Source organism: Eucalyptus grandis, chromosome 2 (assembly GCF_016545825.1).
Source record: "Eucalyptus grandis isolate ANBG69807.140 chromosome 2, ASM1654582v1, whole genome shotgun sequence".
Taxonomy (NCBI): Eukaryota; Viridiplantae; Streptophyta; class Magnoliopsida; order Myrtales; family Myrtaceae; genus Eucalyptus; species Eucalyptus grandis.
Genome location: NC_052613.1, coordinates 36,446,435 through 36,507,771, shown reverse-complemented (window position 1 = coordinate 36,507,771; position 61,337 = coordinate 36,446,435). Strand labels below are relative to the sequence as shown.

The 61,337-nt window shown below is 38.9% G+C and overlaps 3 protein-coding genes across 10 annotated transcripts; all 3 read right to left on the bottom strand.

Moving 5' to 3' along the window:
• Nucleotides 1-1,906: 1,906 nt before the first annotated feature.
• On the bottom strand, nucleotides 1,907-50,803 carry LOC120290863 (putative disease resistance protein At3g14460). Of its 8 annotated transcripts, none has more exons than XM_039307394.1 (6): nucleotides 47,871-50,803; nucleotides 47,394-47,610; nucleotides 46,755-47,079; nucleotides 45,463-45,623; nucleotides 44,233-45,177; nucleotides 1,907-2,203 (listed from the first exon to the last, which is right to left on the bottom strand). In XM_039307394.1, the coding sequence occupies exon 1, from the start codon at nucleotides 50,772-50,774 to the stop codon at nucleotides 48,018-48,020; it is 2,757 nt and encodes a 918-aa protein (XP_039163328.1). In that variant the 5' UTR covers nucleotides 50,775-50,803; the 3' UTR covers nucleotides 1,907-2,203; nucleotides 44,233-45,177; nucleotides 45,463-45,623; nucleotides 46,755-47,079; nucleotides 47,394-47,610; nucleotides 47,871-48,017. The 8 variants fall into 8 exon arrangements, 7 of the variants coding, with proteins under 7 accessions (XP_039163328.1, XP_039163331.1, XP_039163329.1 ...); XR_005548539.1 differs by lacking the exons at nucleotides 1,907-2,203; nucleotides 47,871-50,803 and adding exons at nucleotides 42,155-42,349; nucleotides 42,454-42,543 and having other exon boundaries at nucleotides 47,394-47,859; XM_039307395.1 differs by lacking the exon at nucleotides 1,907-2,203 and adding an exon at nucleotides 42,454-42,543 and having other exon boundaries at nucleotides 44,233-45,204.
• LOC120290693 (putative disease resistance RPP13-like protein 1) lies at nucleotides 6,726-10,274 on the bottom strand. Its single transcript, XM_039307055.1, has one exon. The coding sequence runs from the start codon at nucleotides 10,272-10,274 to the stop codon at nucleotides 6,726-6,728; it is 3,549 nt and encodes a 1,182-aa protein (XP_039162989.1).
• Nucleotides 50,804-50,839: 36 nt separating the features above from the next.
• On the bottom strand, nucleotides 50,840-52,421 carry LOC120290692 (putative disease resistance RPP13-like protein 1). Its single transcript, XM_039307054.1, has 2 exons — nucleotides 50,988-52,421; nucleotides 50,840-50,896 (listed from the first exon to the last, which is right to left on the bottom strand). The coding sequence occupies exons 1-2, from the start codon at nucleotides 52,419-52,421 to the stop codon at nucleotides 50,840-50,842; spliced, it is 1,491 nt and encodes a 496-aa protein (XP_039162988.1).
• Between the last annotated feature and the right edge of the window lie 8,916 nt (nucleotides 52,422-61,337).

The following is a 61,337-nucleotide window of genomic DNA, read 5'->3' as shown; positions in this document are numbered from 1 at the left end:
TTCTGTTTGCAAATGTTTTGATGTGCAATGGAAGATGCGCCGGTTGTGACTTACTGTGTTTCCTGTATATGGTCGATTGAAATGCATAAAAATTTGAACGTATAGGCGTACTGTGTTGCTCGTTGTTTATGTGTGCTTGAATATCTCAAATGCCGGTCGCATGCATTTGTTGTTCGCTGTATATGTGTGCGATTGCTGTGTCAACTGATGTTGTGCTTACTTTGGAAAATGTGCATGGTATTAATCATCTAAGCTGCTAAACATGAGAAGCTGTGGTCCTCAGGATTTTTCTAGGTAACAGCGCTAGCATAAGACGGCCGCCTATATCATCTCATGCTTCTTGTTTCTCTGAATTGATTCCTAGTCTGAGTCAATCAAGATTCGCCATCAAGAGAGGGAAAGGGAAGAGCCTTTACTTTAGGTTAGGCCAGTCTCGGCATTCACGAAATGAAATATATGAGATCTCCTGGAGATTCTATGGAAAATTGGAAACGTCCAAGTGAGCTATGGCTTATAAATAGGAAGATGAGGAGATAACAGGCAAAGGATATTCATGGTGCGATTGGATCTTCTTTGATTCATTACGACCAGCACGGTTGTTCGTATTTCATTTTCATTTGCCAAACCAAACCCTATGTTTGCACTAAGTTACTTACGGAATCTCAAATCATTTCCAAGAAAACTTCGTTCGAATTGCATGTATTAAGCAAAGTGCAAAAACCAACCTTACTATCCGAATGTAGCAAATACAACGAGCCAAGTAAGCACACGTCTTCCCAATTCCACGCTATGAGAATACCAATTCACTCTATGAAAATCATATTAAAATATAGCCAAGTTTCTCAAGTTATTTCCTTTTTCAAATTTGTATTTATTGTTTCAACATTGTTTAAAGGACACGAGTTTGAACTTTGAAGTGGACTATTTGCTACGTAAGTTAGATTTTTCTTGTCCAAGACGTAGGGCTGCTTCTTGGAACAGGTCTTCATCGGCAAGCACGCTCTTCATTAAATGAAAAGTAAGCACAAGCACGAACACCCCGAACACCCTCGATGATTCCGTGAGGACGAAATGACGAATATCTACGAGAGAGAGAGAGAGAGAGAGAGAGCAGAATTTCGGAAGTGGAATTTCATGCAGACGTAACTAAATGAAATTACCATGAACCAATAAAAAAGAAGAGAGTAGAATGTGGTAAAATCTCTCTTTGAATCTTGTAGTTAAATAAGTACTTACTTTCTTACTCTTACAGCAACTCCCTTTCATCGATTGGGGTTCTTCCTCAAGAACCATTTGAAGAAATGCAAAGGCCAGTGATATAGAAATAGGACCTCATAAAGAATTCGACGCCAAACAAGAGGGTTGAAGTTGACACCTGTATCACAAGCATAGAGACGACAGGGGAAAACATGCAACTCTACACACCAAAGAGCAACAATAAGCACCACGTCAGAAAAACCTTCGCCCTAGCTAAATAGTTTTCACAAAGTTATTTTCCGAGCGACACACAACCTATGATGCTCATCAGTGCCAATCTTATTTTGAGACCAAAGCAACTCTCAAAACTATGCCTAACAGAACTTGATAATTTTGATTTCATTAAACATCTAAGGAGCCACCTGTAAATGCAACAAATTATTCATGGACTTCAAGTTATAATAGATGCAGTGGTTTGCATATAAACTGCAATAGACACTTCTGAAAATCTTTCCCCGAGCAGCTTGTTGCATCTAAACCAAATTCACAATTGCAAACTCCAGTAGTCAGATGAATCAAACAAAGCTGCAGCACCTTTCTCCATACTTGATTGGAGAAACTGCACTCAATAAATTGATGAGAGCAATATTCAATGCTTAGATCACAGAACAAGATAGAGACCAACTGACCAACTGTTAATCCTCTCAACAGTGGGAAGTTTATCATGTATTACTAACCAAAAAATAAAGCCAAATCTTGGGACATTAGGGGAGAACCACCCAAGTTTGTGTCACACTCAACATCAGCATCCTTGTTTCCGAAAATATCCCATGCGACAAAAAAGTTAAGGCAACCATTTGAAGAAGCTGTGCAAAAAACAACTTTGTTTGCAGCTGAGGAACTAGGAAAAACACACCGCCAACTGCAGCTTGTATGGTAATTAACTCCTCAGACCTAGCAGCAGGCATTTCCAATGAGAGTTACGTATTGCAGCCGATCCTTTGGCCTGCAGAGAAGAGTAGAGAAGAGTCATAAACTGTTCTCCTCAAGAATGATTCCGTCTTGGTGCCAGAATTCACACCAAAGAGAAATATTATCTTCATTTTCCATTGTTTGTGTAATGCGGGGTTTCAATATATTCCCGACTTGTAATAAATTCTTCCAAGCGTAAATACAGCTCGTTTACAGTCAAGATGATAGCTATAGAGCCAGGCAAAACATAGAGACCACAACTCAACAAAAAACTCCACAGAATTTAAAATACAAGAAGATTTCACAAATCCAGTCTTCGAATGCCAAGGCCTCCAAACTGCTTAGGAGGTCAGACAGTGTTCCGTCTAACTTTTGCTCCCTCCAAAGGAAAGCTCTACACTTTCGCTCAACCATTTCAAAAACTTTATTTGGGAAACAAAAAGAGTGGACATTAATAGCTAACCACACTATGAAAAACAGGATTAATAAGCTGAAGTTTGCTGGCATATGAGCGGCTTTTAACTGTCCAAGCTTTAAATCTTGTTGTAATTCGATGATTTTATGAGAGGCTTATAATCCTTGTCTGAAAGTCTTCTAGACAATCCACAATTACTGGAAGAAAGAATCAAACAAGAACACAGGGCTGGCTGATTGGTCATGCTGTTTGATTTGATTGCTGCATGTTAGACAAATGCATTTTTGTAAAAAAGTAAGCTGTTAAGAAACGTGCCAAGCAATGTACATACAACGCATTCGACCCCCAAAAAAAAATGTATATATAATATATAACTCAACACTCCCCTTGCATAGAACTGATCCCTCACACGCGCACAAGAATGTGGACATAATCACGTCAATGAGATAGCTGGGAAATGATAACAAAAAGTGTAAAATACAAGAAATTGTAAACCATCGATGTGCTTTGATACAATGCTAGAAAGAAGCAAGTAGAATGTGATAATTTGCTAATCCTTCGGAAGAGATTCTTTCTAGATTCTGATTATAACCATGATCATTAGTCTTTCCAACGGCCTGTCAAAAGAAATAGCAGAAACAAATCTACCCACCCTCTAAACTTTGCCAACCAGCAACTGCACGGCTATGCATATTTGATTCCATGTAGCAGACTATGAATAGTTATCGATATGAACAATGGGCAAAGATTTCATTGAGTGCTATCCAGGACGCGAAATGCCTTCATTTGTGTCTGTACTCAAATCAACTAAACCATTCCTTAATCTTGGATGCTGAGTAAAATGCTGGAATGAAAGGGTCGAGGCACAATAAATCTGTTTCCCCATAGATTTTGATGTCCATCACAGTGTGTTCAGAAATGAGAAGATTGCATGTGTGAGAATAAGTACTTTGTATCGGTAAATGCAAACACAAAAGTTAATATCGAGTTGCTTCCACTTCTGGTGAATATTGCACAAGTAATTTTTGCATAACAGAATTAGAGATATAAGGGAAATTAGTCAGGTACATTCCGCAACTTAGTAAATGTATTCAAATGGAGTTTTCAGATAAAAACAGGAAAGAAGATATAGAGCACCTGACTGCCGCTAAAATGACATGAACTTGCTCTATCCATCTGAAGTTCTGAGCTACACTTTTTCAAGGAGATGCAACTTTCAAACATTTACAAACTTGTCTTTGTTATTAATCAATCATATAAATTATGCCTAGACTTTGATTCATTTAGTGGATTGAACATCAGGGTAAAATAGACACTTATTGAATGGTGAAAGAGAACATATATACATACCTATCCCCGTGAGAAATTTGAGAACCAACTAATCATGGAAAAATTTCCACAGAAGTCAAGATCTTAAGAACAGAGCCTGCAGTGCCATGTCCCCTCGTCTGTATAATGAGGAGCAATCTCACATCCAGGGTCCCCTTCAGCATCTTCTCCTCCCAGACTTGATACCATTGAGGCAATGGTGAAGGAAGAATTGGATGAGCGCAGAAAACTGCTAGAATGCAAAAATAAGCTGAGAATCCAAATTCAAATGCAACAGTCCATTAATAAGATCCCAGATTTTTATTTCATTTTTGCTGGATCAAAGAAATCATGTGAAGCATTTCAATGGACAGGGGAACCGATGCCAAATCTGAGAAGATAAGTGACTACATGTAGAAGAGTAGAGTATGAGGAATAATAAATGGCAAGATCAAAACTTGATTTTAATGAAATCATCATGAGATGGAGACGGTGATGGAGGTGAGGACGACAGAGTGGAGAGGTGAAGCATAGGTGATTGAGGTGCAGACAACAAAGGGGAAGGAGACGATGATGGAAGACGCGTTTTTCACGCCCCCCAGTTTTGCCCAATTGCTATCTACAAGAATGAAAACACACTTTTTTTAGTAACATAATGTTTCCCATGAGAGTTACAAATTACAGGAGATAGTTTGGCCTGCGGAGGAAGAGAAGATTCATAAGTTTTCTCATTGAGAAATGATTTTGGCAAGATCCCTGTATTGTGTCACAAATCATACAAGCGAAATATTACCCCCTATATATCTAATGCAGGGTTTCAAAATATTCCCGACTTTTAATAACTTCTTCCAGGCATAAGTAGCTTCTGGTTTACAATCAAGATAATAGCTATTAAACTAGGAAAAACATAGATATCACACCTCAACAAATACTCCACAGACACTTTAAAATACAAGCAAGATTTCACAAATCCAGTCTTTGAATGCCGAGGCCTCGAAACTTCTTAGGAGGACAGACAGTGTCCCAGCTCACTTTTGCTCCCTCTTTAGTATCAGGATTTTCCTTCCAAAGAAAAGCTCCACACTCTTGCCAACCATTTCAAAATCTTTCTTGGGCAACGAAAAGAGTTGACACTAACACTTAACCACACTATGAATAACAGATTTAATAAGCGGAAGTTTGCTGGCATATGAGTGGCTTTTAACCATCCAAGCTTTAAATCTTGTTGCAATTCGATGATTTTATGAGAAGCTTATAATTCCCGGCCGAAAGTCTTCCACAATTACTGGAAGAAAAAAACCAAACAAGAACATAGGGTTTGGCTGATGGGTCATGCTGTTTGATTTGATTGCTGCATGTCAGACAAATACATTTTTTAAAAGCTTAAGCTATTTAGGAAACTTGACAAGCAATGTATATAGAAAATATAACTTAACATTCCCCTTTGCGTAGAACCGATCCCTTACACATGCACAACAGAATGTGCACGTAATCACGTCGATGAGATAACTGGGGAAATGATAACAAACAACATAACATTTGAGAAATTTTAAATCATTGACATGTGTTTTGATAGAATGCAAGAATGAACAAGTAGAATGCGGACAATTTGTTGGAAATTTAACAAAACAAGTTGAATGCAGACAATAAGCTAAATCGTTCAGAAGAAATACTTTTTAGATTCTAATTATAACCCATGATCTTTACCCACCTTTTAAATAGCCAGTCAAAAGAAATAGCAGAAACAATTCTACTCACCCTTTAAACTTTGCCAACCAGCTACTCCATAGTCCAGGGCTAATCTTGGATGGTGAGTAAAATGCTGGAATGGAAGGGTTGAGCCGCAATAAATCCGTTTTCCCCATAGATTCCAACGTGCATCACAGTATGCTCAGAAATGAGAAGATTGCATGTGTGGGAATAAGTACTTTGTATGGATAAATGCAGACAGAGAGTTAATACCGAGTTCCTCCCACTTCTGGTGAATGCTGTAAAAGTAATTTTCACATATCAGAGTCAGAGATATAAGGGAAATTAGTTAGGCGCATTCCACAAACCTAGTAATTGTGTTCAAATTGAGTCTCTAGCCTAAAATAGGACAGAGGATTTCAAGCACCTAAACTGCCATTAAGATGAGATAAATTTTCTCTATCCATCCGAAGTTCTGAACAGCTCTTTTTCGATGTGATGCAAGTTTCAAACATTTTCGTACTTGATCTTGCTATCTATTTATCATATAAATTATGTCCAGACTTTAGATTCATCTAGCAGATTGAAACATCAGGGGGAAAACACACTTAATGAACAGGGAAAAAGAACATACATACATAACTTTATCCCCGTGAGTAATTTGAGAGCCAACTCTAATCATGGGAAAGAGTTTCCACGAAGAGTCAAAGATGTTAAGAACAGCAGAGCCTGCAGTGGCATCTCCCCTCTTCGTCTCTACAACGAGGAGCAATCTCACATCAAGGGTCCCCCTTCAGCAGCATCTTCTCCTCCTAGTCTTAGTACCGGGGAACTTCACCGATGGGAATTCCAATGTAATCTGAAAGGCGAGCAAGATTGAAAGAATCTTGGAGAATGAGGCAGAGCACACCGAGAACGAAAGAATAGTAGGAAAAGTGATGCCAAATCTGAGAAAGAGAAGTGACTACGAGTATTGAAGAGTAGTGATCGGAAAGATCGATTACCTGTTTTAATTGGAATATATTCATGAGATGGAGATGGAGGTGAGGACGACGACGGAGTGGAGAGCTGAAGCAGCGGTGGCGATGGAGGTGCACACAACAACGGGGGAAGGACACAGATGATGAAAGATCAATACCTGTTTTCAAGTAATTGACTTGGACTCGTCATGACCCAATGTGACTTTTGGGATTTCGCGGATGAGGGGCCAATAGCAGCCGGTCCCTTTCCTGCATCGCTCCTCCAGAATCGGGCAATTGTGGATCCAGAGGTCTTCTAGGGAGGGAGGGAGGCCATCCTGGGGCAACTCCCTCAGCTTCGGACAATCGTAGATCCATAACGACTTGAGAGAGGGAGGGAGACTGCTGGACAGTCTTTCCATGTTCTTCATGTCATAGATATCGAGATGGAGTAGAGAGGAAGGGAGCGGAAGCACATGATCCTCCTCCTCTCCCACTCCTCCCACATCACTATCGATTGACAAATTTTGAAGGGAGGTGAGGGGGGTAAGCCACTCCCTCACCGGCTGCTTCATATTCTCGCATCTACTTACCCAAAGTCTCTCTAGCTGGGGCGGCAATCCTCCCTCAGGGAAGCGCGTCAATCTCTCACACTTCCAAATTGATAGAAATTGAAGACTCGTGAGTCGACGCAACTGATTAGGTAGCGATTTTATCTTCGGACACTCATGAAGCCTAAAAGTCGAGATGCTGGGAGGAAGAGGGGGAAAGCACTCCAGCTCTAGTGCAGGACAATTCCACAAATACAAGGAAGTGAGCCGAGACAGCTTGTGTAGACCCTGGGGTAAGCTTCTCAAATTCTCTAAACACCAAATTTCAATCTCTTGAATAGATTGAAGAGGTTCTAGATTTATCTCCGCAAGCGACTCCACTCCCCTGCAGTCACCAATTTGAAGTCTCTTGAGGGTCGTGGGTAAAAATATACCCTTGCTGAATGGAGAGGATGGCAAAGACTTGCATCTGGAGATTCTTAAGTCTTGTAGACAAGATATAATGTCAATGTGGGTATTGCTACTGTTGCTACTTGGTTCATCTAGATGATCACTTAATCCTCTGGGTAAAGATTGCAACATTTGGCAGTTCTTGATATTTAATGATATAAGAGATGCCGGTATACCTATTTCGAGGAAGGACACGAGTTTTGGACAGTAATGGACCATCAAGTCTTTAAGAGAAGAGAGGGTGTGCATCTTGCTCGGAAGCTTCTCTAAATTGACACAATCTATCAATTCGATAGTCTCGAGGTTGCTAGGTAGCTTTATATCTCCTTCTTCAGCCACAAAATATATGAATTCCGGACAACTACGTACGACTAATCTCTTTAGACAATTGAGATTCTGAATTACATCTCCGTCTTGCCACAGATATATTAACTTTGCACACTTTTTGATCTCCAACTTCTCTAGCTTGATCAAGGAGCTTGTAAACCCATGATTTAAGCAAGTGAGTTCAGCAACATCATTTATGTTTAGAGCAGTAAGAGATGCCAGGTTTACCAAACTATGCAGCACCCTCTCATTACAACTTTTGAATTTTAATTCACTGAGAGATGAAAGGCTATTGAAAGATGGCGAGGCTTCCATACGTGGACATGAGTTAATTGTGAGTTGTACAAGGGAGCTTAGTTGACTAGGCAATCTTCCGATCAGCATAGGGCAATCCTGAATGACAAGATGCTCAAGGCGAGGGAATACAACTCCAACTTCTTTAGTGCCGATGCAATGAGACCAGTACTCCCACAATGGCATGTCCTTGAATTCCAAAGTTAACAAGGATGAAAAAGGACTTCCACTTCCATAAAATTCAGACCCTACCTTGCATATTGCATTTAAACCTTCGATGTACAATTCTTTCAGCAAAGATAGCTGCCCGAGCGATGGTAATGCTTTGACCCTCTGACACCCATGTAAATGTAAACACATTATGTTAACATGTGTAGGACTACCTAACCAAGATGGGAATTTTAGGCCACCATAATAGGATATTTCAAGATGTGCAAGGTTTTGGTGAGGGCAAAGAAAGTCAAGGACCTTTGTTTCAAGCTCTTCATTTCGGAAATTTTCAAAATTTGTGCACCATTGCATGTTCAACCGGCATATTCCCTCCTTCATGAGTAAATTGGCATCTATGGCTTCTCTAGCTTCTTGAACCTCATGCAAATCAAAGATGCACAATTCCTCTTGAAGGTTCTTTAGGTTTTTTAACTCATTCAACCTTGACCCATTTTCCATTCCAATTATAAACTTGGACAAGATCTCAAGACCCAACAAATTACCTATATTTAGTGGCATAGCTCTTAGATGTGGAGTATCAATAATGTCAAGAAATCTTAGATTGATCAGTTTTTCCATACCTTCAGGTAATTTGATAAGCATGTGACAGCCTTGCAATATCAAAGCTTCTAGATTGTGCAATGCAACAACCGACTTTGGAAGGGTTTCAATATGAGTATGTGATAAATTAAGGTGCCTTAGGTGCCTTAGTTTGCCAATGCATTCCGGTACCTCACTGATCTTATAGCAACTCAATGAAACCACCCTTAAGTACTTCAATCCCGACAACAAGTCATCTAGCACTTTCTGGGTCACATAGGAAGACTGATATTGCTTCTTTAACGATATGAAGCTCCTAAGTCCCCCCATTCGATGATATATCTCTAGTCTTTCTGGAATAATATTCTTGCTTGGAAGGAACGAGGCATGACGAGCTAAAGATGCATTATTGTGATCATCCACAAACTCAAATTCCCTTGAGCTCCAATGGGATGCACCTGCAACTAGCTTTGCCAGGTCATTCACAAGATCATGCATTAAGAATTGTGATCCATTGCTACTTGACTTTTGAAATAATGACCTGCTTACTAGCTCATTGAAATAATTCAAACCTGTATTCCATTGACTCTTTGCTTTTTTTCTATCCACCAAGCCCTCTGCAATCCACCAATGAATCAACTCGTCTCGTTGGATCTCATAGTCCTTGGGAAATATAGCACAGTAAGCAAAACATCTCCTTAGATTGGAAGGGAGATGGAGGTAGCTAAGTTTCAAAGTCGGAAGGATGTCATTTCCTTCTTCCGATAGATCCCAAATCTTGCTGTTCAATATAGCTTGCCATTCAGGGGGACCAACTTTAGTGCGTAGCAGCCCAGCCAATGTCTTCACAGCTAATGGCAACCCTTTGCATTTTTCCACTATTTTGAGACCTAATGCTTCAAGATAAGGATGATGATCAAAATTTCTGACTCCAAGAGCATGAAATGCAAACAAAGTCACGCATGCTTCTTGTGACAACTCTTTGAGAGTATAAGGTTGAGCACCGGCTACTTCAGCCACATGGGAATTACGAGTCGTGACGATGATTTTGCTTCCCTTTGCTCCCGATTGAAAAGGCTTCAAGAGGATAGTCCAGTTTCCATAATTCTTGTTCCAAACATCGTCCAAAACGACAAGAAACTTCTTCCCCAAAAGGTTTTGTTTGAGCTTATCCTGAAGCCAATCTAGGTCCTTATCTTCACAAGACAAAGTGCAGTCGATTTTTTGTAGGATACTCTTTGTAATAGCAAGCATGTCGAAATCATCAGAAACACAAGTCCATGCTTTTGCATCGAAGTAGCTGGTCACTCTGGCATCATTGAAGACTTGCTGAGCCAAAGCTGTCTTCCCAAGACCCGCCATCCCTACGATGGGAATCACTTTCATGTTCGTAGTTGTTCTATCATCTTCTTCTTCGGTTAGTAATTTGAGAATCTCCATTTTTTTATCTTCTCTACCAACAAAACAACCCTCGGTCAAATGTGTAGTTGGAATTGGCTTATCCTGTAAACGATTTGTTGATCGCTTCTCATTATTCTCTCTCAAGCTCAGACTGTCTTTTCAAGTTACGATCTCCAGTAATTTGGCATCCATCTCTTCCATCTTAGATCTCATTTTGTGGTTGAGCATGAATTCTCTTGGACTTAATCTGAAGCAACAATTGGAAAGAAGGGAACTCGCCTTGCTAGTGTTGGATTCTGCCTTGGACTTGCTTTCAGCGGATTCTGTGACGAACTCATCAAGCAAGTCTTCGATTTCATAGGCCAAGTTTCTAAGATCTTCTAGCCACGACTTCACCCCGAGATGGCCAGTGAGTTGCCTATCCTCTGCATCATCCAGCACCTCCTTGATACTCGTCAGCATCTTCTCCCATTTCTTCAACCGCATATCAATCCCCTCACGCCGTGCAAAGTTGAGGAGATCCGGAGAGGCCAACCTATCGAACAACACCTGAAGAAAGGCGCTGAGAAAGAGCTCTGTGATGGGCATGGCTGATTCGTGAGCGGTAGAGGACTAAACAAGAGCGCCCAGAAGGGTTGAAATAAAGTGTGCAGAGCGGAGAGGAACAGAAGTTACTCCGGCCAGGACAACAACATCAAATAATGGAGCGAATCAAAAGACTATTTAAGCACTAAAGGGCTCTTTCTTTCTCGGAAGAAGCTGCCGTTGCATTCATCACGTCCCTTTTGATTTAATTTCATTTTTGTTGCCTCAATTTCTCTGAAGCAACTTGGTCGGAAATGGGACCAAAGTCTTGGAATGATTAAAGCCACCAAAGGTTCAGAAGTGAAAGAAGTGGGCCCGTATCCAACCCAACCCCGAAACTTCTGCTTTATCAGTGTTCATCAGTTTTCTCCCACCACCCCCATCACACTATTCCCAAATGCACCCATCCACCATCGTCATGCATCACCTAAATCATATGGCATCATATTTTCTAAAGCAGCCTCATGAACCCCATCCCGTTATCAAATAATGGGGCGGTTGCTACATATACTTAATCTATGTAAATGTATCATCATGAGCACTGATCAAATGGGTCCTAACCCCATTATTCTATGTAACATGAAAATCCCATATATTGAAAGCTACAAAAATTTTTGTTGTCAATTTCTCAACGTGTCAAAAAACATTTGATGACAAAATCATTTTTAAAGGATGATCAGAAAGAAAAGGAAAATTGCTACTTTTTCTTCAATTCCATGATTGTCACCTAGATAAGCTCTCTCAAGAATACGTAATCGGGTTAGATTAGATGGAAAAAGAGCAGATAGCTATTGGTCGAGTCAACTCTTCAGCATCTTCTCCCATTCCTTCAACCGCGTATCAATCCCCTCGAACCGTGCAAAGTTGAGAAGCTCGACAGAGGCCAACCTATCGAACAACACCTGAAGAAAGGCACCAAGATAGAGCTCCGTGATGGGCATGGCTTGGTTCGTGAGCAGCAGAGGACTAAACAGGAGTGTCCAGAAGGGTCAACACAAAGTATACAGAGCGGAGAGGAAATAGAAGTTCTTCCGTCTAGGACAACAGCATCAAATGATGGAGCGAATCAATGTACTTATTAAGCAGTAAAGTGCTATTTCTTTATCGGAAGAAGCTGCCATTGCATTTCATCGCGTCTCATTTGATTTAATTTCATTTCTGTTGCCTCAATTTCTCTGAAGCAAGTTGGTCGGAAATGGGACCAAAGTCTTGGAATCGTTCAAGCCACCAAAAGTTCAGAAGGTAAAGAAGTGGGCCCCGTATCCAACCCAACCCCGAAACTTCTGCTTTCTTGTCGTTCATCAGTTCTCTCTCACCACTCCCATCACACAATTCCCAAATGCACCCATCCGCCATCACCATACATCTCATAGCTCATATGGCATCACGGTTTCGTTGATGCAGTGTCATGAACCCGATCCCGTTGTCAAATCGTGGAGCAGTTGTTACATAAACTTAATCTATGTAAATGTATAATCATTGAACACTGATCATATGGGCCCCAACTACTATTTTGCGTAACACGAGCCCCATACATTGAAAGCTGCAAAATTTTCGTGTCCATTGCTCAATAAGTGTCCAAAAACACTCTATAAAAAAATTATTTTTAAATGATGATAAAAAAATTAAAAAAAAAATGTTAGTTTCTCTTTAAGTCTGTCATTATCACCTAGATATGCTCTCCCAAGAATATATAATCATATTATATTAGATGGAAAAGAAAACCGGGTGGTTATAGATCGAATTAAATTACAAACCTTCAAGCTTCAATTTGTTTTTTCCCCCTTTTTACCAAGCAACAATGATCACGTCATAGATTATATCATAGCAAAGCTTCCTTGGTCAAAAAATATACATGTTTATTGTTTTATCCCAATTAAAGAGGAGCAACCTAACTTCAATATACCCACCTTCCGTTCAAATAGGTGGAATTTAATATATACTTACACGTAATGCCCATCCATCTCTATTGTTGTTCTTTTCGTTCCTTCCCCTAATAATGGCAGACAAAAAGCTGGTTTAAGACTAAAACCTCATCATCCATCTTCGTACATATACTTGTCTTGTTTGAGGCAATCAGCAATGGTCTTTCTTTAATTAGTTTTTTTTTTTTTTTTTGGTCGGATTTTAATATTCAGTTTCGACTAGAGATGATTTAGAGCAGTCCTCTACCAATTACCAAGAAATAGATTGGTGTTTAGTTAAGGCATTAACTAAGGTTAGGCTACAGAGTTCCTTGGTCCCTACCTATCTCCTCTTTCTTCCTCATGTTTGGGTCTTTATTAAGGTTCTAAATTGTTGGATGAATGGTATTAAATCTCAGCCGTTGATAATAACATATTCCTGTAAAAAGTTCCTGGTGTTTCTTTCTCCATTGATTGCTCTTCGTGGCTCTCCCTCCTTCGTCCTTTTTTGCATTCAAATCTGTTTTGCTTTTCCTCATTCCATATATAAATAAATTTTTGCCCATCGAGCTATTATAAGAATTGAGGAAGTAGAGATGATTTGCATAAAGAGACAAAGTGGATGAACAAGACAACCTCTTTATCCTCTACAATGGTGCATGGAGATGTTTTTATTTAGGGTGGAGAGATTTCTTTAAATTATTTCGTTCATTAATACTGCATAATTTTATCCTGTATTACTTTTTTTAGTAAAATGAATGCCAAATCTACATATGGAATATATACTCTTTGAGCTACAATTTCTATTAGGACCTTGCTGGGCTGACGGCAATAACGCTGCCTTTTCAACCACACAAATTTCAGAGAGAATCTGAACAGAATTTTCTTAGAATTTGGACAATTCAATAAAAATTAACGAAAGGGAAATATACTTATGCCTGTGAACTTTTTTTAACAGCTTTGATTAACTATTCAAATGTAAAACTCAATCCTTCATAGTGTACTTGCAACAATATTTTCACATGTTATTGACATAAAGAAAGTCATCTTAGTAATCCACACATGTATTTCACTAATTTAATTACATTCCAAGACATTATAGAGTAAGTTAAAAATTTTGTACACTACAATCAGTCTCGTTGTGTTGTTGAATGTAGACACAATATATACTTATCTAGTTAAGATATGTTAAATTGAAATTTGACTAGCATGGTGAAAAAGTTGGGCTATACAAAATATAAAAAAGGGAAGTGAGGCAAAAAAATTAATCAAACAAATTCAATACTATACATTTTTAAATAAATTTCAATTTTGGATAGTTACAAAATGATCATGTTTTTTGGTTTTTGAGTTAACTTGGATTGGTTTGGCTTAAGTTGAATTTATCAATGCTTTAAATTGTATAAATAAATATTCAAGGGCTAATTTTGGTAATTGTTTTAATTTTTTTAAATGATGAATATAATCTTTTACGACTATAAGTATGAAAAATGTTTTAAATAGTGATGTTGTCAATAGAAATCCTAAATTTATTTGTCTTATAATAAAAATGTTTGGACCGGTCTTTCTACATGAAATGTAAAATATTTCATGTTGATAATGCTTTCAATAAAACTCTTTTCAATTCCTTAGGATTTTTCTATTTTCTTTTTTATTTAATTTATTTTTTTAATCTAAGCTTGTGGTTAGGGGAGCAACGTTGCTCTCCAAGGAGTAACGGTGCGGTCACCTGATATCATTATTCTTTCTATTATGTGCACAATCAGCATAAATAAATAAAAAGCTTCCATTCCGGGGCTACAATATTTATACGTACACGATGACTTGATTTTGGATTACATGGGGTATGTTTTACCATCGATTAAAACCATTTTTATTACTGAATTAAGAGGTTGCTTTTTCTAGAATATTTTTTATTGTTATTTGCAAGACAATTCGTACAGATTTCGAGACTCTATATATAAATATAGGGATAAGTGCATTGGAAGTCCTAAAATTTGTCATAAAAATACAACTAAGTCCTAAAACTTTCAAAAAATACAATTATATCCTAAAACTTGTCACAAAGTGCAATTAACTCCTACATTTAAAAAAGTGTAATCAAATCCTAAAACTTATTAAAGTGGTTCAATCTAAGTCCTTCCATTAATTGTACTTTTTGAACATTTTAGGACTCGATTGCACTTTTCGAGACAAGTTTTTGTGAGAAATGATGGTTTAGGGACATAACGAAGCTCTTCTATTGTCATCAAGAAAGCCTTTATTCGAGACAAGTTTTTGTGAGAAATGATGGTTTAGGGACATAGCAAAGCTCTTCTATTGTCATCAAGAAAGCCTTTATGAGAGAAGGTTGATGGATATTTGAATCATAAAAAAAATTATAACAATTGATTAAAGAACGTGTCTAAGTTTGTTTGATATGATCTGACCAAAAAAAAAAAAGTGCTTGATATGACAATTTCATGTTAATAGTAATGTCTACTTCATACGATCGTAGTATGGCGTAAAAACAAAATAACCTAAGTCTCTTCTTTTTTTAGGGAGTTTCATTAGTTATTGTATTTCCAAAGAGAACGATTCCAGATCGTCGTAGTAATATGCCAACCCTATACTCTCTAAACATTTTTTAATCTTCACTAACTCATCTCCAAAATATTTATTAACCACCCGAAGATGCCAATATATTACTTCTCTATTTTCATTGCCCTTTTGCACAAATAATTTATTAATTACTCCCTCTCTTTCTCCATATATTATACTTTTCAATTTCTTTGCTTTTTTATTTTAGTTTGCATGTTATTGTTATCCTTTTCTCACATGAGTGTTTTTTAATTTCATGTTGAAGAAAATTCAAAGATTTTTCAAAATATTTTATAAATAATGAATTGTCTCGTTATGTATGATTTACAAGAGAAATTGTCACTTTGCTTTTTTATTTATTTATAATTCTCTTAAAAATCACGGAAATATCCCTTACTTAATGACACTTAGAAGTCAAATAAAGAATCTCAAATCTTTTTAATTCAAATTTGATTTATGTACATCGTTACAAATATATATTGTGTTAACATGTGCCGCGCATGCGAGATTCTACTGGTTAAGACGAAATGAGTGGATAAAAAATAGGTGGTGGTTAAGATGAAACGAGTGGATAATAAATAGGTGGTGAGGCTCCTTGTGGAATTTAGAAGGGTTCTCCTCATTGGTCTTCGCGCAACTGATGGACCATGAATTGTCTCGGTTCGACAGTGTCATTGCTTGCAAATATCCTTCATTGACCGGGTATTCGATAAAATACTTTCTCTACTAATATTTATGTGCCTTCAATCTTGTCATCTTGTACTTTTTCCCTCTCCTTGGCACAGTACTTCGTGTTGTTGTCTGGCCGCCATTTCATGAACCAGTTAAGGACAGGGTGTCAATCTGACCCAGAAAAAAAAGGGCAGGATGTAAAAGATCATTGTTTACGGAGAAATTGCAAGGTCCCTGTTAAAACGCGGTCCTATTATGGATAAGGTGCATGCTCTGTAGGGTGATGTGCATGAGGGAAGTGCATGCTTCTCGTCATGATCCATGCTCTCGTTTAGGTCAAGTGCGCGGTCCTTAGAGGCCAACTGCATCATTCTTAGGATCAAGTAAACACTTGTTATGATCAAGAGTGAACTCATTCGGGCTTCTAAAAGAAAACTTACCTCTTTCGATAAGGAGCATGTCCATCCATAGGTTGATGTTGATAGGGCAACCATAATATTCTTACCGCTCTATAGTTGGCATACGCTTTCTGTAGTTGTAGGGACCGTTAATCCAAACTAGCGATTGTGTCTAGTACGATCATTTGCAAAATAGAGATGATATTTTTTTTTCCATTATTTTTACCATCGGTCAAAATCCAATCTAAGTCTCAAACAAAAATCCTTAACTTATTCCAGAAAAAAAAAAAAAAACCCTCCCACTCAGCGCATTTCGACTCTTTGGTGCCATGGGTCAAAATTGAAGCAGTCGCCATCCATCTCGCAAGCAACGTCGAAAAGGACCTGGAGCTCACAAACACCGTCAATGCAAGCAGTCGCAAGTTATCCATCAATGCTTTGCTCAGGCCCCGGACCATGCTCTGCCCTTTAACTTCAGGAAAGGCCAAGATTGAGTGTAATCTTGCCCTCCCGTTTCTCCAACAAATAGTGTCTTGGCCCTTTCAATGATAGCAAAATAACAAAAGTATAGTAAAACCAATTTATTAAAATTGGAATATTATGAGCTTGTCAAACTTCTCTTTAATGTTGCATATGACCATTTGTTTAAAGGTCCATTTGCAATATGTTATATAATTCGGTATATCACTCTATTTGACCATGAACTTAGTCATCTCCACAAATGGAGATCGTCGACTAACATCGGTGATATTCCGACAAATCGACTCATTGTTTTGACTACCGACTGATTTGATGCTCAGCTCCTCCGTTTTTTACCTAGCTTAAGTAGTTTAGACTCGAAAATATTTGCCGTAGTGCATGGTAAGATATATCATCCTTCAAACATGAAATTGAGCATGAGAAAATTGACGGAGAATTCACTTCGACAAAATGTTATTCTATCAAACATTAGCTTATTAAGACATGACCAAACACAACCATAGAAGTTAGGTAGTTTAAGTAGTGAGTTTGGAAAGGTGGCTTAGTGATAGGAACAATATTAAAATATCACCATTCTTCAAAGCTTCAATATTGAATGTTACAACTTCACATGCAAAGGACGCTAGGCAGAGAGAATGAATGCAGGATTAGATGAAACGAGTCAGGTTTCGCCATTGAGGACGAATTCGATCCCTGAGATGATTTTCCACAAAAATGCACGTCGGTTTTGCCGGCGAAGTTCAAACCTGATCAACATTGTTTCCGTGCAATTGCATAGAGTTGATTTCTGTATCCTCTATTGTGGATTTTGAAGGGCGTAAGGAGGGTGACCATAATACCACGACTCGGAAATTATCCTCAGCAAGTCCTTTAAATACTTGAAATCTGTTTGTTCTTTCTAGTTCCCCCATTCCTAACATGTTTAGTCCACCAAATGCCGGCTCCATTTCACTCCAGTTTAGGACTTCAGTAACTTTCCTATCTCGCCAACGTATGTAATGTAGCACACATTTAAAGATTGATCGCAACTCTCTAATCTGTGATCAATCTCCAAAAAAGAGGGTGGAAAAAAAAATTATTTCAGCTACAGCCTTCTCATCGTTTTTTGATTTAAATTTTGTATAATATAATAGATGAAGCATTATCAAGGAGATATATACATTCTTCAAAAGCTATCCAGCTGCAATCACTAACTCATCTCCAAAACATTTATTAACCACCCGAAGATGCCAATATATTACTTCTCTATTTTCATTGCCTTTTTGCACAAATAATTTATTAATTACTCCCTCTCTTTCTCCATATATTATACTTTTCAATTTCGTTGCTATTTTATTTTAGTTTGTATGTTATTGTTATCCTTTTCTCACATGAGTGTTTTTTAATTTCACGTTGAAGAAAATTCAAAGATTTTTCAAAATATTTTATAAATAATGAATTGTCTCGTTAGGTACGATTTATAAGAGAAATTGTCACTTTGCTCCTTCTTTTTATAATTCTCTTGAAAATTACGGAAATATCCCTTACTTAATGACACTTAGAAGTCAAATAAAGAATCTCGAATCTTTTTAATTCAAATTTGATTTATATACGTCGTTACAGATATGTATTGTGTTAACATGTGCCACGCATGCGAGATTCTACTGGTTAAGACGAAACGAGTGGAAAATAAATAGATGGTGGTTAAGACGAAACGAGTGGATAATAAATAGGTGGTGAGGCTCCTTGTGGAATTTAGAAGGGTTCTCCTTGTTGGTCTTCATGCAACTGATGGACCACGAATTGTCTCGGTTCGACAACGTCATTGCTTGGAAATAATAGGTGGTGAGGCTCCTTGTGGAATTTAGAAAAGTTCTCCTCATTGGTCTTTGCGCAACTGATGGACCAAGAATTGTCTCGGTTCGACAGTGTCATTGCTTGGAAATAATAGGTGGTGAGGCTCCTTGTGGAATTTAGAAAAGTTCTCCTCGTTGGTCTTCGCGCAACTGACGGGCCACGAATTGTCTCGGTTCCACAGTGTAATTGCTTGGAAATAATAGGTGGTGAGGCTCCTTGTGGAATTTAGAAAAGTTCTCCTCGTTGGTCTTCGCGCAATTGATGGACCACGAATTGTCTCGGTTCGACAGTGTCATTGCTTGGAAATAATAGGTGGTGAGGCTCCTTGTGGAATTTAGAAAAGTTCTCCTCGTTGGTCTTCGCGCAATTGACAGGCCACGAATTGTCTCGGTTCCATTGCTTGGAAATAATAGGTGGTGAGGCTTCTTGTGGAATTTAGAAAAGTTCTCCTCATTGGTCTTCGCGCAACTGATGGACCACGAATTGTCTCGGTTCGACAGTGTCATTGCTTGGAAATAATAGGTGGTGAGGCTCCTTGTGGAATTTAGAAAAGTTCTCCTCGTTGGTCTTCGCACAACTGACGGGCCACGAATTGTCTCGGTTTCACAGTGTAATTGCTTGGAAATAATAGGTGGTGGTGAGGCTCCTTGTGGAATTTAGAAGGGTTATCCTCGTTGGTCTTCGCGCAACTGATGGACCACGAATTGTCTCTGTTCGACAGTGTCATTGCTTGGAAATATCCTTCATTGACAGGGTATTCGACAAATTACTTTCTCTGCTAATATTTATGTACCTTCAATCTTGTCATCTTGTACTTATTCCCTCTCCTTGGCACAGTACTTCGTGTTGTTGTCTGCCCGCCATTTCATGAACCAGTTAAGGACATGGTGTCAATCTGACCCAGAAAAAAAAATCATTGTTTATGGAGAAATTAGAAGGTCCCTGTTAAAACGAAGTCCTATTATGGATAAGGTGCATGCTCTGTAGGGTGATGTGCATGAGGGAAGTGCATGCTCCTCGTCATGATCCATGCTCTCGTTTAGGTCAAGTGAGCGGTCCTTAGAGGCCAACTGCATCATGTTGGACGCAAATTGAGCAATCTCAAGATCTCCATAACCAGAACAAGAACATGCATAATTAAATAGAAAGATTAATGCACCTATTTTGGGCTCCATCGAACATAAAGCGGAAGCAGAAAAAGGATTACCCACATATATCAAGGGGATCCACGCATCGTCATTCTCCTCTACATTGCCGTATCACCGGCTCAATGAGGCGGCCCCCTCACGTTTAGCGTTAGGTAAACGCCCCCAGGTGAGGATACATGTGAGAATTCGGGTTAGAGGAGAGACTTGAGCATTATTTATAGAGTTTCCAGGAGTCACTCTCTCATTACAGCCGGGCTCAACTCAGCCTACACTAGCCAGCCCATATTAGATTAATTAAAAACCTTCTATCTCACCTTAGACCAACCCCGTTTTACGGTAACCGTAAAAACAGTAAATTACAATATCAATTAATTTAGTCCACATTAGGAAAAACTCTTACATTCTCCCACTTGGACTATATTAATTGAAATCGTAATCTTGTATGTGCGCACATTTGGTCCCGAGAGATAATTCTTAATAGTCAATCATATCCCATAAAATCTTAAACACCGAATCATGGCGGTAACTGCATGTATACACACAGAGCCTTCCATGGTCACGAGTGCTCCCAACTTTATTGATACGAATTCAATATGGTAGTGTGTCAAATGGATAACATCTCTCATAGAGAGATCTCATTTGTCAGTCACCATTCTCTTACCTTAGGTGTCACAAAACTTGCGCTACTAAAGAATGCTTTATGGTTCCAATGAACCCACATATGTCTTGTCCTTATGGTTAACCTTTCATTATGTATCACAAGACATATGCACAAGGCTAATAACCGGATGCCCCTAGCCTTCACTCAAGGTTTATACAATCCCTTAAGACTTTATCAATATGTATTCAACATAATAACAATACATTCAAAAATATTTTATTGAATACAAAAGTTGATACTTATCAAACCGTTACTAAATGTAACGAACCACAGATGTGAACTATATTAAAGTAAAGCCAAAATAGCTCCCACTAAACAACAGCATCTCATGATGCTCCTAGGCCCATACTAACGATATGTCACTCAAATACACATGGGCGTAGGCCTTTAGTAAGTGAATCTACAATCACATCATCTGTGAAAATATATTATATTAAAACGTCACATTTCTGTATCGTTTACTTTTGGTCAAAAATTTTGACCACCATATATTTAGACCCCTTGAGACCTCTGTAGTAAATAAATAATACTACAACTCTATTATTTTAATACAACCGTATGGGTCTATCCATAAAGTTAAAACGATTAACTTCTTCATGAGGTTTTGGAGCCTAATAGCCCAAGTAACAACCTAAAAGAATGTTACTAAAACTGCTTACATAGTAGAAGATGACATAAAACTTTATTTACTGCACTTCCTACTAACATAAATCTATATCTTGTTATTGATATTATATCATCCTAACAGCCAGCAAAGTTAACATATGAATACCTTACTCACTGCATGAATTAAACTTGTCTGTAAATTAACATATATTCTCTTGTCCTTTTAAGTACCTTAAAACCTTTTGGCAGCAACTCAGATCCGCGTCCTGGATTCAACTTATATCTACCTAAAAGTCCAATCGCAAAGGCGATATTTAATCTAGTGCAAAATCAAAGCATATATTATACTTTTAAGTGTACTAAACACAAGGTACACCATTTAATTAGATTTTCTCAATATCTAAATAAGGACAATGTGATAGATTTAGTCCGTTACCCTTAACAACATAAGTAATTCCTGGCTTGCAATAATGTATATTGAATATTTCCAATATACAATCAGCAAATGTCCTCCGAGAAAATCAATATAACATGGCAAAAACAATCCTTACAGACCTCAGTACAAAGGATGCCTCAAGGTCACTACTTGTAAACAAAAATCATGTACATAGAGAATGAGAAAAAATAAATTTCCTCCCACTGACCTTGCAGTATTTTGAATTACTTTGTTTCCAATTGAACAAAAAATAATAACACTATAAAACTTTAATAATATTGTCTGGAAACTTGCTTAAGACTATAAATAAGACTTTTCAGTCTACACACAAGTTTACTTGAAACATTTGTTGCAAAATTCTCTAATTGCACAATATAGATTTTGTATCTATTTGGCGTAACTTCATATATAAATAAATAAATAAACTATTAATGTCGCATTCACTCTGAAAGAATCTTTTAAAGAAATATTTATTTCATCATTATAAACTATCCATCACTCTTTCAGAGTGAAAACTTTAGCTATAAGTTTAGTTTTAAACTTCACAATTTTCCTTTGAAATATTTTTAATTTTGTACGCCAATTTGCAACTAATGAACTTATGATCTTTAGACAAGTCAGTAAGTTTCCAAACATGTTTCATAGATTGTATATCGCCTTTTATGGCATCTAATCACATACTTAATTGAGGATAAAAAACAACATTTATTTATGTCGATAAATCAACCATGTAGTGGATATTGTGGTCATGCTCTCACGAATAGACTATATAGTCTAATGGAATAACTGATCGCCTTTTCCTAACAAATCTCCTGAGTAAAGCTATAACCACTTCATTCTAGACTTGAGAGGTTTGAAAAAATTTCATCATAAACTATATCAAGAATAGTATCTTGAACCTCATCAAGTTTAGTCTATGGTACAGGAGATTCCACAATTGTCTGTATCACAATTATCTATTTAGGCAAATACAAAGATACAGTGATTTTACCACCGACCGTTGCAGCATAGAGGGTAGATTCTTTGCTCTCCCCGGTGGAGGCCAAGGTTCGAAGCCCCTGCGAAGCAGGGAGGCTGAAGTGCTGTGTGGTGATTTACGCGTGTCGCCGGGGTGGTGGTTTCCCTGCTATCGACACCTGGGGGTTTACGTGAACGACTGTCGGCCACAGTAGCGGTTCCCCCAGCACCAAAAAAAAAAAAAAAAAGATACAGTGATTTTCCATCATACTATTATCTTTAATAGTCTGAGAGCAGCTATTCTCGTCAAACTGTAGAAACTTTACAGTATGTGATACCATAATTCTTGTATCTTCTTTAGGGTCTTAAAATCAATACCCTTTTGAACAATCTAGGTAAGATACAAAATAATTCCGAGTAAGTCTAAATTCCAACGCCTCTAATATTGGATTAGATAATCTCACTTCTGCATAACACCTCTAAATTTAATATGATTCAAATAATCTATGTCCAGTGTATAACTCAAAAGAAGTTTATGAAACAACTTTGATAAGGAACACCTTTTGTATGTGAAAAAGTTGCTTTCATAATATCAGCCCACAGAAAACCGGATAAATTGGTCTTACTGATCATACTCATCACCATGTTCATTATAGTGTATTTATGCATTTCGACCAAATCTTTTATCAGAATTTTCAGGTATAGTAATTAAATTACCACCTCAGAATCTACCAAGTATTTGACAAATGACCCTTTAAGCTATTTCGCATTATCATACTTGCCAAAATACTCACGGCCACTGTTAAGTGTGACATCTTTCAAGACTAATTTTTAACTAGTTTATTCTTTATCATGGCTATTTTCCTTAAATAGAAAACTTTCGGAAACAACCTTTTAATCATATACGAGATGTATATGTCATTAGGACTTAAACACAATCTTTGCAGATATGTCCTAATTTCAATATCAGACAAGACATAATTTCAAGCAATTAAGGCTTCCATCATCTTATAGCAGTGTAGTCCGCAGGCAAACCTCTTTTCAAGTGTTCTAGAATGGAACGCTTAATGGACAGTAAGCAAATTCAATTGCTCTTTTCTCAAGCAACAAATCATATGTCCACAACTTAAAATTCGAAGCAGTAAAAACCTCAATAATAATGAAGTTATTAATTACAGAAAATGTGACTGAAAACCAAGCAATATATATAATTAGCATTATGTGAGTACTGTGTAACTTGACGTACAAGTACACATCCAGAGAGTTACACGCATAATCATATAATCACCTTTGGGCAGAATACATGACATGCAGTTGTACACTCCCCACATGATAGCGGTTATGAGAATGTATTCCAATTCTTCGTGAATTCATCACCTTTGAGCATATGAATCACTAGAATCAGTCACTCCTCCACCACACTATCATGTATCCCTCCATGAACTAATACACAATCACCTCCTTTGGGAGTATGATTACGCATTAGATCAAGAGACATCCCAATCATCATATGAGACCGAAATTTCTCAAACTCAATCAAGCGTGCCACTTTGGCGATCACTACTAAATTGAATTATTGAAATTCTCTCATACCAGGGGCAGCATATCACTAAAATCACATATCATGCTAATTACATTGCTTTATCCATTAATAAAAATTAATCATACATATATATAAATATATATACAGCGAACCTGAAAGACAGATTCCAATGAGATCATTGATCACAGTAACACAAGAAACTTCTCATAACAGAGAATAAAACATCTCTTATGCACCCCAGAGAATAAAACATCTCTTATCCACCCCAATTACATATTACCAGAACAACATAAAAAGAATGCCGATCTAAAATATCTCTCACAAATTAACATCAATAGTAATACAGGGTACACCAAATTAATAAGCTTGATAACTGATCAACTATTGCTCATGACTCCAAGGCCAACAACTGATTTATTAATCAATTTTAAGTAACAAATATCATTACTTCAACCAGTGGCCTATAAATTGAGTCAAACCACAGAACTAAATATTTAAACTATAACAGTAGATACTATTGCTCTGCATAAATATTGTCATACTCCTTAACAATAAAAATATTCAACTTGATAGACATTAACAAGTGACCAGATAAGTTCATGTACAATATGCAGTAACTTAATCGACATGCATTACCCACATACAGCAGATATGTTAATCAGTACAATCAGTTTGGTCACGAGTTCTTAAAACGTCCATCATTCAAAGATTACAAGCGTGTCAAGGAGTATGCTTGAGCAACAAAAGTTTCATAACTTTTACTGTTTCTCATTATCTCAAGATAATGATTGTATCTCATTAAGCCAGCTTCAGTTCAAAATAAAGTTTGATTTTTATTGATGAATCACACCTTTATAATGATTATGTGATAATATACATATAACCCAACACTTATATTTCCAAAATCACAGAAAGTATAAGAAAAATACGCAAAAATACACTAAAAATACACATATTTAGGGTTCCGTATGTATTTTCACATCTATAAAATATCAAACATGTAAAATAAAATATACCACGTGATAGGAAATCACCATACGAGTTCAACGCCGCCGACCACGCGCCGAACGGAGGCCCCACGCGCCCACACGTGCCGCCTAAGTGTGCGGCGCGTGGAGCTCACGCGCGGCATGCGTTCGACGCCCAGGCGGCGTGTGGCCGCGCGTGGGGGCACATGCGGCATCCCCCTGCGACGCGCCACCGACCCTCTTGCTCGTCTCGTCGAGCCCAGTCCAATTTGTGATTTAATTTTATTTTTATTTAATAAAAAAATCTCGAAAATCACAAATTATGGCAAAAATTGTACTAATTAGGACTAATCCGTACAAATTAGGGCAAAATCAATTGCATTCAAGTTCTAAGGTTATGGAGGCTCTGATACCATATGTTGGACGCAAATTGAGTAATCCCAAGATCTCCATAACTGAACAAGAACATGCATAATTGAATAGAAAGATTAACGCACCTGTTTTGGGCTCCATCGAACATAAAAGCGGAAGCGAAAAAGGATTACCCACATATATCAGGGGATCCACGCATCAAGTCATTCTCCTCATTGCCCACCGTATCACTGGTTGATGAGCGCGCCCCTCACGTTTAGCGTTAGGTAAACGCCCTTAGGTGAGGATACGTGAGAATTCGGGTTAGAGGAGAGACTTGAAGACTATTTATAGAATTTCAAGCCAATCCTCTCATTACGGGTCATTTAAATTCATTTCCACACTACTTACCCATATTAAGGTAATGCAAAAACCTTCTATCTCACCTTAGACAAACCCTGTTTTACGGTAACCGTAAAAACAGTAAATTACAATATCAATTAATTTAGTCTACATTAGGAAAAACTCTTACACATCATTCTTAGGATCAAGTAAACACTTGTTATGATCAGGAGTGAACTCATTCTGGCTTCTAAAAGAAAACTTACCTCTTTCGATAAGGAGCATGTCCATCCACAGGTTGATGTTGATAGGGCAACCATAATATTCTTATCGCTCTATAGTTGGCATTCGCTTTCTATAGTTGTAGGGACCAGTTAATCCAAACTAGCGATTGTGTCTAGTACGATCATTTACAAAATAGAGATGATATTTTTTTTTTCCATTATTTTTACCATCGGTCAAAATCCAATCTAAGTCGCAAACAAAAATCCTTGACTTATTCCAGAAAAAAAAAAAAAAAAAAAAACCCTCCCACTCAGCGCATTTCGACTCTTTGGTGCCATGGGTCAAAATTGAAGCAGTCGCCATCCATCTCGCAAGCAACGTCGAAAATTACCTGGAGCTCACAAACATCGTCAATGCAAGCAGTCGCAAGTTATCCATCAATGCTTTGCTCAGCCCCCGGACCATGCTCTGCCCTTTAACTTCAGGAAAGGCCAAGATTGAGTGTAATCTTGCCCTCCCGTTTTTCCAACAAATAGTGTCTTGGCCCTTTCAATGATAGCAAAATAACAAAAAGTATAGTAAAACCAATTTATTAAAATTGGAATATTATGAGCTTGTCAAACTTCTCTTTAATGTTGCATATGACCATTTGTTTAAAGGTCCAGTTGCAATATGTTATATAATTCGATATATCAATCTATTTGACCGTGAACTTAGTCATCTCCACAAATGGAGATTGTTGACTAACATCGGTGATATTCCGACAAATTGACTCATTGTTTTGACTACCGACTGATTTGATGCTCAGCTCCTCCGTTTTTTACCTAGCTTAAGTAGTTTAGACTCGAAAATATTTGCCGTAGTGCATGGTAAGATATATCATCCTTCAAACATGAAATTGAGCATGAGAAAATTGACGGAGAATTCACTTCGACCAAATGTTATTCTATCAAACATTAGCTTATTAAGACATGACCAAACACAACTATAGGAGTTAGGTAGTTTAAGTAGTGAGTTTGGAAAGGTGGCTTAGTGATAGGAACAATATTAAAATATCACCATTCTTCAAAGGTGGCTTAGTGATAGGAACAATATTAAAATATCACCATTCTTCAAAGCTTCAGAATTGAATGTTACGTCTTCGCATCAATCGGTTGAACTGTTATACTCAAAAGGGGTAAGATTGATTGTGATTCGGTGATCAAGATCTTTCATTTTATTCTTGAGTTTTTTCTTTTTTTTTTTTTCACCAGAAGTTTTATTCTTAACTTGAATTTGTAATATTAGTAATATAATAAATCCAAATTCTCAGCCGAAAAATGCTGTTGGAGTTTCTGATTCCAGATTCTAAACTGGATCTTATTAAAAAAACAAAAACGTTCATATAGCTTCTACTCTTTAATTAGTTATATTTATCACATTACCCAGAGACGCACTTTACATAATTTTTCCATAACTGTCAACTTGTGGAAGAGAGTTCTGAGTTTATATTATGTTGACACTTTTGAATCCTATTGAATTCACCAACCCAAAAAAAAATCTCATCGAATGTGGATTTGACTAAAATGGTACTATCTCATTTAATTATTCATAATATTGTGGAAAATGCTCATTTGCGTCGCGATGGTGGTCAAACATGCATCCTTTGTAAAAAATTAAGATAATAATACTTATAATAATAAATATATTATTATTATTTTATAATAAATAACAAATAAAAAAATAATGAAGAGCCAGATCCATCAAAGCGGGGTTTTTCTCGGACCGAGCTCGCCTTGTTCTTCTTCTTTGCATCCATTAAGATCAAACTGGGCCGTTGACGTTTGACCAGCCTCTGGGTCTTCATTGGTGAAATTTTTTGTCGCCGGATCCAACAAGGTCTTGAAACTTCGACGTCCCTAATTCGAGGCAGAGAGAATGAATGCAGGATTAGATGAAACGAGTCAGGTTTCGCCATTGAGGACCAATTCGATCCCTGAGATGATTTTCCACAAAAATGCACATCGGTTTTGCCGGCGAAGTTCAGGCCTGATCAACATTGTTTCCGTGCAATTGCATAGAGTTGATTCCTGTATCCTCTATTGTGGATTTTGAAGGGCGTAAGGAGGGTGACCATAATACCACGACTCGGAAATTATCCTCAGCAAGTCCTTTAAATACTTGAAATCTGTTTGTTCTTTCTAGTTCCCCCATTCCTAACATGTTTAGTCCGCCAAATGCCGGCTCCATTTCACTCTAGTTTAGGACTTCAGTAACTTTCCTATCTCGCCAACATATGTAATGTAGCACACATTTACAGATTGGTCACAACTCTCTAATCTGTGATCAATCTCCGAAAAAGAGGGTGGAAAGAAAATTATTTCATAGATACTGCAACTACAGCCTTCTCATCGTTTTCTGATTTAAATTTTGTATAATAAAATAGATGAAGCATTTAATCAAATCATGGAGATATATACATTCTTCAAAAGCTATCCAGCTGCAATCATGTGCCACTCTGTATCATGGACCAAGTGCTTCTTCATGTGTTACCTTTGGTTATCTTAAAATACCGAATCCTGATGATTTCTGTAGTTGCCGGAAACCCTCAACATGGGACAGAGTGTTTGGACCAAGACCATTGTATTCAGATCAATTTGCAAATGTTGGTTGGATTAGCCCTTCTCGCAGAGTGTTTGGATCAAAATCATTATATTCTGATCAATTTGCAAATGTCAGTGGGACGTCTAATCCAATCACTTCACCATACTTTTCTTTCACTTTTTTCTTTTATTGGGCAATATTAAAATTGGGAGTGAGATATTGATCACCAACAAATTATATGCAGAATCTCTTGGTTTGGATTTAGGTTTAACCCAACCAACGAATACTCCAGTGGAGTGGGTGGGGCTTTGACCCCGTGATTTTCTTGAGCTCTCCGGATCCTCCTTAGTTTGTGTCTGGAGTTGTTCGCATTTCCGCTCTTCGCCTTTCCTTGATAGAGGGTGTGAGGGTCGGTGGTCCTGCCTGAGGGTGGGTCGTTCGGTTTGTTGTGTGGGTTCTTCCTTGTGGGCTTATTTGCCTTGTGGTTTTACATCGGATCCCCTCCACTTTTGCTTCTTGGCGAGAGTGTAGGTTTTGGACCCGATCTTTTGTACGTTTGTCAATTCCCTTAATACTATTATTACCTTCACCAAAAAAAAAAAAATACTCCAGTGGAGATCCACAGGTTATAATGAGGCGCTTGGAGGGGCAAAAAGCACCAAGATATAATAGGACTTAACATCACATATATACGTATTAACTTGAGATTATCATTACAATCGGAAGACCTCATTTTTTTGTAACATTTAAACATGTCCTTTGATGGGTCAACGATGGGTCAATTGCTAAATGTTTGGTCTTACGTCCATATGTCATGTATAACTTTTGTAATGGATAAGACTTACTCTTTTTTTATTCCTTTTATTTTATAAGTCGTCTCTCATGTGAAAACATGAACTTGAGATATCACTAGAGAGTATGAAACTCGAGACAAAGTTGAGTCATCCAAGCACATTCATACTCTTGCCAAAAGTGTAATTCCGCTTGCCATGCCCATGGCGAAACAATTCATTAATAAAACAAAACGAGATTAAAGACAACGCTAGTCACACATTATCAAAAGACACAGTTTCTTGAGTATATATATAATTTCCTCAGTCTTTAGAAAAACACAAATGCTCTCATTGTCTTGACCAGGCGGACACCAATTTGTGTATCTACATACTGGCTCAATAATTTTGCCAATTTTCACCTTTATCAGTACCGTTTATATAAGAATTATGTGCAAAAAAGCAATTGAGAGACCCACATAGTCATCGATCTTACATGGTCTAATGCTCCCAAGGATAGATTAGGTTTAATTGCCCGAAGTTGGATGGCAAAAGGAACAGAGGGGCCAATAAATTCAGAAAAAGATAATTTATCTATTAGATATATATATTTTTTTATCGGTCCCGCTTATTCCTACTCTACACTCACTCTCGGACTTGTGCTCTACCTTTTGCGGGCGTGGGAGTCGAAACCCACTCCTGAAACTTACGCGTCCCCACCCCATTCCCCTGAGAAAGTGGGGATTTGAACCCCTCACCTCCCCTTTCCATGTTGGAAGGGTGGCCACTGGGGCGAATCCCAATGGTTCTCCATTAGATATTGAGTATCACGGTCTCTTCATATTACTACAAGGAAAGGGAGATCCTACGTTAAAGGTAATAATCCATCTAAATTTCAATTATGCCTCGTGTTTAGTGTAAACATAATATTGCAGTAAATTGAATGTGATGATTAAAATTTCGAGTAAGATGATGTAGATTTCAAATCTAACTTAATATAACTGTAGCTCATTGACATCCAATTTTTTTCCTCACATTTCCAGTCTCTTCGAGTTAAGGGTTTTCCGTGGATACCGCCTATTAAATTTAGATTTTACTCTTTTTGTTTTTTTTTTTTTTGGGGTAAATGCATAAGCTTGTGCCCTTTTTTCGGTAAAGTCAAATGATAATTCCAGCCATTCAAAGGGGTACATAGGCATTTACTAACTAGCCAATTGAGGGTGCAGTTAGTTAAAAATTAAAAGAAAAATAACACTTTAAATTCTTATCATAGGGATTAAAAGCAAAGCTCACATCCGTCTGATTATGTTGACAATTATACTAACGGTACTCCATTCCATTAACAGAAGACAAATATATAATGGAAAGAGCTAAAATAGTGAATGCGAGAATTCAACACATATGCCATGCTTAATCCGTGTAATAACATAAGAATGACGCGGCTGCGAAGGAATTTCTCTGTTTTCCAGAGTTGTTTTCCATTCTTGTTTGTCGTGCTGATTCAGGCGTCCAGGGTGACGCGGCTGCCAAAGGAATTTCTCGTTCGCTTTCCTCTTCCTGCCACCATCAGATGATTTTCTTGGATGATTCGACTTCTTTTTCTGCGTAATGTTTTGGTCGGCCAAGCTTATTATAATTCGAGGGTTCATAAAACGCACTGGTAATACCGTTTCACTCCAGATAGAGAGAGTTCTCCAGCTTGACAACTCCGTTCATGGAGCCAGAATCTGGAAATCCAGCTCCTCGCAATCCGTCTCAGGTCAGGGTTTCTCATCACGTTGAATCGCAATTCAGGTCGGCGTCATTCATGTGTTTGACTTAGACGGTGACGCTGGCTGATGTTGAATTGTGCTGCTTTGATCCTGTTGTGGATACTGGATTCAGTGGGTCGTTTGCGTGAAGGTTTGGATGGAGTTCTCATTAGGATGCCCTCATTTTCTTCTAATTCTGGTTCTCTATCTCGTTGAATCCGTATATATGCCCCGGGGGTTTGAAACTGCTCTTGCCGTTTGTGCTTTTGATACTCTTTGTCCATATTAAGCGTCTCAATCACCGTAACTGGGAAACTAGCTGGTTTCATTCATTTTACTTGGCCCAAGAAACAAAAGAACTGTCTTGTAATGGAGCTAAATTTCACACGTGGTTGTCTTATTGAATTGGCCTTTGCGGGCGTGTTGTTTCTTTTGTAGTTCGAAGACGATTTGTTTTTCTTCAGAAGCGTGTTGCTCCGATAAGTGACTCGATATGCTGGATGGGTAGCGATGTAGGTTGTTGGAATGAGATCAGTGTGAATTCTGATCGAAAGTTGTTGATGCAAATCATTGATCCTTCAGTTTCCCGCAATTCTGTTTTAGATAAACGGAGCATCCTCGTAGATAGCCCATCGTTACTTTCCAACCATGAAGATATCCTGTATATCCACCACCTTATTTTGTTGTTTTATTGAAGTTTTCGTTACGAACCATCGGCCTTCCAGTTTCTTTGAGTTATATACAGTTGTCTCTGACTTTCCAATAGAACTTGTCATTTTCTTAAGACTCCATTTGTTTCGCAAAAAAAAAAAAAAAATGATTAGAAAAATATTTTCCTAAAAATAATATTCACCTTTCACAAAAATGTTTGAAAATAAATTATTATCAATACCGAAAATATTTTTCATTAACTAATTATTTTAAACAATATAAGCGGTTATTTATAAAAAAATATTTTCTCAATCATTCATTTTCCGTAAAAACAAATGAAGCATTGAGTTTCATTCGAGTCACGAAATATAACTTCAGGAAAACATTTTCTGGATTTTTCGATGTTTTTCGAATTTTCTGATGTTTGCTTCATGAACAATAAACTAGTTCAAGAAAACATTTCCACCAATGGAAAAAAAAACACTATCAAAAGTGAGGAAAAGAACAAATATGGATATATATGACTGTACATGTGACCTCACAGCTTTCACTTGAACTTTGTTCATGTGGCCTTACAACTTTCTTGGGTCAACCCGATCACTTCGCCTCTTTATCACTGTACCAGCACATTTGTTGGGATGTTACATAAACTCGTGTTTGCTATTTATTTGTCATATATATATATATATATATATATATATATATATATATATATATATATATATATATTAAGTGCAGACTTTAGATTTCATCTAGCAAATTGCACGTTAAGTAAAACGAGGGTCCCCCTTCAGCATCTTCTCCTAGACTTAACACCGGTGAGGCGATGATAAAAGGAAGGGTATATGGACCTTCTAATAGGGTTTTTCTGTACTTCTCGAGGGAGATGAAATCCTTCATTCTTATCTGAGTCCTCATAATTCCGTGATTAGTAATCCATGTGTTTAGGGGTGATCGTGAAATTTGTGAGTAAATATACGAAAAGTTGAGACTCATCGTTGCAACTTTATGCGACCAGTACTTGTTAACGCTTTACTGTCAACTTTTTAACCCCGAATTCTCCCACAATGATATATTTTTTTTCTCTTTTATTCTTGGCTTTTTTCCTGCACATTAATTGAATTATTAGCAAAATTCTCCCATTCCTTCTATTCCGCTTTCTTTTCTCGCAACAAGACCTTATAATACAAAGACTTGCAGTAAAAAAAACCAAACGAACCTAAAAAAATCACTTTCATAAATAACGAGTTGTATTTATTACTAGGATTGATCTAAGAACGCTGCTAGTAGAAGTCATTATATAGACTTCGCAAATATGATGACAGCAAGTACGCACAATCTTCCCAATTCTACGCTGTAAGACTACCAATTTAACCATGTCATCACCATATTTCCTACTTTAATTATCTTTTAGTGTTTTTTGACAATTTAAAGGCCCCGAGTTTCAAGTGGGCAAAGTACTTCCTAAGTTGGATTTTCATGTCAAAGACGTGGGCTGGATCTCGTAAGGCCTTCATCGGCAAACTTGCTTTCTGTTGGATAAACGTAAGCACGAGCACAAACGCCATCAATGATTCCAAATTTATCTTTTCATTAAAATGAAGACGAAATTAAGACGAAGAATTACAAGCAGAAGATCAATTTGGACGTAGAATTTCTAGCAGATGCAACCCAGTGAAATTAATATGAATCGAAAATAGAAAAAGAAAGACTAAAATGCTGTAAAGTCTCTCTTGGAACGGAAAAAAGAAGCCGAAAAGGAGATCCCTTTCATTGATTGGGTTTCTTCCTTAATAACTATATGGAGAAATGAGAAGGCCAGTAACGTAGAAATTGGAACTCATGAAGATTGGACGCCAAACAAGTGATTGAAGTTGACATCCGTCTGCCATCACAAGCATAGAGATGACATGGAGCAAAAACATGCAACTATACACACCGGAAAACAACAATAAGCACAACTTAAAACAAAGCTTACTTTTTATTTTTTTGGGTAGAAAAACAAACCTTTAGCTGGATAGTTTTCGCAATCTTAGATTCCAAGCAAGAGACAGCCTATGATGCTTCCGATGCCAATCTTATTTTGAGACCAAGGCAATACTCAAAATTATGCATAACAAAGAGCTTGATAATTTTGATTACATCAACATCCAAAGAAACTACCTGTATCTGATACAAACTATTCATGGACTCAAGATATAACAGATACAGTGGTTCCATATAAACTCTAATAGACACTTCTGAAAATCTTTCCCTGAGCAGCTTGTTATTTAAACCAAATTCGTAATCCCAAACTCTAGGAGTTTTATGAATCCAACAAAGCTGCAGCACCTAGCTCCATACTTGATTAGAGAAACTACACTCAAAAAATAGATGAGAGCAAGATTCCATGCTTATATTACAGAACAATCAGAGAGGTCTAGTACTCCCAACACACCAACTGTAAATCCTCTAAAAAGTGGGGAGTTTATCACGTGTTACTAACCAAGAAAAAAAGCCAGCTGTTGGCACATTAGGGGAGAACCAACAAGTTTGTGCCAGTCAACATTAGCACTCTTGCTTCTGACAATTTTGCAAGCAACAAAGGAGTAATAGCAACCATTTGAAGAAGCTTTGCATACAGCTTCATCTGCAGCTGAGGAATTAGGAAAATTCACACCACAAACTGCACCTTGGATGGAAACCAACTCTTCAGACCTAGCAGTGGGCCACTTTTAATGAGAGTCATGAATTACAGCAGATACTTTGGCCTGCAGAGGAAGAGAGGGGTCATAAATTCTTCACCTCGAGAATGATTCTGGCAAGATTCCAGTGTGGTGTCACATATCATACCAAATTATCTCTATCACCCACCATATATCTGGTGCGGGGTTACAATGTATTCCTGACTTTTAATAACTTCCAAGGTAGCATCTGCTTTGCAGTCAAATCGGTAGCTACAGAGCCAGGCAAAAATAGAGACCCACACCCCAACAAAATAATTCACAGACACTTCAACATACAAGCAAGATTTAACAAAGCCAGTCTTCAAATGCCAAGGCCTCCAAACTGCTTAGGAAGGCCAACAGGGTCCCATCTAACTCTTGATCCCTCTTTTGCATCAGGATCTCCCTTCCAAAGGAAAGCTCTACACTTTTGCTCAATCTTTTTAATAACTTTCTTGGGCAACAAAAAGAGTTGACACTACTCGTAACCAGATTATGAACAATAGATTTAATGAGCTGAAGTCAGCCGGCATATGAGAGTGTTTTAGCTGTCCAAGCATTAAATCCCATTGTAATTCAATCAATGCCAACAATCCTGGTCTGAAAGTCTTCCAGACAATCCCAAATCACTATAAGAACTAACCAAACGAGAACATAGGGTTGGCTGATTGGTCATGCTGTTGGATTTGATTGCTGCATGTTGCATTTCCTAAAAGCTTGTTAGAAACATGCCAACCAATGTATACATAATTCATAACTTGACACTCCCCCTCAGGTAGAACCTATTACTTAGACACATACGACAAAATGTGGTCGTAATTATGTCAATAAGATAACCGTGGAACAGGAGAACAAACAACATAATAGGCAAGAAATTTTGGACCATTGCATGTGCTTCGGTACAATGTTAGAAATGAACAAGTACAAAGTGGACAATCTGTTGGAAATTTAACAAAACAAGTAAGAATGCAGACAGTATGCTAATCCTTGAGAAAAGATTCCTTCTCAATTCTGATTATACCCCATGATCATTACCAGTGTCTTTCAAACAACCTGACAAAAGAAAAAGCAGAAACAAATCTACCTACCCTTTAAACTTTGCCAACCAGTGACTTCAGGTCTATGCATCTTTGATTCCACAAAGCAGAATTTGAATAGTAATCAAAATGAACAATGGGAAAAGATTTCATTGAGTGCTATCTGGGATGCGAAACGCCTTCATTTGTGTCTGTACTCAAACCAACTAAACCATTCCTTAATCCTGGATGGTGAGTAAAATGCTGGAATGGAAGGGTTGAGGCACAATAAATCTATTTCCCCCATAGATATCGAAGTGCGTCACGGTATGCTCAGAAATGAGAAGATTGCGTGTGTGGGGATATAAGTACTTTGTGTCAGTACCGAGTTCCTTCCACTTCCAGTGAATGCTGCAAAAGTAATTTTCGCATACCAGAATCAGAGATGTAAGGGAGATTAGTCGGGTACACATTCCACAACTTAGTAAACGTGTTCAAATGGACTTTCCAGACTAAAACAAGAAAGATGATATAAAGCATCTGAACTCCCATTAACATGACATGAACTTGCTCTATCCATCCGAAGTTCTGAGCTACACTTTTTCAATGTGAGGCAACCTTCAGACATTTTCAAACTCGTCTTTGCTATTTACTCATCATATAAATTATGTCCGTTACATCTAGTGGATTGCAACATCAGGGGAAAAACAGACGCTTAATGAACAGGGAAAGAGAACACATATACACACCTCTATTCCCCCATGAGTAATTTGAGAACCAACTCTAATCATAGCAAAAGAGTTTCCACAAAAAGTCAAAGATGTTAAGAACAGCAGAACCTGCAGTGGCATCTCCCCTTCTTCTCTACAATGAGGAGCAATCTCACATCCAAAGTCCCCCCCTTCAGCATCTTCTCCTCCTAGACTTGATACCAGCGAGGCAACGGTGAAGGAAGGGTTTATAGACTATGCCCCATGAAACGTCGCAGCAAACACCATGTCCTACGAACAAGGTTAGAAACGATTAATCCAATATAGAATTCAACGGAAGCTATAAAAAATAAGGACAAAAATTAGAGAAACCGTCGCTCGTTCAGGCTACTGAGATCAATCTACAAGCCGCGTTTAACCGAGGAAATGCAGCTGACTACTGACTGACTCGTCCCCGACGAAAGCTGATTTTGAACTAAAGAAATTACCTTGAGTGGATGAGAAAATAACCCCGCGGAAAGCGACGGACAAGAGTTAAAATAAGGAAAGCGCGAAGTAGCTTTATTTACCTTCGCCTTGCGAGCCCGGACGGCGCTCGCCGATCACGTAATCGATCTCCGATTGCTGATGGACTGCATCCCCAAAGCAACGGAACGAACGAAGACAGGAAACGCTTCAAAACCCCCCAACAAACCCCCAAAAGCCAAGACGATGCGGCCGATTTCGCAGGTGAGGGGCCAATAGCAGCCGGTCGGTCTCTTGCATCGCTTCTTGAGAATCGCACGTCCTCTGATCCAGAGAAGTTCTAGGAAGAGAGTTCTAGGCTGCGTTTGGGAGTGGCATTTGCAAGCCACTTTGAACCCCCGTTGCTCTTTGGGCTAATTTGTGGGTGTTTGGTAAAAATTTCCAAACCCCATTTGGGGAATGCCAAGCATTCCCAAGGCAGGTGGGGGGCTGCGGCTTTAAGCCTTCGCAGCATGCTGACTGAGCAAAATAAAAAATTCATTCCCAAATTGTCTCCGTTGATTTTCGTTTTTCCTTTTTACCCCGACCGTCATCTTCTTCTTCTTCTTCGTGAGCGGTTGCTTAGACGAAGGGCCCGCACGCAACCGCCGTCGCGCCCGACCCACGCCGACCCGCCGCACCACGACCTGCTCGTGCGGCCACGCGACCCTTCGGCGAGGTCGCGTGACCCCGCCGAGAGGTCGCCGCGAAGGTCGCGATCGCGACCCATTTAGTCGCAGATCACGGTCGCCGGCCGCGACCGCGCTGCTGACCCGGATGGGTCGCTGGCGCGACCTTCGGGCGACCTTCGCGGAGGTTGCGACGCAGACCTGCGTCGCCGGCCGTGCCGGGCGACCTCCGCGGAGGTCGCGACCCATTTGGTCGCGACTTCGCGCTGCGACCGAGATGGGTCGCCGTGGCGCACCTTCGGCGATCTTCGCGGTCGCGACGCAGACCGTCGCCGGCCGTGCTTGCGACTCCGCGGAGGTCGCGACCTGCACAAGGACGACCGAGATGGGTCGCCGCCGCGACCTTCGGCGACCTTCGCGGAGGTCGCGACGCCCGCGTCGCCGCCGTGTGCCCGGGCGACCTCATGGAGGTCGCGACCCATTTGTCGCCACCTTCGCGGCTGCGACTAGATGGGTCGCCGGCCGCGACCTTCGGGCGATCTTCGCGGAGGTCGCGACCGCGACCTGCGTCGCCGCCAGTGCTTCAAGCGACCTCCGCGGAGGTCGCGACCCATTTGGTCGCGACCTTGGGCCGCGACTGAGATGGGTCGCCGTGGCGCGACGCAAATCTGCGTCGCCGGCCGTGCTTCGACCTCCGCGGAGGTCGCGACCCATTTGGTCGCGACCTTGCGCCGCGACCGGATGGGTGGCCGGCCGCGACCTTCGGGCGACCTCCATGAGGTCGCGACGTCAATCTGCGTCGTGGCCGTGCTTCATGCGACCTGCGGAGGTCGCGACCTTCGCGCTACGACTAGATGGGTCGCGCTTGGTCGCGACGCAAATCTCCGTCGCCGGCCGTGCCCGGGCGACCTCCGCGGAGGTCGCGACCTTCGCGCCGCGACCGGATGGGTGGCCGGCCGCGACCTTCGAGGCGACCTCCGCGGAGGTCGCGACGCCAGCGCGTCTGCGTGGCCGGCCGTGCTTCATGCGACCTCGCGGAGGTCGCGACCTCGCGCCTAACGACTAGATGGGTCGCCGCCGCGACCTCGCGGAGGTCACGACGCCAGACCATCTGCGTCGCCGGCCGTGCTTCAGCGACCAGATGGGTCGCCGGCCGCGACCTTCAGGCGACCTTCGCGGAGGTCGCGGCACGCAGATCTGCGTCGCCGGCCGTGCCAGGGCGACCTCCGCGGAGGTCGCGACCTTCGCGCGTGACCGAGATGGATCACCGACCGCGACCTTGCGGAGAGTCGCGACACGATCCGGGTAGCGACCCGATCTCGCGTCGCCGGCCATGCTTGGGCGACCTCGCGGAGGTCGCGACCACGCCAGCCGCAACCTTCACGCGCCACTAGATGGGTCGCCGGCGACCTTTGCGGCGCAGTGGGTCGCACGACGGCACGGCGAGGGTCGCCGCAACCCTCGCCGAATTACCTACCCTTGGCCGATAAATTTGATTTTCAGTATTGCTAGATTAGGACAAGAATCTCTTGTATGGAACTAAATTGAATCTGATGTGTTTTTGTTGAGTTCACACGTTATATTTACTGGAATCACACTTAGATCACCCCTCACAGTCGGTGAGGGCTTGCAAGCTTTCGTTAGCCACAATGAAAAAAAAAATTATTATAAAATTTTCCAATTACTTTAAAATTTTCTGCATTATTGCTAGCTGTATTATGTGAAATAATTAGTGTCCACATTAAAAATTTCCTAGCAAAGTGATCCAAATGACTACATTAGCAAATTATCAAAAGATTTATAACTAAATTGGCTAAATTGAAAGGTTTATAACTAAATTGACATTTGTACAATACGTTTAGATGATATTTGTACAATATATTTATAAACTTTTTTTGGTAAAATGTCACACACAATTTCCATAAGGAAAATGAAAATGTCATTGAATTTAAGTACTAAAAACCTATAGGAAACTATTGTTTGCTATGTGACGACTTCAAATATACAGGGTAGTATACTTCACAATGACAATTGAAGAATCATAGCCTAGAAAGCGAGACAAAATATTTCGTAAATCTTAGTTTCTATAGGGAAATATGAGAAGACTCAACAAAACATAAATGGAAATATTTATTCAAGAAAAATTCTATAATGTAGGAAGTAGTATACAATTCTAATTCGAATAATTATCTAGAAAATCTTAAACCTATAGCGACAAATTCATTCCTAAATTTTTCAATTTTGTCAATTTAATTCTAAATCTTTTGATGATTTGCCAATATAATTATTTTGGCTAATCTTGGCTGGAAATCGCTAATGTGGCGGTTGTGTCACATAGCATGGCCAGCGCTCACGTTAGAAATTTTCGACCAACATTGATCGTTGATAATTATGAAGGATGTATATTGTGTACTTACCTACTCTAGAAATGCTGAATCAGGTTTGCAAAGGGAGGTCTTTGTATAGGGCATGGGCTCATGGGGATGACGAGTTTTGTTCAACGGTTTGTTGTCATCTATGATATCAGGGAACGAAATAAATGAGTTGTAGAAGGAAGGAGGATTACGATGAAAAACTGCAGAATTTGAAAATAAGATTATTGTTTATGGAAGAAGGGCATCTTAGGACAGGGATAGGTCGAAATGACCGTCTTGGTCATTCAATTGTGTAGTGGCCGTCTTTTTCTTTGAGTTTAGAGAAAGTATAAAAAGGCTATATAAAGGTCACGTGCAGGCAATCGAAAACTGAAGAAAGCTTGTACTCATGCGGACCTGCCCGTGGAAGTTGACTTGGGATTTTATCATAAAGTCAAAAACACTTTTGCTTATCATATCAGTGAAATATTTAGTGGGAAATGGAATTTGACATTTTTTTGGTTGTGTGACCAGTGTACATCATTCCGTTTTTGGTAGCCTTACTTTCAGATTTGCCATTGTTAATCAATCCCATTTACCTCGATAATTCCTCCGATGTTAGCTTATTCTAGGACATTTATATGACGTTCTTCAACCTTTTAGAATTAAAATCAATAAGTCGGACATGTAATGTTATGTCAATAATTGATTGAAAATATTCAATGTCATGATGGAATTCGATATCTAAATGAGGGAAAGCATTGCTTATCGTTGACTCCTGAGTTTTTGACCGACAGATCAAACATGCATTTATATTAAAATAAGTGAATGATGAATAAACACCAGGCTCATCACTATCCAGCCCATCCAAGAAGCTCGTCCACTTCCGCTCCAATTCAGACACTTTGGCCCTTCAAAGCCTAACCCCTCACCGTGAGCCTGAATTCCACCGGCCGATGGCGCCATCGCATTTTCTCAGTGACAGCACCTCAGCCTTACTGCTAGTTAGAGTTCCTATTGAATTCTGTTTGCAAATGTTTTGATGTGCAATTGAAGATGCGCCGGTTGTGACTTACTGGGTTTCCTGTATATATAGTCAATTGAAATGCGTACAAATTTGGACGTATACGCGTACTGTGTTGCTCGTTGTCTATGTGTGCTTGAATATCTCAAATGTCGGTCGCGTACATTTGTTGTTCGCTGTACATGTGTGCGATTGCTGCGTCAACTGATGTTGTGCTTACTTTGGAAAATGTGCATGGTATTAATCATCTAAGCAGCTAAACATGAGAAGTTGTAGTCCTCAGGATTTTTCTAAGTAATAGTGCAAGCATAAGACCTTATTATCCGGATGTAGCAAATACAACGAGCGCAAGTAAGCACACGCCTTCCCAATTCCACACTATGAGAATACCAATTCTCTCTATTAAAATCATATTAAAATATAGCCAAGTTTCTCAAGTTATTTCCTTTTCAAAATTGTATTTATTGTTTCAACATTGTTTAAAGGACACGAGTTTGAACTTTGAAGTGGGTTATTTGCTACGTAAGTTAGATTTTCTTGTCCAAGACGTAGGGCTGCTTCTTGGAACAGGTCTTCTTCGGCAAACACGCTTTTCATTAAATGAAAAGTAAGCACAAGCACGAACACCCCGAACACCCTCGATGATTCCATGAGGACGAAATGACGAATATCTACGATAGAGCAGAATTTCGGAAGTCGAATTTCATGCAGACATAACTAAATGAAATTATCATTAACCGATAAAAAAAGAAGAGTAGAATGTGGTAAAATCTCTCTTTAAATCTTGTAGTTAAATAAGCGTTTACTCTCTTACTCTTGTAGCAACTCCCTTTCATGGATTGGGGTCCTTCCTCAAGAACTATTTGAAGAAATGCGAAGGCCAGTAATATAGAAATTGGACCTCATAAAGAATTGGACCCCAAACAAGAGGGATGAAGTTGACATCTGTATCACAAGCATATAGACAGAGCAAAACATGCAATTCTACACACCAAAGAGCAACAATAAGCACCACGTCAGGCAAATCTTTACTGTAGCTAATAGTTTTTACAGAGTCAGATTCCAAGCAACACAACCTCTGATGCTCATTGGTGCCAATCTTATTTTGAGACCAAGGCAATTCTCAACACTATGCTTAATGGAACTTCATAATTTTGATTTCATTAAACATCCAACGAGGCACCTGAAAAGGCAACATGGACTTCAAGATAAAATAGATGCAGTAGTTTCCATATAAACTGCGATAGACACTTCTGAAAATCTTTCCCTGAGCAGCTTGTTTCATCTAAACAGAATTCACAATAGTTAAAATCCAGGAGTCAGATGAATCGAACAAAGCTGCAGCACCTTTGTCCATAATTGATCGGGGAGAAGCTTCACTCAATAAACAGATGAGAGAAATATTCAATGCGTAGATAGATCACTGAACGAGAGAGAGAGAGAGAGAGAGAGAGAGAGAGAGAGAGAGAGAGAGAGAGAGAGAGAGAGAGAGAGAGAGATCTAGTACTCCCAACAGACCAACTGTTAATCCTCTCAACAGCGGGAAGTTTATCATGTATTACTAACCCAAAAAAAATAAAGCCAAATCTTGGCACATTAAGGAAGAACCACCCAAGTTTGTCCCAGCCATCATCAGCATCCTTGTTTCTGACAATATCCCATGCAACAAAAAAAAAAAGTTAAGGCAACTATTTGAACAAGCTGTGCAAAAAACAACTTTATTTGCAGCTGAGGAACTAGGAAAAACACACCACAAATTGCAGCTTGTATGGGAACCAACTCTTCAGACCCAGCAGCAGGCATTTCCAATGAGAGTTACATATTGCAGCCAATCCTTTGGCCTGCAGCGAAGAGAAGAGAAGAGAAGAGAAGATTCATAAATTATTCTCCTCGAGAATGATTCCGGCATGGCGCCAAAATTCATACCAAAGAGAAATATTATCTCCATTATCCACTATTTGTATAATGTGGGATTTCAAAATGTTCCTAACTTTTAATAAATTCTTCCAAGCATAAGTAGCATCTGGTTTACAGTCAAGATGATAGCAATAGAGCCAGGCAAAACACTTAGAGGCCACAACTCAACAAAATAGTCCACAGACAATTTAAAATACAAAAAGATTTCATAAATCCGATCTTCAAATGCCAAGTCCTCCAAACTACTTTGGACAGACAGTGTTCCATCTAGCTTTTGCTCCCTCTTTGGGATAAGGATCTCCACTCCAAAGGAAACCTCTACACTTTTGCTCAACCATTTCAAAAACTTTCTTGGGAAACAAAAAGAGTGGACACTAATAGACTATGAATGACAGAAACAATACGCTGAAGTTCGCCGGCATATGAGGGGCTTTTAACTGTCCAAGCTTAAAATCTATTTGTAATTCAATGATTCTATAGAGGCTTACAATCCTTGTCTGAAAGTCTTCCAGACAATCCACAATTACAGGAAGAAAGAACCAAACAAGAACATAAGATTGGCCAAGCTGTTTGATTTGATTGCTGCATGTTAGACAAATTCCTTTTTAAAAACACCGTAAGCTGTTAAGCAACGTGCTAAGCAATGTATATATAACGCATTTGACCAAAAAAATGTACATATAATGTATAACTCAATAGTTCCCTTGTGTAGAACCGATCCCTTAAGACACACAACAGAATGTGGACATAATCACGTCAATGAGACAGCTGGGGACGATAACAAAAAACATAAAAGATGAGAAATTTTAAACCATTGACGTGTTTTGATACAATGCTAGAAATGAACAAGTAGAATGCACTCCTCATGTCCTACGGTAGGATCGAAACTGCCTACTGCCCCTTTTGTAATGATGTGCCTGACTCGGTCAATCACCTTTTTTTTGGCTGTCAGGTTACATCGGAAGTTGCCTCCTTTTGGGCGGCTAGGTGTGGTATTCCTTGGAGGAACAATCCGTGGGAGGAAACAATTATCTGGGTCTCAGCCTTGCTATCCGGCAAGAACTTCCTTAATTGTATCGCCCGCTTTTCTTTTGGTGCTTTATGCCACATTGTGTGGAAGAACAGAAATGACATTCTCTTCAGGGGTGCGCAGATTTCTACTTCTGCTATGAAGATGCATCTCATGAAGGTGGTCAAAGACAAAGCATGCACCTTCAAAAATGTGGAGGATTCCCCAAGAAACAGAAGATTACAACGCTCCTGGGAATTGGACCCTGCTATCTTCACTGTTTGATGTGTAGCCGGTTCATGGTCTTATTGTGTGTTGTCTTTCTTTTGTTGTATCTTGGCCACTTGGCCTTTGCCCGGCTTCCTTCCACTCTTTTGAGACTGTTCTTTTGAGTGTGAGTCTTTGAAGCCGGTTCTTTGTGTTTTTGCCCCCCGTTTATATTTATATTACTTCTTACTTACCAAAAAAAAAAAACAAGTAGAATGCAGACAATTTGCTAATCCTTCAGAAGAGATTCTTTCCAGATTCTGATGATACCCCATGATCATTAGCCATGTCTTTCAAAAAGCCTGTGAAAAGAAATAGCAGAAACAAATCTACCCACCCTCTAAACTTTGCCAACCTGCGACTGCAAGGCTATGCATTTCTGATTCCATGAAGCAGAATATAAATAGTTATCAAAATGAACAATGGACAAAGATATCATCGAGTGCTATCTAGGACACAAAATGCCTTCACTTGTGTCTGTACTCAAACCGACTAAACCACTCCTTAATCTTGGATGTTGTGTAAAATGCCGGAATGGAAGGGTTGAGGTGGAATAAATCTGTCCCCCATAGATTTCGATGTGCACCACAATATGCTCCGAAATGAGAAGATTGCATGTGTGGGAATAAGTAGTTTGTATCGGTAAATGCAGACGCAAAGTTAATACTGAGTTGCTTCCACTTCTAGTGAATGGTGCAAAAGTAATTTCCCCATATCAGAATCAGAGATATAAGGGAAACTAGTCAGGTACATTCCACAACTTAGTAAATGTGTTCAAATGGAGCTTTCGGACTAAAACAGGAAAGAAGATTTAAAGCACCTAACTGCCATTAACTTGACACGAACTTGCTCTATCCATCCGAAGTTCTGAGCTACACTTTTTCAAGGAGATGCAACTTTCAAACATTTTCATACTTGTCTTTGCTATTAACTTATCATATAAATTATGTCCAGACTTTAGATTCATCTAATGTCAGGGCAAAACAGACACTTACTGAATGGGGAAAGCAAACATATATACATACCTATGTCCATGAGTAATTTGAGAACCAACCAATCATGGAAAAGTTTCCACAAAAGTCAAGATCTTAAGAACAGAGCCCGCAGTGGCATGTCCCTTTGTCTCTACAATGTGGAGCAATCTCACAGCCAGGGTCCCCTTCAGCATCTTCTCCTCCTAGACTTAATACCAGTGAGGTGATGGTGAAGGAAGGGTCTATAGACCTTTCTTTAGGTTGCTGGGTTGTACCAACAAACTTCACCAATGGAATTCCAATGTAATCTGAAAGGCAACCAAGATTTAGAGAATCTTGGAGAATGAGACAGATCACAGCGATGACAAAAGAATTGGATGAGTGCAGAAAACTGATAGAATGCAGAAATAAGCTGAGAATCCAAATTTAAACGCAACAGTCCGTTAATAACATCTCAGATTTTCATTTTTGCTGGATCAAAGAAATTATGTGAAGCGTTTCAATGGATAGGGCAACCGATGCCAAATCTGAGAAGAGAATTGACTACAAGTAGAAGAGTAGAGAGTAGGAGTAGTAAATGGCAAGATTGATACCTGATTTTAATGACATCTTCATGAGATGAAGACGGTGATGGAATTGAGGATGATGGAGCGGAGAGATGAAGCATAGGTGATTAAGGTGCAGACAACAAAGGAGAAGGAGACGATGATGGAAGGGGCATTTTTCACAGCCCCTAGTTTGGCCCAATTGCTATCTGCAAAAATTAAAAACACCCTTTTTAAGTAACATAATGTTTCCAATGAGTTATAAATTACAGCAGATACTTTGGCCTATGGAGGAAGAGAAGATTCATAAATTATTCTCCTTGAGAAATGATTCTGGCAAGATCTCAGTATGGTGTCACAAATCAAATTAAGACAAATATTATCTCCATTTCCGACTATATATCTAATGTGGGGTTTCAAAATATTCTCAACTCTTAATAACTTCTTCAAAGCATAAGTAGCATCTGGTCTACTGTCAAGATAATAGCTATAGAGCTAGGAAAAACATAGAGACCTCACCTCAACAAAATACTCCAGACACTTTAAAATACAAGGAAGATTTCACAAATCCAGTCTTTGAATGCCAAGGCCTCGAAACTTCTTAGGAGGACAGACGGTGTCCCATCTGACCTTTGCTCCCTCTTTAGTATAAGGATCTCTATTCCAAAGAAAAGCTCTACACTTTCACCAATCATTTCAAAATCTTTCTTGGGCAACAAAAGGAGTTGACGCTTATACTTAACCACACTACGAATAACAGATTTAATAAGCTGAAGTTCGCTAGCATATGAGGGGCTTTTAACTATCCAAGCTTTAAAACCTGTTGTAATTCAATGATTTTTTGAGAAGCTTATAATCCCTATCTGAAAGTCTTCCGCAATTACTAGAAGAAAAAACCAAACGAGAACATAGGGTTGGCTGATTGGTCATGTCGTTTGATTTGATTGCTGCATGTTAGACAAATACATTTTTTAAAAGCTTAAGCTGTTAGAATACTTGCCAAGCAATGCTTATAAAGAGTATTAACTTAACATTCCCCTTGCATGGAACCGATCCCTTACACACGCACAACAGAAGGTGGACGTAATCAGGACAATGAGATAAACAGGGAAATGATAAGAAACAACATAAAATTCGAGAAATTTTAAAATATTGACGCGTGGTTTGATAAAATACTAGAAATGAACAAGTAGAACGTGGACAATTTGTTGGAAATGCGGACAATATGCTAAATCATTCAGAAGAAATTCTTTTTAGATTCTGATTATAACCCATGATCATTACCCACCTTTTAAGCAGCTTTCAAACAGCCAGTCAAAAGAAATAGCAAATTTACTCACCCTTTAAACTTTGCCAACCAGTGACTCTAGGGCAATGCTTCTTTGATTCCATGAAGCAAAATAGGAATATTTATCAAAATGAACAATGGGCAAAGATATCATTTGTGTCTGTACTCAAACCAACTAAACCATTCCTTAATCTTGGATGGTGAGTAAAATGATGGAACATAGGGTTGAGCCGCAATAAAATCCTTTTCCCCATAGATTCCAATGTGCGCTGTAGTATGCTCAGAAATGAGAAGATTGCTTGTGTGGGAATAAATACTTTGCATCGGTAAATGCAGACAGAGAGTTAATACCGACTTCCTTCCACTTCTGGTGAATGCTGCAAAAGTAATTTTCACATATCGGAATCAGAGTATTCAGGCACATTCCACAACTTTGTAAATGTGTTCAAATGGAGTTTCCAGACTAAAGCAGGAAAGAGGATTTGAAGCACCTAATTGCCATTAACATGACATGAACTTGCTCTATCCATCTGACGTTCTGAGCTATGCTTTTTTGATGTGATGCAACTTTCACAAATTTTCAAAACTTGTCTTCTGCTATTTATCTATCATATAAATTATGTCCAATGAATTGAATATCAGGGGAGAACAGACACTTAATGAACAGGGAAAGAGAACATATTATACATACCTCTATCCCCCGCAAGTGATTTGAGAACCAACTCTAACCATGGGAAAGAGTTCCCACAAAAAGGTCAAAGATGTTAAGAACAGCAGAGCCTGCAGTTGGCATCTCCCCTTCGTCTCTAAAATGAGGAGCAATCTCACATCCCAGGGTCCCCACTTCAGCATCTTCTCCTCCTAGGCACGGTGCCGGCAAACTTCACCGATGGGAATTTCAATGTAATCTGAAAGGCGAGCAGGATTGAGAGAATCTTGGAGAATGAGGCGGAGCACAGCGAGAACGAAAGAATCGGAGAATTGCGGAGAACTGCTCAGAATGCCAAAAAAAAAAAAAAAAAAAAAGCAACTGAGAAATCCAAATTTTGGCTGAAGCGATGAAAACATGAGAAGAAGAAGTTCAAAAAGGAGAGGGGGGAAGTGATGCCAAATCTGAGAAGAGAAGTGACTACGAGTATTGAAGAGTAGTAATCGAAAAGATCGAAACCTGTATTAATTGGAATATATTCATGAGATGGAGATGGAGATGGAGAAGGAGGTGAGGACGACGACGGAGTGGAGAGCCGAAGCAGCGGTGGCGATGGAGGTGCACACAACAACGGGGGAAGGACACAGATGATGAAAGAGCCAGGCCTCAGACTCCTCGAATATCTGGGATTTCGCGGAGGAGGGGCCAATAGTAGCCAGTCCCTTTCTTGCATCGCTTCTGCAGAATCGGGCAATTGAAGATCCAGAGGTCTTCTAGGGAGGGAGGGAGGCCATCCTGGGGCAACTCCCTCAGCTTCGGGCAATAGGAGATCCATAAGCTCCGGAGAGAGGGAGGGAGACTGCTGGACAGTCTTTCCACTTTCCCCATACGTAAGATGTTGAGATAGAGCAGAGAGGAAGGGAGCGGAAGCACAAGATCCTCCTCCTCTCCCACTCCTCCCACCCTGCCGTCGATATCTAGCCTCTCAAGGGAGGTGAGCGGGGTGAGCCACTCCCTCACCGGCTGCTTCATATTCTCGCATCCAATAAGCTCAAGTCTCTCTAGCTGGGGCGGCAATCCTCCGTCGGGGAAGCGCGTGAATCTCTCACAATCCCAAATTAACAGATATCGGAGACATGCGAGCCGATACAACTGATTAGGTAACGATTTTATCTTCGGACAACTCCTAAGACTAAATATTGAGATACCGGGAGGAAGAGGAGGGAAGCACTCAACCTCTAGAGCAGGACAGGCAGCTAACCCCAAGGAACTGAGCTGAGACAGCGTGTGCAGACCCTGGGGTAAGCTTCTCAAATTCTCACATCTGACAATTTCAATCTCTTGAAGAGACTGAAAAGGGTCTAGATTTATCTCCGCGAGCGACTCCACCCCCCTGCAGTCATGAATGTTAAGTCTCTTGAGGGTCGTGGGTAAAAATATAACCTCGCTGAATGGAGAGGATGGCAAAGAATTGCATCCGGAGATTCTTAAGTCTTGTAGAAAAGATATAATGTCACGGCGGGTATTGCTACTGCTGCTGCTTGGTTCATCTAGATGAGCACTTAATCCTCTAGGTAAAGATTGCAACATCTCGCAATTCTCGATATTTAATGATATTATTGATGTAGGTATACCTGTTTCTGGAAAGGACACGAGTTTTGGACATATACGAACCGTCAAGTCTCTAAGAGAGGAGAGAGTGTGCATCTTGCTTGGAAGCTTCTCTAACTTGATGCACTCTTGCAATTCAATAGTCTCAAGGCTACCAGGTAGCTCTATATCTCCTTCAGCCACAAAATGTATGAATTCCGGACAACTACGTACAACTAAGCTCTTCAAACAATTAAGATTCCGAATTGCATCTCCGTCTTGCCACAAATATCTTAACTTTGTACACCCCACGATCTTCAACTTTTCTAGCTTGATTAAGGAGCTTGTGAATCCATGATTTAAGCAAGCCAGTTCAACAACATCAACTTTGCTTGGAAGCTTCTCTAACTTGATGCACTCTTGCAATTCAATAGTCTCGAGGCTGCCAGGCAGCTCTATATCTCCTTCTTCAGCCACAAAATGTATGAATTCCGGACATCTACATACAACTAAGCTCTTCAAACAATTAAGATTCCGAATTGCATCTCCGTCTTGCCACAAATATCTTAACTTTGTACACCCCACGATCTTCAACTTTTCTAGCTTGATCAAGGAGCTTGTCAATCCATGATTTAAGCAAGCCAGTTCAATAACATCATCTATGGTTAGAGTAGTTAGAGATGCCGAGCTTACCAAACTCTGTAGCACCCCCTCATTACAACCTTTGAATTCTAATTCATTGAGAGATGGAAGGCTCGTGATAGTGAGCGAGGCATCCATATGCGGACAAGAGTAGATTTCAAGCTTTATGAGGGAGCTTAATTGACTAGGCAATCTTCCGATCAACATAGGACAATGAGAAATGACGAGATGCTCAAGATGAGGGAATATAACTTCTTCGATGCCGACGCAATGAGACCAGTCCTTCCACAATGGCATGCCCTCGATTTTCAAAGTTATTAAGGACGGAAAAGGACTATTACTTCCATAAAATTCTGACCCTACTGTGCATATTGCATTTAAATCTTTGATGTACAGTTCTTTCAAGGAAGGTAGTAGTCCGAGCGATGGTAATGTTTTGACCTTCTGACACCCGTGTAAATGTAAATGCACTAGCTTATCATGTGAGGGACTTCCTAACCATGATGGGAATTTTAGGCCACCATAACAGAATATTGTGAGATTTTCAAGGTTTTGGTGAGGGCAAAGAAAGTTAAGGACCTCTCTTTCAAGCTCTTCATTTCGGGAATTTTCAAAATTTGTACTCCACCGCATGGTCAACCGGCATATTCCCTTCTTCACACATAAATTGGCATCGCGGGCATCTTTGGCTTCTCGAACCATATGCAAATCAGAGATGCACAATTCCCCTCTAAGGATCTCTAGGTCTTTTAACTCCTCTAACCTTGAGCCATTTCCCGTTCCCACTACAAACTTCGACATCATTTCAAGACCCACCAACTTACCTATATATAGCGGCGTCACTTTTAGACTTGTAGTGTTGCTAATGTCGAGAAATCTGAGATTGATTAGTTTCTCCATACCTTTTGGGAATTCCAAAAGGTTATGACACCCTCCCAACATCAAAGCCTCTAGGTTGTACAATGCAACAATTGACTTTGGAAGCATTTTAATACCTGTATATGATAGATTAAGGTACCTTAGGTGCATCAGTTCGCCTATGCAATATGGTATCTCATTTATCGAGTAGTGACTTAATGAAAGCACCCTCAAATACTTCAATGCCAACAACAGGTCACATAGCACTTTTTGGGACACGTTGTAATATATAAATGATTTATCTAATGATATGAAGCTCCTGAGTCCCTTCATTCCATGATATATCTTGAATTTTTCTGGTAGAATGTATGTACTGGGTATGAATGAGGCGTGACGAACTAAAGATATATTACTGTGATCACCCTTAAACTCCCCCAAGTCAAAATGAGTTGGACCTGCAACTAGTTTTGCCAGGTCATTCACGAGATCATGCATCAAGAATTGTGATTCATTGCTACCCGACTTTAGAAATAACGATCTATTTACTAGGTCGTTGAAATAATTTAAACCTGCATTCCACTGATTCTTTGCTTCTTTTGCCTCCACCAAGCCCTCTGCAATCCACCAGCAAATCAATTCATCCCGTTGGATTTCATAGTCCTTGGGAAATATAGCACAGTAAGCGAAACATCTCTTCAGATGGGAAGGGAGATGGAGGTAGCTAAGTTTCAAAGCTGGAAGGACGTTAATTCTATCTTCTGGTATATCCCAAATCTTGCTATTCAATATATCTTCCCATTCACGGGGATTGTTTGTAGTGCGTAGCAGCCCAGCCAATGCCTTCACGGCTAATGGCAAACCTTTGCATTTTTCCACTATTTTTCGGCCTAATACTTCAAGATTGGGATGATGATTGAAATTTCGAACTCCAAGTGCATGAAATGCGAACAACTCCATACAATAATCTAGTGTCAGCACTTCTAGAGTTATCAACTGAGCATCGACCATTGAAGCCACCTCGCGGTCACGAGTCGTGACTATGATCTTGCTTCCTTTCACACCCGATCGAAAAGGCTTCAAGAGGAAAATCCAGTTTTCATAATTCTTGTCCCAAAGATCATCTAATACAACAAGAAACTTTTTCCCCGAAAGGTTTTTTGTGAGCTCGTCTTGAAGCGAATTCAAGGTTTTACATTCACGGGCCAACTGGGGGTTGGTTGTCTCTAGGATACTCCTTGTAATGGAAAACACGTCGAAATCATCGGAAACACAAGCCCATGCTTTCACATCAAAATAGTTAGCGACTCTATCATCATTGAAGACTTGCTGAGCGAGAGCCGTCTTCCCAAGACCCGGCATCCCTACAATGGGAATCTTTTTTATATCCATATATGTTCCATCGTCTTCTTCTCCGGTCAGTAATTCGAGGATCTCCATCTTTTTATTCTCCCTACCAATGAATAATTCCTCGGTCAAATGCGTAGTGGGAAAAGGCAAATTCTGTGGGCGGTATGCTGATCGCTGCCCATTATACTCTGTCAGGCGCATAATATCTTTCCGAGTGATGATATCCTTTAGTCTATTATCCATCTCTTCCATCTTGGATCTCATTTTACGATCGAACATAAATGCTCTCGAGCTCAAATTGAAGCAACAACTTGGAAGAAGGAAAGGCACCTTGCTGGGTTCTGCCTCAGACTTGTTTTTTGCAGATTCTGTGACAAGCTCGTCAAGCAAGTCTTCCATGTCGTAGACTAAGTTCCTGAGATCTTCGAGCCACAACTTCACCCCGCGATCACCAGTCAGTTGCCTATCCTCTGCATCAATCAGCACCTGGTCAATACTGGTCAGCTTCTTCTCCCAATTCTTTAGTAGTGCATCGATACCCTTGTGTTGCGCAAGTTTGAGAAGTTCATGAGAGGCCAACCTATCAAATAGCACCTGAAGAAAGGCGCCAAGAAAGACCTCAGCGATGGGCATGGCTTGGTTCGTGACCAGCAGAGGATTAAACAAGAATGCCCAGAAGGGTCGAAACAAAGTGTAGAGAGCGGAGAGGAAACAAAAGTTCTTCCGTGCAGGACAACAATATCAAGTGATGGTGTGAACCAAAAGACTTTTTAAGCACTTGAGTGCTCTTTCTTTCTTCGAAGAAGCTGCCGTTGTATTTCGTCTCGTCTCATTCGATTTAATTTCATTTCTGTCGACTCAATTTCTCGGAAGAACTTGGTCGGGCGTGGGACCAAGTCTTATCATCATTAAACCAGAACAGGCTCAGAAGAGAGAGAAGTGGGAATGTGCTATTAAGATGGCTCAGGAAGGTGAGCTAATTGATGCGTGTGAAAGTTTGTTTAGATACCTTGCTCAAAAAAAAAAAAAAGTTTGTTTAGATACCACCAAATCATTAAATATAAAAAGAAAAAAATTATTTATAAATCATTAAATATAAAAAGAAAAAATATCATAAATAATATATCGGTATGAAGGTCAAATAAAATCTGAAATTTCAAGGAGGCAAGGTCAAATAAGATGTGCTTATGTTTGATTATGAGAATAGTGGGTTTAGTACCTAACTTCGCCAACCAGCTAATTATTCTATTTTTTGAACATGGACAAATAAAAAATTTTAATCAATTATGGCCTACAAAAACAGGGTGTCAAAAAGTATATGTTTATAGAGCAATTACAGGCTCCTGTTGAAATGCATTCCTATCCTAGAGAAGTTGCATACTTTTTATGGCAAATGCATGCGTTTCGCACTCATTCAGATCAAGCGTCCATTCCTTAAAGGCCAAGCCCATGCTTCTTACGGTATATGAAAACAACACTACTATGATTATTTGTGTGAACAGCACAGGCATTAGAGAGGTCAACGAAGTAGAGCAGTTAGCGTCATCTTTAAATTCACATTGAAGTTTCCTACCAGTCTTCATCGCCTCGATGCTTAAAAAGGTCATGGGAAGGATTGCCTTTTACCTTCTAGGGTAGTTCATGAATTTAGGGTTTACCTGGATGAGGTAGCTTTCTCGCTGTCAAGAAAAAAAGGATCATTCATGCCAGCATATATTATTTTTTTCCCACTAAGAGTGGTGAGAGTTATGATTAAATATATTAGGGGTAAAAAATTTTGTCCTTTAAGTACCCTTTAATTACACTTTCCCTCCTCTCGTTTATAAATTTATACTTTGCATTCTTTGTTTAAATTATTCTAGAATTTAAGTCTTGAGATTTGGAAAACTCAGTACTTTCCATCCATCATCAAAAATAATGTAGAGAACAAGGATTTTAGAAATTACTGAGGATAAAAATAATTAATGATAACTTTTAGCGACTTTTTTTTCATGGAAATTTGTGAACTGTTGCTGTTTTATGTCCGAATTTTCTTCTTAGGGGGAGCTTCCCAAAAACCTGACCATAGAAGGCCCACGGCAGCTTTTGAGGAACTTCCTAATTAGCATTGCGCATGGCACACTTCAAAACTTTGACTTAGTGGCCCTGTCTCTATCGTGATAAATCTTTTCGAGCCAAAAAAAATAAAAATTATTGTGACAAATAAACAGATGTTCTTGGTGATTCACTGATGAGGCCACGAGCATTGTAGTTGAGATAAACACGCGTGGCATTTTTCTGATGCTGAATAATCCTCAAAGAGAGGGCTTCAGTCGAGCAGGTATACGTAGAAATTTAAACATCTCTAAATATTTTGAAAAGGACGGTGGGTATTAGACAGGATTCAAACTAGAAATTAGTAGGGGTGAGCAGCGGTTCAGGGTCGACCCCTCGGACCGATTTCCACCGGCCCAACCCTACCTGGGTCTGGTCCCACCCCAAGTGACTTGGTCCTGTCCTGAAAAATTCCGGACCAACACTGCACTGAGTTGGCCCTCGGTCCTAGAGTTTTGGGTCGGCCCAACCCCCCGACCAACCCCGTATATTATATTATATTGTATTATATTATATTATTTATAATTCTTTTATATATTCAAACCTAAGTAAAATATCTATTATATTATATTATATTGAGATGTTCTATTAATAGCACTAATAGTAATTTCAATTTAAAACTTTTGTTAAGTATTAATTATATGTAGTTTGTTTTGTTTTCTGTGTTTAGAAGTTCAAGTGAATTAACAAGATGTGAAGTTATATATTCATGGTTTATATTAAGTATTTTGATTTTTTATGGTTTAATTGTACTAATGAATTGCACTTTGCTTTTCAATTTGTGTCAAATGATAGAAGTTTTTGAAGAGTAGAGTAGATCACCGCAGGTGAATACAAGTGATTTGTTAGTCAAGTGGTGTGAAGCTCATTTTTTGGTTGAGTGAACCCTACGTGATCGAATGCAGAAACGCTTTTGCATATGGTGTTATGAATATTAAAGATAGATGATTACAAGAACTTTCCATCTTGTCCTATATCTCAATGAGCGGTTAGTAGGTACGAAATGTTTATTATTGTGTCATCTTAGATTTGCTAAATATGTATTGGTATTTATAGTTTAATTGCACAATGTCGTATTGTCGATAAATGTGTAATTTGAATTTGTAGGTTTGCTTTTTTAGGAAGTATAAAAAATAAGACGAAAAAATTATCGATCGGTCCCCGGATTGACCTGAACCTGGGCCGAACCCATTGGGTCGGTCCGGTCCCTTGGTCCCACTCAATAGGGTTGGTCCTTGATCCTAAAATTGAGGGCCGACATCTTTGTACGGGTTGGTCCTAGGGTTAAGGGGTGGCCCGGACCAACCCAGACCATGCTCACCCCTAGAAATTAGCCATCTCGGGTAAGTTGATTAGCACAATGAACCCAAGAAAAATAAAGAGAAACGATGCGGGATAATGCTAGGATACTACCACTAGCTTACTAAATTCATAAAGTGATACAACAAATTTTTTATTGACAGTGGATATGACTCGCTTTATTAATTTCAGTTGTAGACCAACCAAGTATTTTTATATCATATTTACATTACAGTAAATGTGAAATTAAAATGAAAAATATATGTATGAATTTGCAACCATGTATGATTTATGTGAATCTGAATATGTGGGTTTTGTGTCGAGATTTTTTTGTTTTTTTATTATCATGTTTTTTTTTTTTTTTTTTTTTTGTGCCAAGGAATGCCGAGTACATAAAAGTTCGCAGTTTATTTAGACAATTACGTAAAATTAAGGGCAAGAAAAGGTTGAAGGTTTCAACTAATCCCTTTTAAACGCATCGGGCTTACATATTTTTCCTTCCAGCGGGTCTTCTAGGATTTTTGTGCACTTCTCGTGGGGGATGAGATCCTTTATCTCTGTTTGCGTCCCCGTGACTCGGTAATTAATATGTCATTCTTTGCAACGGCTAATCCATGTGAATAGAGATAATCATAATACTTGTGTTTGAATATATTTACAGTTGAGATCATGTGCGATAGTGGATCTCTAACCCTAAGCGGCCAGCACTTGTTGGTTGTTACCACAGTCAATTTTCTTAGCTCCGAATTCTCTCACAACCCAAAATAATTTTGCCTTTTTTATTCATTTTTTCCTGCACATCGATTGAATCACTATGACATCATATCATAAAAAAAATGGCCAATTCGGAGGATTGCGCTCGAAATGACCTGAGGAGTGGACTAGTTTCGTTGTGTGAACACTGGTTTCAGATACCACTTGACTGCTAGGTGAAAAAGAAAAAAATATAACATAAATAGTTCATTGGTCTCGAAATCTAGTAAATGAAATTTCAAGGCCGTAAGGTCAAATAAGATAGGCTTACGTTTTATCAGGAGAATAGTGGGATTACCTAACTCCAATCAATGTAGTACGAACATTTTGATATAGAGATGAGATTTTTCCATTAATTAAACCATCGGTGAATAATGTCCACTATAAGTTCCCAACTAAATTGAAGCAGAGGCCATCCTTCTTGCTCACAACCTCAGAAAAGGATCTGGAGCTCCCAAACATCATCAACGAAAACGATTGCAAAGTTAGTCATGGATGCTTTGCTCTACCCTCTCGCCCCTTGTCCTTGGGAGATTCGGCCCCAGGTCTATGCTTTCCTCTTAACTCCAGGAAAGGCCAAGATCGAGTGTAACCTGGTCCTCCCATTTCTCCAACAAATAATGTCTTCTTGGATGGCTCTTTAGATGATCACCAAATGAAAAAAGAAAAAAGAGAAAAAGAAACTGTGTATTAAGACTCATTTGTTAAATTGAAGAATTATGCGATGTTTCAAACTTCTCTTAATTGTTGCATTTGATCCATTTTTTAAAAGGTTCTTTTGTAGTTTGTTGCATCACTTGATATATCAACCTAGTTGACCAGTCTTAACATTATCTATCTTAGTCATCCCTACAAATGGAGAGCGCTGGCTAACATTAACTACCGATAAATTTAATACTCTACTCCTTCATTTTTTTTCCCATGGCTTAAGTAGTTTAGACATTAAATTATTCATTGCGTTCTTGACGTGGGTTAGTGCATAGCAAGATCTATCATCCTTCAAACACAAAATAGTACATGAGAAAATTCATAAGATTTTCACTTCAATCAAATGCTATTCTATAAGGTACTTTACATTAGGAGTTCAGGAAGGTGGCTTGATTATAGAAACATCAATAAAATGTCACAATTCTTTCAAAGTTTCAATAATAAACGTTATATCTTCAAAGTCTTTATTATTTCTTAAAATCGTTATACTTAAATGGGGCAGGATTAAATGTGATTCACAATGATGATCTAAATCTTTCATTTTATCCTTGTTTTCACTGAACATTTTATTCTTTAACTTAGGTTGATGATATCTGTAATCTAATAAATCCAAATCTCAACAAGAAAATGCTATTCGAGTTCATGATGAATCATAAACAAAATTTGTTTAGGTCAGATTGGTGATGTGTCAAGTGGATGATCGACGATTACTGGACCGTCACGTTAGTAAATTTAGGCTAAAATTAACCAAAATGACTACAATGAAAATTGGAGAAATTCATTAGGAAAATTGAAAAATTTAGGATTACATTGGAATCTGTACAATAGCCTTCTTTAAAACTGAATCTGTAATTTTTTCTTTAAAACAGTTTTAGCATTAGAGTGGGCATCATACAACATTATGATAATGATATCATTCTTATCCTGATTTTTTTGGATGAGCTTTTGTAAATTTAGGACCATCCTGGTCTTTCTCCGCCTCACATGTCCATCCGTTGTCTTATTCAAACATTAATAAGGTTCACAATCTACTACAAGTCCTTAGAGGACAATAAAATCTGCTTTTTCTTTTGCTTTATATTTCAAAAGTGACATTTACATCGCAAAGCATTTCTAGCTAGAAACGTAGCATTTTTCAAATAGACATGCGACATTTGATTGGATCAACATTTGTGAATTTAGGACCATCTTAACCTTTTCACGTCTTTGCATGTTCATCCATTGTTTTATTCGGGCACAAAGTAGCGAAAGTCTCCATCCTCTACTATTATGTCTACTCTTCCTTTTTCTGTTTTTCCAAAGTGACTTTAATGTCACAAATCATTTTACAGCTAATAAAGTAGCAACGTTTCACATACACCACATGTCCATAGAAGACAGGACAATAATGTCTTCCCCTTTTGCCGTTTTCCCAAAGTAACAAAGGCGTTTCACATGCTAATGTGACGTTTAATTGAATGTGAATAAGAAAAGTAATTGTATTAACAAGGCTCATCCTCCTACACAGGTCCTTAGAGGACAATAATGTCACGTTTTGCTTTTGCTTTTTCCAAAAGTGATACTAACGTTGATCATACAATGTATGATTGGACACGAAGAAGTTGAGTACGACCACAATGTGTTTCAATCAAATAATCACAACTTGTCTTTTATAGGAACTGCCGTTAATCTATTAATAAAAGTTTTACCATACTGATTTTTCCCCCAGAATATACAGGACCAGCTTTTTCGAAATGAATATCTCATTTTTAAGTAAATTGAAAATGTACATGGACCTAATAATTGCCCTAGCTTTCGAAACAATTGGGATTTGACCCATGCAATTGTGCGGAATTGATTAAAATTTACACTTCAAAACTTACATTTTAATTTTTCGAATTTGTTTTACTATTGTAGAAAATATAATTTGCAAGATATGTTATAAATGTCATGGTTACTTAGTTAGTACTAGATAGACAAAAAAAAAAAAAAAAAACTGGCAATACAAGGAAATACATATAAGTCAAACTAAAAACATCTGTCATTACATTCATCTTGATTTTTGTTGCAAAAGAAAAAACCGGTAATAACAATAAAGAAAACAAAAAAGTAAATTGGAAATTGGATTTACGTAGTTTAATAACCCAATCCTGGTGAGAGTAGCATTAAATTTCACTATAAATCAAGCGATATTATGAAAGTTATAATAACACTTTCAAATACTCTCAAGTTTTTTTAATCCCCAAATATATCAAATAACTTGCACGATATTTACTTGCACAATTCCTTGCGAAACAGTTACTAAATCTCACTAAGGAATTATAGAAGCTTGACCAAGATTTTTACAACTATCAAACACTCAATGATTAATTCTCTCTGAATATAATTAACGACCTTATGCACAGCCTTACATGGTGAAGTTGAAGTATTCACTGAACTTGTAAAAAAAAACAGCATTCCCCTGTAATTAGGGGAAAAAAAAGCCTTCCTTCGAAGTGGCAAATATGGTCTTTACAGATGAAGTTCAAGTATTCACTACTTACTCGTAGGTCATGACCTGAGCTCCTTTGTAGGAGCCCAGAGAAAGACGTGGCACTTGGCGACAATGCAATTAGCAATTCTAATTTCATTTTGGCATGACGTTTCTCGTGATTTTGCAAGTCTAATTAACATGTTGTCTCCTATCATTTCCCCACTCAGACCATTACCATTGAATAAGGATTAACCTGCTCTATGACCCGAGGCTTGCAAATCGAGCCTGCCTTCTTAAAACACAATACCAACAAGTCCACATACAGACCTAATCCTTCATTGCTTAGATTTATAACTAACTTTCTAAGGTGCCGAAGTAGGATGAGCTATAGGTACTTTCTTATTATTATTATGCTTCATCAAAAATATTACATGGTGACACAAAATTTAGTCAATCTGAATGAACATATGTAATGACTCAAAGCATTCAATGTGGGTCAAACTCCCCATAAAAAGATTTTAGGTGGTGAATTTTTGGAGTGGGTTTCAACTTACTTCTTAAGTTCTTTTCTACTTGATGTGCGATTTGTAGTATCACAAACTCTCCCACTTCTAATGCTGGTGTCCTTGTAATTGTCAACTCATATTGGGCAGTGATATTTCCTATTTTGCCGAGAGTTGCACTTTTTCAAGCTTACACATTATGGCCATCACTTGCCACTTTGTTGGATTAGCCATCCAGTCCATTCCTAAATCATAGATCTACCAAAAAGAATCTTGCTAAGATTCATTGTGGCACGATGCATTTATTGTTCATGTCCGTTGCATGGATTAACCTACTATAGGAGCTTACAGGCTTGAGTTAAACTATTTATTACTAGAAGTGATCATAAGTCTCAACATCATATTCCCAAATCACATATGGCTTCATTTTGGACAGAATAAGGTCCACAGTCCACCACAGGTCCTTGGAGGATAATAATGCTTTCTCCTTTTGCATTTTTTCCTAGAGTAACCCTAACGTCGTGAATCATTTGCATCTTGAAACGTGGCACGTTTCACATTGCCATGCTTCGTTTGATTGGATGAACTTTTGTAAAATTAGGACCATCTTGGTCTTTTCTCATCTTGCGTGTCCATTCCTTGTTGTCTACGAACATGAAGCATCAAAGACTCAATTTTATAAGGTCCTCCATCCACTACAGGTACTTAGAGGACAATAATGCCTCCTTGTCTTTTTGCCTTTTTGCCTTTTTTTCTAAAGTAACATTGATGTCGTGAATGGGTTGCAGCTACAGACATGGCGTGGTTCACATGGCCATGTGAGGACCACAGAACCCTAAGGTCCTCAAAGGACAGCAATGTCTCCTCTTTTTGTTGTTTTTTCAGAGTAACACTAATGTGAAGAATTATCTATAGTTGAAAGCAAGCGTTTTTCCCACGTTGTACTAATAACCACGGCTTTTTGTCAATGAAAGTAACTACGACTTGTTTTTCAAAGGAATTACCTTTAGGGTTCTTATTTATCAATTAATAAAAGTTTAATTGTGCTAATTTTCCCCTGAACATGCACGGCCGATTTTTTGAAATGGATATTTCATTATTAAGTAAAGTGTAAAAGCACATGGAACATATGGGGGGGAAATTGTCTAAAAAGTCATAAATCTATTATACTTTTATCAATTCAGTCCTAAACATTTTAATTTTGTTGATTCAATCCAAAAAATTTTCACTCCTTGATAATTAAGTCCTAAACTTTTTCACTTCTTATCAATTAAGTCCATCCAACCAATTTTGATTAGAATTTATTGACATGGATGTCAGCGGTGCCACATGGCACTGTTGGCACTGACATAGACACTTTTAGGAATATTATAATATATTTTTTTTAAATTTTTTCTAATTTTCTCTTCTTCTTTTTCCTTTCTTTTCTTTTTGGTCTTCTTCTACCTTTTGCCAGTGACTGACCTCTGGCCACAGGCGATGGTCGGCCATCGACCATGGTAGGTGGGCTGGCCTCGCCCTCCATAGGCGAGGCCTGATCGAACGAGGGCCGGTCGGGCGAGACTCGACCGGTGAGGCCGACCCTCACTCAGACCAGAGAGGCTGACCCTTGCCTAGGCTAGGTAGCCTCATCGAGCTCACTTGGCGTTGCCTTTGCCTAGCTGACGCCCGGTGAGGCCACCTTCACCTAGGCGAGCTGGCCTCACCAGATCTAGCCTAAGTGAGGTCGACCCTCATCAG

Coding starts and splice junctions, on each gene's coding strand:
- LOC120290692 (XM_039307054.1), bottom strand. CDS start 52,421: ATGCCCATCGCTGAGGTCTTTCTTGGCGCCTTTCTTCAGGTGCTATTT. Junction 50,897..50,987: donor TAAATTATTTCAACGACCTA/GTAAATAGATCG, acceptor AACTAGTTGCAG/GTCCAACTCATTTTGACTTG.
- LOC120290863 (XM_039307394.1), bottom strand. CDS start 50,774: ATGAAGGGACTCAGGAGCTTCATATCATTAGATAAATCATTTATATAT.
- LOC120290693 (XM_039307055.1), bottom strand. CDS start 10,274: ATGGCGGGTCTTGGGAAGACAGCTTTGGCTCAGCAAGTCTTCAATGAT.